Genomic DNA, 71882 nt, shown 5'->3' with positions numbered 1-71882 from the left:
TTCTGAAATGATGATGCATGTCAAGTTTGCTTCACCACTGATAAACAGTACATATATGGTCTTTATTTAATCAGGTAATCTCTTGAATTGGATTGATAAGAAGGTTGGTAGAGATGAGAAAGATTCCTATGGGCGTAACTTGGGAGTGTTCTCTTCATCAAGGCGGTTGTATGATGAAAGAGTCTGTTGTGTGAGGATCAAGGTCATGTGCATTAACATAATAACAGCACTTCCATTAATTTCGGTTCAGTTACCTTGAATTATAGGATTTGTTGAAGTGTTTATATTTGTTTTCAGGCATTTCTGTCACTGCAAGTATCAAGTCAAATGCATAAGAGCTTTCCAAAAGGTTCTTACAGTGTCCTCCTGTTCAAAATGACTCTGATTTCCTGCAGGGGGAGTGAACTAAAGTTCAGGGAAGTTTTGAGCCGTCAAAGCAAAACAGTGGACTAAAGATGCTAAAGCCCTCTGTAAAACCGATTGAAACTACAAAGTCAGGTGATAATTCTGTGTGAATTTGGGACTAAAAGAAAAAAAATAGCTATTGATTTCAGTGAAACAGACACCTTATATGACTTAAGTAACATTTCTATTTATTTATTAACATATATATTTATATATTTATATAAAATGTATGTGTTATGCAGTCCAGATGTGAGCGGGGAATGACAAGTCCAAAATTATCTTTATTATCTGGAATTTCTGGATTAGTATCCATCCATTCATTTCTGGCACGATCTGATTTCCTCGTGTTGGTGTTGTTCCCAGATCATCATACTAAATGTTGTTCCAGGATCAACATTGCAAGTGACCAATCAGAATGTTGTGACGTCATACTTTTGCGACTTCGGGAAAAACCGGCGTAAAACAAAAAACTGTACTTAAGTTGCGAGAAACCGCCTCTGTCCACCGATCAACGGACCCTGACCCTAACCCTAACCGTAACCCTTTAATAAACAGTAAGCAGAATTGATATTGTCCTTGCAACATTGGAATTTCATAAATGCACGAATGGCTTGGCGCGCAAAAGAATAACGTCACAACAATGTGATTGGTCACTTGCAATGTTGAACCTGGAACAACATTTTCATGATGGTCTGGGAACAACACCAACACGAGGATATCAGATCATCCTCATTTCTGGGTCAGCTGCCATGGTGTGAGAGGCGGGGTACACCCTGGACTGGTCACCAGTCTGGCACAGGACAGACAACCATCCACGCTCACATTCACATCAAGAGCCCAAAGTGAACACACGCAGATGGAGTGAGAGCATGCAGACTTCACACAGAAAGGTCCCAGCCTTGATTCAAACCCAGGAGTTTCTTAATGTGAGGTGACAGTGCTAACCACCACGTTCATAATGATTAAACTTCTAATAAAAGCTCCACTAAGTTTACCAGAAATTGTCAATCAGTCACAGTTTACACAGCGTTATTGCCACAGGCTAAAGACTGTGGCAATAAAGGAGGAGATCAAGGCTCCAGACATCCAGAGGCCCCAAGAGCAAAGGAGACCAAGGAAGACCAATGAAGGGGCAACTGCGCCACTCTCCTGGAAATAGCTGAGGAGAGCCCCAGATGAGGGGTCGCTCAGCAGCCGCGGAGCAGAAGCCAGGGGGGATTGCAGTGACGTGCCCGTGAGCTCCGCCAGCAGCCAGCTGTGCCAGAGTGACCGAGACCCAGGCTGAGAGGCCGAGGACACCCCACCCCCGAAGGAGCCTGAGCGAGCCCCAGGCTCCAGGCCCCGACAAGCAGCCACCAGGAGTGAGCCGGTGGGTACCTGGACGCCCATCCCCGGACACAAAGAACCACCAATGCACCGATGTCTGAGGGCGTCTGCCACTGGCAGGGGGAGTGGTGGGGGGAGATAGGCCTCCATACCATGGAGGGCCTGAGATGTCCCTAGAGAGGTGGCGTCTGATACAAAACCTGACACATAGACACAAACCAACAGGCACACACAGATACAAACATCCATTCCCACCCTCATGCTCTCATATGCAATTACTCAGCACTCACCCAACGTGGAGACAGACATAAATAGACACTGTACACACAATCACACTCCCCAAGCGTACTCTAAACCCCAGGTCTAGGTACCCTTGCCCCTGGAGGGGGAAACTGCACCCAGACCCAGGTAGTGTTACCCTTTTCCCTGGGGTGGAGAGAAGCAGACTGCCCCGACTCGGCAGCAGCAGGGAGGCCCCACATTCCAGACCCCAATCGGACGGCCAACTCCTCCTACCAGCCCCCCCGCCCCAACAGGCAACAGAGAATGGGGGTGTGTGAAGACTCCAAACCTCCCTCCGCCCGCTCATATGTAGTGTTGATGCATGTGTATTCTAAGGTGCATTTAAAATCCAGGGGGGCATGGAGCTACCTGCCAGAGAGCAGCAGGTAAGCCCATAGCCCCTCCTGATAGCCCTCAATGTATACGTGTATTTAAAATTGAGAGGTGGGCAACGACGCCAGGGGTGAGGTTGTACACCCTGATGGTCTTCTGGATGACATGTCACATCATGCCACAATCTAAAGAAACAAATTCATTGACATCTGTCTGTCTGGAAAGAGTCATAAAGTCATTCCTAAGGGTTTGAAACTCCAGTGAACCACAGTGAGAAGAACCCAGAACAATAAGAACTAGAGGCCTCACTTTCCTCAGTTAAGGTAATGTTCATAAAGTCTGCCTTTTTCTTTGGAAATCAAAGAAAAGGGCAGACTTCCATCAAATATGAATTCTGCAAACATTAATCTGCTGCTAAAACCAGGCAAAGATCCTGTATATCCCTCAAACTATCATCCAATATCCCTTATAAATGTAGACCTTAAAATAATCTGCAAAGCTCTCTCAAAGAGATTAGAGAAAATAACCCCAAACTGGTTTCATAAAAGGTAGGCACTCATCAACAAATACACGTAGATTACTTAATTTGATAGACTACTCATACAGTAAAAACATCGAAACTACAATGTTTTCTTTAGATGCCGAAAAAGCATTTGACAGAGTTAACTGGAAATTTCTGTTTGCAACTTTACACAAATTTGGTTTTGGAACCTCTTTCATTAACTGGTTAAAAATATTATACAATTCCCCAACAGCTACTGTCAAAATAAATGACCAAACATCCTCCAGCTTCTGTCTCCTGAGGGGCACCAGGCAGGGATGCCCACTCTCCCCTTCACTGTTTGCAATTTTTATTGAACCACTAGCAGCAGAAATTAGACAGAATTCAGTAATTAAGGGCATAAAATGCAAGAACGTGGAACATAAAATCAGCCTTTATGCGGATGATGTGTTACTTTTTCTCCAAAACTCACAAACCAATATCTCTGGGGTGATTGAATTGATAAACTCTTTTGCAAGAATATCAGATTACTCAATTAACTGGTCAAAATCTACAGTCCTCCCGATTAATTGCTCCTTCCATAATTCTTCTTCTACACCACTGCAATCTCCAATTCACCAGACAATTATATCCACGCTCTTTGGTTCTGTCCACCAGTTCAGAAGTTTTGGCGCGAGATATGTGAAGACTTATCGAAATGTCTGAAATGTAGCATTCCAACTTCTCCTTTAGTGTGTTTGTTGGGCAGCTTAGATAATGTCACTACAGAAAAGAATATAGCCCATATGGTTTTCACTGCCCTATGCATAGCCAAGAAAACAGTCCTCATGAACTGGAAAAATAAAAATAATCTTAATTCTAACCAATATAGAAATTATCTATTAGATTACATTAGTCTTGATACAGCCTCTGCCACCACATCAGATCAATTGCTCTGGGCTCCTTTGATCAGCTCCATCACCTAGTGAGGGTGGGGGGGTCATAGTTTGGTCCCACCTTCGCTGTTGTGATTGGTGTGGGGGTAGGGACAGGCTTGGGGCGTCGGGGGATTCCCCAGGAGCATCTTCCTTGGAGGGCTCAACCCAAGGTTGCGGTCATGGCCTATTAATGTCATGAAACGCTGTGTGGCAGGCAGGAGATGTGGACCCAAAATGCAGGCGCTCAGACTCAAGGTGTTAACTCAAAGTCACAGCTTTATTGGCTGGCAGGAAAAAACATACAAACTAAACTGGGAAACAACAAACTAAAACTCACAGCAAGACACAGGGAGATCCACACAGCATGAGGGATGACGCGACACAGACTCAGAGAAACACAGGGTTTAAATACACTGGGAAGTAACGAGGGGAATGAGACACAGAAGGAGGGCACAGCTGGGAGAAATCAGGACTGACGAGACAAGCAAAGCAGGACGCATTCACATAAGACACGGACCTTCAAAGTAAAACAGGAAGTATCACACAGAGACGCGAACTTAACACGGTGGAGACAGCAACTAAGAAACACAGAGACATAAACCATAAGGCAGAGGACTCTAAGAACCGAAAGACACAGAGGGAAACTCAAACATGCAGACACAGACATACACAGAACAGAGGGGACACAGAGAAACATGAAGGGCAAGGGATCAAAACTAGAAACCATAGAATAACTCACACAAGTACAATAATACAAAAAAATCACAAAGAACTAAACATGCTGGGTCATGGGACCCAGGACCCTGACAATTAAGGGCTCTGTTGGCTCTTAGGTGACGGTTTCCTCGTGGCTGCGTGCAGCGGGGCTAGGGGAGGGTCTGTGCTGATGGACGTGGGTTACTGACCTGGTAGCCTGGCTGCCCCTGGGTGGGTCCGGGATGGGCGTGGGGTTCTGGGGGTGCTCCGTCTCTGGGCTGGGGCCCTGGCTGGGCCTTGGGGGCTTGGGTCCTGGTTGGTGTGTCGCCGAGGTTGTGGGCGGGTGGGTGTAGGGGGGCCCAGCCCTGGCGCAGGGTGCCACCAGTGCATCGAGCCACCTGGGGGGCTCTTCAACTGGTGGGGGAGGCTGTTACATCTTGCAGGAGGTCTCCTCTCTTCAGGAACTCACTCTGCAGGAGGGGGAGATATAGGAGAGGTGGAGGAAGATCTCAGCCTGGGCGTCTATTGTCTTGTGTAGTCTGGAACATGAGTGGATGACGGGGTGGGTGCAGTTTTCTCTGTGGTGGGGTCGGGTTGGCTGTCCCGGGCTCTGTGGGGCCAGGCGGCGCTGCCGAACTGAGCCCCGGTCCAGATGGGCCTGGGCCCCCTTTCCCTGGCAGGTTGCAGAGTATGGGGGTGCCTACTGGGGTCAGCGGGGGAGCTGGCCCCAGGGAGGGGTCACTTGCCCCTCCCTTCCTTCCCTCCCCATCTCCAGCTGCCTCCCTTTTCCCGCTCCACCACAATCACCCACACATGCAGGGCCTTGGGGTAAAGGTGTGTCACCAGGGTGCGGGGGAGGCATCCTCCCCTCTGTCCCCTTCTGGCTGCCTGTGCCTCAATTTTATCCCACAACTTAGACATTCACATTACTCACACTCTCATAACACATACATATAGGACCTTGGGGGTGGGCACGCTACACGGAATCCAAAAGACCATCAGGGTGTACACCAAACCCCTGGCATCGTTGCCCACCTCTCAATTTTAAATACACGTAGACATTGAAGGCTATCAGGAGGGGCTATGCGCTTACCTGCTGCTCTCTGGCAGGTAGCTCCATGCCCTCCTGGGTTTTAAATGCACCTTAGAACACACATGCATCAACACTTCATATGAGCGGGCGGAGGGAGGTTTGGAGTCTTCACACACCCCGTTCTCTGCAGCCTGTCGGAGCGGGGGGTCTGGGAGGAGGAGTTGGCCGTCCGATTGGGGTCTGGAATGTGGGGCCTCCCTGCTGCTGCCGAGTCGGGGCAGTCTGCTTCTCTCCACCCCAGGGAAAAAGGGTAACACTACCTGGGTCTGGGTGCAGTTTCCCCCTCCAGGGGCAAGGGTACCTAGACCTGGGGTTTAGAGTACGCTTGGGGAGTGTGATTGTGTGTACAGTGTCTATTTATGTCTGTCTCCACGTTGGTTGAGTGTTGAGTAATTGCATATGAGAGCATGAGGGTGGGAATGGATGTTTGTATCTGTGTGTGTGTGCCTGTATGTCTGTGTCTATATGTCAGGTTGGGTATCAGATGCCACCTCTCTAGGGACATCTCAGGCCCTCCATGGTATGGAGGCCTATCTCCCCCACCACTCCCCCTGCCAGTGGCAGACGCCCTCAGACATCGGTGCGTTGGTGGTTCTTTGTGTGCGGGGATGGGCGTCCAGGTACACACCGGCTCACTCCTTGGTGGCTGGTTGTCTGGTCCTGGAGCCTGGGGCTCCTTCGGGCCACTTCGGGTGTGGGGTGCCCTCAGCCTCTCAGCCTGGGGCTCGGTCACTCTGGCACAGCTGGCTGCTGGCGGAGCTCACGGGCACGTCACTGCAACCCCCCCCCCGGCTTCTGCTCCGCGGCTGCTGAGTGACCCGTCATCTGGGGGTCTCGTTAGCTCTTTCTGGGATAGTGGCGCAGCTGCCCCTCTGTTGGTCTTCCTTGGTCTCTTGTGTTCTGAGGGCCTCTGGATGTCTGGAGTTTTGATCTCCTCCATACCGGCTTCATGCCCTGGATGACGGGGCTGTGGCTCCCCACACCCTCTAGTAGATCATTACATGAAGGAACCTTTTAAATCCAAGTATGCTCATGCTCACAGGTGTACACACGGCAAGGCTGGGATGGTCCATTTGGTAAAGTAAATCCGTTGGGCATCTTTCTTCGCCTTTAGACAATAATTCTGATGGCAAAAGAGCCAAACGGGACAAGAAAAAAAAAAAAAAAAAAAAAGTTCATAATCTAGCAATAAGAAAGAGACTGGGCAAAAATGGCATCTATGAGACCTTTTCAAGTAGGAATACACTTCTGACCAAAAGCTGAACAGTCAAACATAGTAGTGTGATGGTCTGGGACTGCTTTACTGCTTCAGGACCTGGACAATTTATTGTAATTGATGGAACCATGAATTTTGCTTTCTACCAGAAAATCCTGAAGGAGAATGTCCAGCTATCAGTTTGTTTCCTGAACTCAAGCACACTTGGGTTAGGCAACTGAACAATGAAGGGAAACATACCACCAAGTCATCTCTCAATGGAAAAATAACACAAAATAAAGTCTTTTGGAGTGGCCTAGTCAAAGTCCAGACTTATATCAAGTTGTGATGTTTTGACATGATTTAAACAGCCCATTCCTAATCGAAAACCCTCCCCCTACCCAGAATTCAAACAATTCTGCAAGGATAATGGGGCCAAACTCAATGACTCATTGCACATTATGAACAACTCCTTGATTGCAGTTCTTGCCTCTGAGGTTAGCACAACCCATTATTAGGTTTTGGGGACAATTACTTTTTTCACACAAAGCCAGGTGGGTTGGGTTAACTTTTTTCCCCATTAATTAATGAAATCATCATGTAAAAAACTGCATTTTGTAGTCGTTTGAAATGAAATTTGCCTCCAATCTGTCCTGTTCTGATTCTTTGTAGCTCTGATGTGTGCATCAGTGTTATTGGTATACCAGGAAATTGTGCATTGACAAAAGTTCCCCTTTGCTTGGAATGCAAAGTGCGATTAAATGTGGGGGTTTTTTCATGTTATTTTTTTCAAATTAATTAATCGCAATTAACACGTTAAATTCCCACCCCTAGTTTATGCCTTATCATGACTAATGTTTGGCCATCAGTTTTTGTTGTTATAGCTCACAGCTTGGCAGTTTTAAGCAGTGTGTGGTTTGTGGTCATTTCTTAAAGGATACTGTGGGTTTGATATACGGTGTTGCAGCTCTCCCTGTATTTTTTCACTTCTTCCCCGATACTGCTTGCCAAGATACAGCTCCTGAATTCCACTGTCCAATCAGAGCCATTCTTCCTTCTTAACTTACAGCTTTTCTCCCCCACGCAAAGCTGGTGGGCCCAGCATGTAATTTGTCAGAGTTGGGGCCCAGTCCTGCTGTGTGAGGGAGATGCTACCTCCCACAGAAGATCTATAAGTTGTTGGTGGGGGAAGGGGGCGTGTAAAAAATGGAGAGAGAGAGAGAGAGGGAGGCAAAAAAAAGAAACAAAAGAGAGAGAAAAAATGAAAATATAAGAGAGAGCAGGCAGACACAAGGACACAATGCCAGGGTGAGAGGGAGTGTGTGTGTGTGCATGAGCAAAGCGCGGGTGGATGAAACTAAGATGTTCCTAAGACCATGGCGTGGGAAGGAATCCTTTTACGTAGATTCTGGGGAAACCTCTCTCAAGGGAATCTGCCAGAGAAATGTGCCTGTGAGCGGGGAATGACAACTAAGAGAGAGAGAGAGAGAGAGAGAGAGAGTGAATGAGAACACTGTATTCTGTCAGCAGCAATATACCCCTGCTGTAAACTCTTCCACGCCTACTCGTGATGCAAGTTGAGAGAGGCTAGAGAAATCTAGCAATTAACCAATATTATTGGATGCCTGAGTAAAAGACCCTGGCAGCCCACGCAGTGCATCCACACAACAGGGTTAGAGGATTTTCTCTCTCCTCTGCACTCCCGTTTCTTGAGGAAAGTCTAACCTCAGTGCAAACTGTTGAGTTTCGGTGTCAGTCTGAACCCAGTTTTACAGCACAAAGAGAATAATTTCAAGTCCAAACATTTCAAAAGCATCAGCTCATGAAGGTAAATCTCTTTTCCCTGAATAATATTCACCCGTGTACTTAATGGGATTTGTCTCCTGCGTGTTGAGCCTTGCTATTCTCTGCATCATTCTTCTTGTTGCTATGACTTCCCTCCGCTCGAAGCTCTGCAGTAGTTGTGCCCACAGTACATGTTATAAATCTGAAAAGGCACAGCACGTCATTGAAAAGTCAAACATTGGATTTACATGTACATGTATGGTGAAACTGACTGATATGAAGTGAGATCTGAACTGTTTGCATGCTCTGTGCTCTTTGTTGATTTACACCGAGTGCCATGTTGCCTGTCACATCATGGGTTGTAGGCTCTGAATGCTTTGACACATGAAGCCCATTTTCTTAGAGTTTACCTGCACATATTGGCTCTCTGTCTTTATTTGGCTTATTTAAAATGTTTTCATGAGAACAGTTTCCCTCCTCTAAGGCTGTAGCTCTTTTCTGCTTTTGTTATTCAGTCAATTCTTCTTTTATTTTTTCCTTTCTACTCTTATTCCACTCTTTCTTACTCTTGTTGTTTGTTTGAAGACCACTGCATGAAATGAAATTATATTTAAAGGTTTTACATTGGAGATTTGTCAGATCTGCAATTAAAGGTGAGCCTATAATAACATGTTGATGAATTATTTGGCACTTTCCTTTAGGGTTTTTACAATACTAGAATTTCAAACAGTAGAGATACCCTGGAAAATACTTAATACAATTTTCAATGCAATGGGGGGAAAATTAAAAACAATCATTTAAGAGTTAACAATAGTTACAACAGTACTGGTTGGTGCAGATGTTTTCAGCTACAGCTAAGGCTGGGTGATATGACTTTAAGTTAAAAAAAAAAAGACAATTCATGAAACATTTTCCCTCAATTAGGATTAATGAATGATATATATGTACATGCAAACCCACACACGGATAGGATATTTTTGTTCGTTAGTGTTGTAAAAGATTGGCAGTATTACTTTTGGTCGTTAAAACTACAAAAAGTGTCCAAAACACGGACACAGCATTTTGTATTTGGCATAAGCCGCTTTAATTGTGCTGTCAGCTCGGTGTTTGAGTTTAAATATTAACGGTCATTTTGGGTATAAAGTAGAAATTTTGAGATTAAAGTTGTAATACTATTTTGAGTAAAAAGTCCAAATATGGAGATTTCAAGATAAACTGTTTTAAACGGTTTTTCAATACCCTGTAAGTTAGTGACATCGTACTTCAGAATCAGTTTTAGTAAAAAGGAAGGAAATGATTTCTCTTTTAGCACATAAACACAGTGTGGTGAGAAGTATAAGGACGTTGAAAAGATTGTGCAGAAAGCTGCATCTGGTCAGATGGAAAAACACACAAATGTGGAAGAGTTTATTTGTACAAAATGAAATGGCTGGTGATGGACAAATGTAAGGTTGCTGATGGTTACACCTTTGTGCAATAAAGAGGCATAAAAAGGCATTTTGTAGAGGGTATAGGAAAGGTTTGTCTTGAAACAGCAACAGTAATCTTCACATTTAAATTTCGACTTTATGGGGAGGACCTTTACAGTTAAAGTATTATTATTTATGTGTGCAGCGACCAGGTTAACATTTGTAACAGTTTTTTATATTTTGATGAATGTTTTGATGAATTGAAATTTTTCATGAAGACCGAGGTGTTAGCCTTTAAGATGCTTCAGCAAGTTTTTCTACTACTGTTCACGTGTTTGGCTGCTAGTGAGGGGGTGGGCCTGAGTGCCTGCCTGTCTGCTGCAGTAGTCTGTGAAGTTGTGTGTCACTGTTAGTACCATTTATTATCCGAATATCCATTTTTCTGTCAACCCTACTCGGCACATATGCTTCCTACGGTAGAAACAGAAATTTGGTATAGAAACCTGTTTTGCCAACATGTGACTAAATTCCACATTTTAATCTGCTTCCTTCAGCATGACTTTGGGTTTATGTTAGCCAAATTTGGGGGAAAGGGTTCTTTCATTATTTTACTTTAATGACAAAATTGTAAGTGTTGTAGTATGCATCTGTAAAAGACGGATAGCAGACCCGACCACATATCGAACACGTTTAACACTTTTCAAGAGACTTTATTCTGGTTGTCGTAACTTAACAACCAGCTTCAGCTTTGCAGCTGCCAGTCACATGTGCAAAACAGCAGGACCCAGTTAATTTCTCTTAAATGCAGGTGGGGCATAATTGCTGATGCCGCTCCAGTGCGTCAGCCTCCCCGCAGCCGCGCCACAGCACAAACCACACCCCGTGACATATGCCCATCGCCCGACTGAGGCCGGGGAGCCATCCAGCCAAACCTGCTACCCTAGACCCTCTATCACAGCGGTCCCCAACCCCCGGGCCACGGACCGGTCCGTGAGTCATTTGGTACCGGGCCGCGAGAGTGAGACTCGGGTGTGAAATGTATGGTTTTCAGGGTTTTTATCGGTTTTCAGCGTTATTTTGTTAGCGTTTTTTCGTTAACTCGGCTTTCCTGGGTCTTTTCACGTGTGTTATGAATAAATCTTATTTTTTTTCGGTACCGGTACTAGTTTTATTTTGTTGTATTTATCCGCGACACCTTAAAGGCCTGTCCGTGAAAATATTGTCGGGCACAAACCGGTCCGTGGCGCAAAAAAGGTTGGGGACCGCTGCTCTATCACATACATCTGGCGCTCGGGCCGGTACTGCAGCTGTTCCTGCTGGCAGCAAAACACCGCTGCCTGCTCACTGTGCATTACCGTGAGCTCGGCCACCATTTGGGCCAGCTCCTCCCCTTGCAGTCCTGCATTAAAACAGTGCAAGGACTAGTGCTATGCATTTAAATGCATACAACTCACCAAAACACTTCACAACAATTCATAAAATGCACAAACTTGAATTTACGTCCTTCTAAGCTACCCAAGCTGTCGGTTTGGTCAACTGTTTCTAAAATGTAAATGATGTAAATGTTCCCAGGCTACTTATAATAAGAAATGTTAGTTAGATTATGATATACAAGGAGTGACTGCCACAGAGACCTACTTTTACCTCCATCAGCAAACCATGCCAAAAAAGATGTTTGGTATCAATGCTAATACTACTACTACTAATAATAATAATAATGGCTGTTATTTTGCTGCAAAAAATCTTTTTTAATTTCTCTCTTCATTCTTGCATGTCATCTCTTGTTTTGCTCTTCCCAGCTAAGTGTAATAGTGTTTGCATTGCTCAGTATAGCCCACACGTCGGCAGTTGAGTTCTTTGAGTTCTTTATAGCCCAGCGATAACCTCAATCAATCAATCAGTCGTACATCATAGACGACATGGAGGGAAGTGCTGATTTCCATGATTAGAAACTCATGTCGTGTTCGCATTTCCTAACTATGGAGAAATGAGCTTGTCAGCCAGGAAGTAAAGATGATGAAATTAAAGTGGGGAAGCAGGGGGGCAGGACAAACTTCACGATTCAATATTTTTTCCGTGGCTTTTAATTTAGTTAAAAATAAAAGAGTCATTTCTAAAGGCTAGCCTCTCTGTGTTTGTATCCCTCTTCTGTTTTTTTCCTCCACTGGACTGTAGATATCTACATCACCTGTCCCCTGCTGAAAGCAATCAATCACCATCTTGTCTTAGGCTTCAGTGACGCAGGTAAAGGAACTGAGCAGGTCAACACAAGAGAATGTTTCAGGCTTGATTTGTGAAGAAGCAGCATGATGCTGAATGAGCATGCACTCAAACTGAGGCTGCTGTGAAGGCTGCTGATGTCCTCACCGATGGTAGCCTTAAATATTTAGTGAAGGAATGATTTCTGGAAAAAAAAAAGATTCAGTACTGACCTCAGAAAAGGCAGAAAGAAAAATATCATTGCCACCTATTTTGACAGTTTGATGGATACAGTATAAAACTGTTTTGAGAAAGTATTTTATGAAAGGACTTAAATATAATAAAGGAAAACTATACCTTTTTTTTTCAATTAATCAAAGTCAATATAAACTTTATTGTCATCTCTACTATATATAGTACAGTATATAGAGAGAGACGAGACGACAAGGCTCCAGTTCCATTCAGTGCAAAAGAACAACAATAAATATAGGAAGAGTAAGAATAAATATATATACACTTTGAGACTGAGGTAAGGGGAGTAAATATGCACTTTGAGGTAAAAAGAGTTAATAACAGTCTAAAATTTACAATTTACAATTGAGATTTTAAGTGACTTTGAAGTGGGGGGTAGTGAGTTCAGGAGTCTGATAGCTGATTTATCAAAAACAACATGAAAAGATCTTAAAGGGGATTTAACCTAGACCCATTTGTTCAGGCAGAACACGAGGACGTGGAGATGATGTGAATGCATACAAGGTGAAATGAAAAGTCACGATCAGATGCAAATTCACTCAGGGCAGTGCGACCTAACAGGATAAAATATAGGAGATGAGGTTTCAGCTTCAACAAAAGACCCCCATATGTTCATATTGTGGTCATTAGAATGAGAGAGATAAGAAAAAAAGCTGAGATACTGGAGGGGAATAACACACAAGCCTAACTTAGTTCATCTCTAATGCTAGTGCTAATAATTATAGTTGAATAATATCCAAGGCCTGCAGAGGCTGGGCAAACGTATCCAAGGTTGTATAGAAATATGAAAAAAACAAAACAAAATGACAATTCATATTTCTTTGCACTCTAATTAAAGTTGACCTGATATATTATTACCCGACGGCCGGAGGTGGAATACACTCACCAGCCACTATTCTTTGGCCCACGTTTAGATTTTGGTTACCAGTTTGAGTTGATTTGAGCTTTGGGAGGTGGCACATTGTCCTTGTTAAAGCAGGATGGTTCTAAAGAGAATGGACATGGCCAGCAACAATACTCAGGTAGGCGTTGAAACAATACTTGATACACAGACCAGAGGACGGTCTGAATTCAACCTCACCTCTGGTGCCGGTGACCACCTCTCAATTTTAAATGCATGTAGACATTGAGGTTCCTCGGGAGGGGCTGTGCTGACACCTGCTGCTCTCTGGCAGAAAGCAAAATGCCCTCCCGTGTTTTAAATTCACTTTAGTACAACACGCAGCAACACTACACATGTGCGGGAGGAGGTAGGTATGGGGTCTTTACACACCCCCGTTCTCTATTAGCCATCGGGGAGGAGGTGTTGGGGTCTGGGGCCTGGATCTCCTCCATGCATGCTTCATGCCCTGGTGGATGGGGCTATGGCTCCCCATAGACCGTTACGTGGAGAACCCTTTTGAATACAAGCGTGCTCATCCACACAGGTGTGCACACGGGTGTTCACAGACACAAACTACACCTTTCTTGGCTGCTGCCTCAAAGCACATTGCGCGCTCTCAGTCCTGCATGCTGCACAACAACATGCAATATTTAGTATTTACTGTTATTTACTGTTAGCTAGATTAATACGATGGTGTTGGGTTTATTATGTTGCTCTCTTTTTTTTCTTTTTAAGTGTTTGTTCTCACTGTCCCCCTTCCCCTCTGTTTTTCTGTTCCTTCATCTTTGTTTCTCCCTTTCCTATCCCCCAGCCATGTCTGTCCCATCTGTAACAACTGAAAATCAAATAAATTAATAATAACAACAAATGTCGATCAAATGTACCGAAATTGCCTTCCTTTTTTCAGACTATTCTGTGTGAATTCTAGAGATGGCTGTGTGGTAGAATGTGTAAAAAAATTCCAGTAGATCAGCAGTTTCTAAAATACTTAGACCAGCCATCTCGCATGAACAACCATGCCATGTTCAAAGTCACTTCAGTCACCTTTCTTCTTTATTCTGATACTCAGCAACTTAAGCAAATCAACTTGACCATGTCTACATGCCTAAATGCTTCACACTGCTGACATGTGATTGGCTGACTAGATATTTACATAAACAATGAGTTGGAACAAGTGCAGCTTACAAAGTGGCTGGTGAGTGGATGTATCTTCACAAGGCATGCAAGTGTAGCAGTGAACATAGCAACGACACCCACTTACTTTTCAAACTGTCCTCTTTAATAGTATAAGACCTTATACAAGGCATTTATATCTCCAACTCTGTGTCTAAGCCACATAAAGAAGTTAATCATTTAGAAATCTTATGTAACTGTTTTGCATATTTTTAAATCCTTCATTTACTTATAAACACATGTTAAAGAACAACACCACAGTGATGGTTAATTTTGGTGCAGAAACTAAAAATTGGCATTGAAAACAAACCTTGAACTAAAAAGGAGACATTGGCATTGAAGTACTGTTTGGTTCTTTAACCGTCAGAATTGTTGTCTGAAGGACAACAAAGATACCCAATGGATTTTTTTTTTTTTTTTTTGTGTCCCAATACCCAATGGATTTACTTTACCAAGTGGATCATCACGGCCTTGCCGTATTGGTCCATTTGATCGACCTTTGTTGTTATTATTTGTTTTATTTTATTTTATTTTCAGTTGTTACAGACGAGACAGACATGGCTGGGGGATAGTAACGGGAGAAAGAAAGATGAAGGAAAAGAAAAACAGGGGAAGAGGGACAGTGAGAAAGGGCACTTAAAAAGAAAAAAAAATCTCCCGGATCACCTGTTGAGAGAAAAAAACAAAGAGAAAACAAGCAAAAAAAAGAGAGCAACTTAATAAACACAAGACCATCGCATTAATCTAAGTGTAAATAACAGTAAATACTAAATATTGAATGTTGTTTTGCAGCACGCAGGACCGACAGCGCACAATGTGCTTTGAGGTAGCAGCCAAGAAAGGTGTAGTTTGTGTCTATGAACAGTGAACACCTGTGTGCACAGCTGTGTGGATGAGCGCGCTTGTATTCAAAAGGTTTCTCAATGTAACGATCTGCTAGAGGGTGTAGGGGGCCATAGCCCTGTCCCCCAGGGCATGAAGCATGCATGGAGGAGATCCAGGCTCCAGACATCCACAGGCCCCCACAGCGCAAGAGCCCAAGGAGGACCAACGTAGGGGCAACCCTACCACCCTCATGGAAAGAACTGAGGAGAGCCCCAGACGTGGGGTCACCCAGCAGCCATGGTGCAGAAGCTGCGGGGGGCTGCAGTGACGTGCCTGCGGGCTCTACCGGCAGCCAGCCATGCCAGAGTGGACCAAGCACCAGGCCCAGAGGTCCGAGGTTCAAGGGCCCCCCAGCCCCCGGAAGTTGCCCGACTGAGCCACGGGCACCCAGCCCCCGCCAAGCAGCCACCGGGAGTGAGCCGGTACATAACTGAGCACCCAGCCCCGGACACCAAGAACCACCAATGCACCAATGCCTGAGGGCGCCCATACCTGGGAGGGCCTGAGATGTTCCCAGAGAAGTGGAGTCTAAGACCCGACCTGACATATAGACACAGACAAACAGGCACACACAGACACGAACGTGCATTCCCACCCTGATGCTCACATATCAACAGAAATGGACACTATACACACACTCACACTCCCAAAACATACTCTATACCCCAGGTCCAGGTGCCCTCGCCCTCAGAGGGGGGATCTGCCCCTAGACCCAGGAGATGTTACCCTTTTCAATTCAATTCATTTTTATTTATATAGCGCCAAATCACAACAAAAGTTGCCTCAAGGTGCTTTATATTGTACAGTAGATACAGAGAAAAGCCCAACAATTATATGACCCCCTATGAGCAAGCACTTTGGCGACAGTGGGAAGGAAAAACTCCCTTTTAACAGGAAGAAACCTCCGGCAGAACCAGGCTCAGGGAGGGGCGGCCATCTGCTGCGACCGGTTGGGGTGGGAGAAGGAAAACAGGATAAAGACATGCTGTGTAAGAGAGACAGAGATTAATAACAGATATGATTCAATGCAGAGAGGTCTATTAACACATAGTGAGTGAGAAAGGTGACTGGAAAGGAAAAACTCAATGCATCATGGGAATCCCCCGGCAGCCTACGTCTATTGCAGCATAACTAAGGGAGGATTCAGGGTCACCTGGTCCAGCCCTAACTATATGCTTTAGCAAAAAGGAAAGTTTTAAGCCTAATCTTGAAAGTAGAGATAGTGTCTGTTTCCTGAATCCAAACTGGAAGCTGGTTCCACAGAAGAGGGGCCTGAAAACTGAAGGCTCTGCCTCCCATTCTACTTTTAAATACCCTAGGAACAACAAGTAGGCCTGCAGTGCAAGAGTGAAGTGCTCTAATAGGGTGATATGGTACTACAAGGTTATTAAGATAAGATGGGGCCTGATTATTTAAGACCTTGTATATGAGGAGCAGGATTTTGAATTCAATTCTGGATTTAACAGGAAGCCAATGAAGGGAAGCCAAAACAGGAGAAATATGCTCTCTCTTTCTAGTCCCTGTCAGTACACTTGCTGCAGCATTTTGGACTAACTGAAGGCTTATCAGCGAGTTTTTTGGACATCCTGATAATAATGAATTGCAGTATTCCAGCCTGGAAGTAATAAATGCATGAACTAGTTTTTCAGCATCACTTTGAGACAGGATATTTCTAATTTTAGAGATGTTGCGCAAATGGAAGAAAGCAGTCTTACATATTTGTTTAATATGTGCATTGAAGGACATGTCCTGGTCAAAAATGACTCCAAGGTTCCTCACAGCGTTACTGGAGGCTAAGGTAATGCCACCCAGAGTAAGAATCTGGTTAGACACCATATTTCTAAGATTTTCAAGGCCAAGTACAATAACCTCAGTTTTATCTGAATTAAGAAGCAGAAAGGTAGCGGCCATCCAGGTCTTTATGTCTTTAAGACATTCCTGCAGTTTAACTAATTGGTGTGTGTTACCTGGCTTCATGGATAGATAGAGCTGGGTGTCATCTGCATAGCAGTGAAAATGTATGCTATGTCTTCTAATGATACTGCCTAGGGGAAGCATGTATAATGTAAACAGAATTGGTCCTAGCACTGAACCCTGTGGAACACCATAATTGAACTTAGTGGGTGAAGAGGACTCTCCATTTACATGTACAAATTGGAGTCTATTAGATAGATATGATACAATACCTGTCTCCCTGGGGTAGAGACAGGCAGACCGTCCATGGTCCTGTAGCAGCAGGGAGACCCCGCATCCCAGACCTCGACCAGAGGGCCAACTCCTCCTCCCAGCCGCCCCGATAGCGAACAGAGGTGTGTGAAGGGGTGTGTGAAGGGTCTTCACACACCCCTCACAGAGGTGAGGTTGAATACACAGACCATCCTCTGGACGTTGTATAGCCTGCCCACCCCCAAGGCCCTATATGTATGTGTTATGAGAGTGTGAGTAATGTGGATGTATAGGTTGTGGAATAAAATTGAGCCACAGGTGGCCAGAAGGGGACAGAGGGCACCCTGCACCCTGGTGAAATACCTGTACCCCAAGGCCCGGCATGTGTGGGTGGGTGTGGTGGAGCAGGAAGAGGGAGGCAGTTGGGGATGGGGAGGGAAGGAAGGGCCCCGCTGACCCCAGTAGGCACATCAGCTCTCTGGAATCTACCAAGACCAGGGGGCCCAGGCCCATCCGGGCACACAGCAGCAGCACCGTCAAGCCCCATAGAAACCGAGGCGGCCCATCCGACCCCACCACAGAGGAAACTGTACCCACCCCATCATCTAATCATCTCCCAGACTAACCATTTTTTACCTTCTTTATGCACATGACAGTAAGCTGCTTCTGTTATCCACAAATATTTATCTTTTTTTATGTATCAGTTAATAAACTTATTAACTATACATTTCGTCTAGTTAATAGATGCATTTTAGAATATAAACTGATGTAATACAACTTCTTTTTGTAAAATATGGAACACATTTCACAATAGTATTAGAAATACTCATGTCTCTCCACATTGTAAGCATTTGTGAAGGTAGGTCTTCTTCACTTTACTATGGATTTTCTTCGGTTACAAACAGAATCTTTTTTTATTACATTAGAAAATATTTTTTTCTGTAACAACTGTTTATGTAATCTATTCACTCACTCACGCACACTTATTACTTATTAAATCATCTTTCCTTCCTATTCTGATGCTCAATTTGAACTTAAGCAAGTCATCTTGTCCATGTCTACATGTCTAAATCTTTTAAGGTGCTGCTGTGTGATAGATATTTGCGTTAACAAGCGGTTTAATATCTGGTTTCCCTGATCTGGAGCAAATGCTGTTGAGCTGAATCAAAAGACTAGATTTCAGCTACATATGTTTTATATGTAGCGGAAACATATTCTCCAGTCTTTCAATAGCCAATGTCTTCAGCTGTCTTTGTTTCTAAATACACTATTTCGTTCCCTAATTCTTTCTCAGTGGTCGTGTGAAACCAATACTTGGCCGGTTCAGTGAGCTTGAAGACCTGCTGTCAAACATGGACGTTAAGCCAGGCAGCATTGATGCTGTCCTGTTGAATGCTGGCTGTTCCTCCATGCAGATGGATGAGGCAGAAAGAGGCTTCTCCCTAAGCAAAGATGGACCGTTGGATATGAGAATGGATGGAGACACAGGTAAAAGATTTGATACAGTGTTAATCAATGTAATAATGTGAAAGTGCAGATAGTACAAAAAGGCATACCTAAAATGGGTTACCAACGGCATGGGTCCAATTAATGTTATTTGTTTCTCCTAAACTTGATGAGTGTGAAAAATGTTTTGTTTGTTTGTTTGTTTTTTTAAACAATTAAAACAAACCCAAGTTTTTGGTCGACCTCTAGTGGTTATGTTAAAGAAAGTGCTCACCAGAAAACCTTGGCATTTGCAGACTGTTTCTGAAGTAAATCCTACAAAACTAAACCTCCAATCTAATCAGTAAAGCTGGCTCCGCCAGGCATGAAAGCACTTTGCATAGCAAAAGTTCTATTCTTTTTATATTGTTTATCTGAGATGTGCTTGGGACTTGTAAACAGTAACAGCGCAAAAAGTAAACTGATGGTATATACAGGAAGTGAGCTAGCATTGTGATTTATTTTGGCATTTTTATTATTTTGTAGTATTACCCTTTAGATAATTTACTGTAATTAGTAGGCATTAACATACCTATGTTACACAATCTCAACGAAAAAATCACCAAGATTGTGATTGGGCTAACATAAAAAAACCCCTCAACGTTCTGTACTAGTGATGGGTCGGTTGCGAACGAAATGGCTCTTAGAGCCGGATCTTTGAAGTGAACGATGCGAGCCGTGGGGCTTTTTTTTTTTCTTTCTTTCTCTTGCCCTCTCTTTCACTCTTTTTCGCTTTATGCTGCAAGTCACCCTTGTGTTTGCGCTGAGCAGAGACGCCAAACAAAGAATTGCATTTGTGCCCCTCCCCCCTCTGCTCAGCGCTGAGCTGAGGGGGCGGGGACGGTAGTTACACTCAGCAGTAGCACACAACAACAGCAGGAGGGAGAGGGAAAGAAAGACAGCCGGGAGCAACAATAAGAGACAACACCATCACATTGGAAAGGTACAGTAAAGAAAATGAGTGACACCAAGAAAAGAAGCAAAGTCTGGAGCCATTTCAATCTTATTGACAAAACAAAGGCAGAGTGTAGAGTCTACAAGAAAAGGATATCATATAGAGCCGGCTCCACAAACAACATGCACAGGCACCTAAGAACTGTCCACCCATCAGTGCAATGGGAAGATAAAACGCAGTCAGTTGAGTGTGATATTAATATTTCTAAATGCCAACCTTTCCCTTAATTAAAGATCTGGGCGTTCTTTTTTTCCCCCTTTTTTCCATATTTTAGTTTATATTTTACTGTGTTGTGGTTTGCAGTGTTTTGCGTTGTTTCACTTTAAATTTGTTTAAAAGGAAAAAGCTGAAAATTTAAGTAGTTAAAAGTTGAAATGTAAATAGTTGGTTTTTGTATTTTATAATTTATTTATTACATTTTATGTGGAGTGAATAAATAAAAGTATATTTACAGTGGCCCCTAGAGACAAAGCACGTACAAACTCCAAAACACGTACAAACTCCAAAACACAAGAGAAGTGCTCCAGGATGCTAAGGGCCGTGTTGAGCTTTTGTTACCTAGTGGCTACACAAGCCAGCAAGTACCAACAATCGGATTGGGTGTGTGGTAGTAACAGGTAAATGAAGTTTGTTTTTTTTTAATTATTTGAAAAAATCAAAAAAATAAAAAATAAATATATATATGTATATATATATATACATATATATATATTTTTTTTTTTTAAATACAAAAACAATAGACATATGCATTCGATTTGTGTAATTTAAGTGATCTAGGTAGCTCTGTTTTGGAAGTTCAGTTAACGCTAGAAATGTGCTTTGGAATTTCTAAGTGCTTTGGAGTTTGTACATGTTTCGTCTCTAGGGGTCCCCATAAGTATTTATATATAAACATACATAAAGAAAACCACGTTTTTTTACATTACTATTTCCTTTTGTGCATAATTTTATATTGTTGTTGATAATTAATTAATTAAAGCAACAAAACAACCCGAAGAGCCGGTTCGGAGCCGAAAGAGCCGGCTCTTTTTAGTGAGCCGAGCCGAAAGAGCCGGTTCTCTAAAAAGAGCCAGAAATCCCATCACTATTCTGTACACCGTAGATTCAGTTCTTCCACAGATGTAAGGTTCAGTGCCTTAGTCACACCTAGCGACTGGGCTAGCTACGCTTGAGTTCCCCGACTGATTGGCAAGTGGTTGCTGGCAGTCACGAGGTAAATTGGTGGTCTATGGTGCGATTGTTTTGGTTATGCACTGATTGCTGTGGTTGGCTGTAGTTTGCAAGGGAAACTCTGTTTACAAACTACTGAACTGTTTCACTACAATTTCTGAACTGTAGTGAAACTGTGAACTTTTCATTTTTCCTCGGTGAATTGTTGTCACCAGGAGGTCACTGACCTGTCTTTAGGTCCATGTGACTGGGACCTAAACCTTTCAGGTGAGAACAGATGCATCATTGGGTGTTTTGTTCAGTGTCCTATTGAAGGACAGCTTTTCTTAACGAAGAGAAATTTTCCAAATCCAATTTCTATCTAAAATGTATCAATGTTTATATATTATTTTATAGCAGTATCTATAATCTTTCCCGAATATTATAGGAAACATTTCGGCATCACTTTAAAGTGTCAGCATAATCCACAAAGAAACTCCTTTACAAGCTGATCCTTCCCTCACAATCATTCTATTCATGACTGTCATAAAGGTTTTCAGCTGTAGCTCAGAGTTGTCAGGATTCACCACTGTCAGCAAGGACATGACGTCAAGCAGCTTAATTGGGCTTTTCTTTGTGCGTAGGTACCCCAACATGCCCTGCGCCCCTGACGTTGTGAATACCTTAGGATGGATGCAAGAGCCTGTTGATCTAACTACATATAGGTAAGAAAGACGTGCCAGGAAAATAGCTTCAGCCATTGTAGAGGTACGCCATGTCAGTCCCATCACCCGGAAACAGCAGCTGGCCAGTGTGGTTGCAGGTAGATAGACACCACCCTGATTAATTCCCTGCAGCATTCAGGAATTATTAAGGCTGTCTCCCAGTGGGATGTGTGTGTCTCAGAAAATTATGTGAACTGTGATCTCAGTCATCATCCTCTCTTCTGCCTCTGTTTTGGGTGTTTTTATTCCACCATCCTTGGAGAGATAAAGATGAGGAAGAAACTGAGTTGTAGATGGCTGGAATAAAATCTATGCCTAACGGTTCCGTCGTTGTCTTGCTTTCTTCATGGGTGATGAGTCTCTGAACTAGCGGGCCTGCTGAAGCGCAGACCCAACAACATAATTTGACATGACGGATTTACACATTAGCTCTGTGCATTCTGTGTATGTTACACGTACACAGTTTGGTAAGTGCAGTTGCTCTGGAAGCTTTAAACATTTGGTGAGTGTCTGCAGTTTATAATGCTCTGTATGGCATCCATTTTATGGGACCAGTGGCTCAAATAAATTAAAAGGATGTATGAAGTTTTGCAAGAAAAAAATGCCTCCTCTAAAAGTCAGGTGCAATTTATTCAGCAGTGTAGAAACATTAAGGCAGCTTGATTTATTTCATTCTAGGAAATGTTTTCGTTCAACGGGTTTCTTTTATTTTCCTGAACAAAGAGGAAACCAGGAGTTATTTTAACATTTCCATTGTTATTCTCATAATGATCACACCTGAGGGCTGTTGAGGTCACAGTAAACAGTATGTGGATTGGTAATGTGTTAGCAGATAAGGGTAATGGCATGAACTCACTTTTTTTTTTTTTTTTAAAGATTTCATGCTTGATCTGCTTTACTTGTCAGTCTTTCACTTGTCTTTTTAGCTTCCCAGTCACACAGGACTAAAGACCAGATAACCACTGAGAACCACTGGTCGCTAGAGAAAAATGTGTATTCCCGGATCAGAAAGTGAATGGTTGCTGGAGGTTGCTGGCAGTGGTACAGTGAAACTAGTCCCAAAACGGGTATCTACACTGAAAACCACCATATAATTGCTTTGGTTAATAGCAGGTTGTTGTGATTGTGCTGCATGGCAGATTCAAATTTTTCTGCAAACACAAACTATTCACAGAGCAGTAATGAAATGGAGTGGCTGTGGCTCAGGAGTTAAAGCAAATGACAGGCCAGTGGTTTGATCAGTGGCTCCTCTAGTCTGCACTTTAAAGTATCCTTGGACAAGATATAGACGCTAATATTGATGCATCCATGGGAATGTGAGTGTGTTAATGTTAGGTTAAAAGTGCTTGTGTGAATATGTGTGAATGAGGTTTGTAGTGAGAGAGTTTTTTACCAAGGATTTTTTTTACTAAGGACTGTCTAGGCCTTTGTGACTGGTGCCTTACTTTTTGCTTTTACCCCTCAGGCATAAAAGGTTGATGGTGTATTATACTATTGACACAATAGGGGTGCTCGTGGCTCAAGAATTGGCAGTTCGTCTTGTAATCAGAAGGTTGCCGGTTTGAGCCCCGGCTCGGACAGGGTTGTTGTGTACTTGGGCAAGACGCTTCACCCGTTGCCTACTGGTGGTGGTCAGAGGGCCCGGTGGCGCCAGTGTCCGGCAACCTCGCCGCTGTCAGTGCGCCCCAGGGCAGCTGTGGCTTCAGTGTAGCTTGCCATCACCAGTGTGTGAATGGGTGAATGACTGAATGTTTTGGGGTCCTTAGGGGACTAAGTAAAGCGCTATACAAATACAGGCCATTTATTATACTAAACCCACCAGGCAATCGGGCGAGCGGTGTGGACACATTATTTTGTGAATGTGATAACTCGAGAACAAGGCAACATGGGAAAGCTGTGATTTGAGGTAAAATAATTTCTTTCTCATCACATAAAAAGAAAGAAGAAAACAAAAATATTCAGGAATTAGAAAAAAACATCAAATCCCTAGAAGAAGCCTGTGTGTCACACCAAGATCAGGAAACATTGAACAAAATACGCAAAACAAAGCTACAATTAAATGAGATAATTGATTTAAAAAAAACAAAATTCTTAGTACAAAGACTACGCTTACAAAATTATGAACATGGTGATAAATCGGGTCAATTTCTAGCAAACCAGCTAAAAATAAAGAAAGAAAAAACAACTATATGTGCTGTTCAAGATTTATCTGGGAACACAATATATGACCCAAAACAAATAAAGAACATTTTCGTTGTATTCACCACAAATAAACCCATCTAAAAAGGAAATTGATCAGTTTTTGGACAACATAACTCTTCCAAAATTATTAGACACTCAAGCAATGGCACTGGATTCACCGCTGACGCCAGGTGAACTCCAGGAAGCCCTGATAAGCATGCCCAATAATAAGGCTCCAGGTCCAGACGGCTATCCTGCAGAATTCTACAAAGAATTCTGGACGATTCTAGCACCAGTTTTTAACAGAACGTTGTTGGAAATCAAAGAAAAGGGCAGACTTCCATCAAATATGAATTCTGCAAACATTAATCTCCCGCTAAAACCAGGCAAAGATCCTGTATATCCCTCAAGCTATCATCCAATATCCCTTATAAATGTAGACCTTAAAATAATCTGCAAAGCTCTCTCAAAGAGATTAGAGAAAATAACCCCCCTCTTAATTCATCCTCACCAAACTGGTTTCATAAAAGGTAGGCACTCATCAACAAATACACGTAGATTACTTAATTTGATAGACTACTCAGCAAATTTCTGTTTGCAACTTTACACAAATTTGGTTTTGGAACCTCTTTCATTAACTGGTTAAAAATATTATACAATTCCCCAACAGCTTGTGTCAAAACAAATGACCAAACATCCTCCAGCTTCTCTCTCCTGAGGGGCACCAGGCAGGGATGCCCACTCTCCCCTTCACTGTTTGCAATTTTTATTGAACCACTAGCAGCAGCAATTAGACAGAATTCAGTAATTAAGGGCATAAGATGCAAGAACGTGGAACATAAAATCAGCCTTTATGCGGATGATGTGTTACTTTTTCTCCAAAACTCACAAACCAAACTCTTTTGCAAGGATATCAGATTACTCAATTAACCACTGCAATCGGGAAATATAAAATATTTAGGTATTAATGTTTCTCCCAAGCTTGCAGATCTGACTAAATTAAACCATATCCCACTTTTAAAGAAAGTAGAAGGCGATCTGGCTAGATGGAAATGTCTACCCATATCACTCATGGGAAGGGTTGCCGCTATAAAAATGATGGTCTTACCAAAAATAAATTATTTATTCTCAGTGATCCCAACTAAACCGCCACAAGATTGGTTCAGATCTCTAGATTCGTATATGTCCAAATTCCTTTGGAAAAATAAACCCCCACGTATAAGCTTAAAAACACTACAAAAGACCAAGGATAAAGGAGGATTAGAACTACCTAACTTTCAGCACTACTTCTTAGCCAACAGGCTTCAATTTATCTCAGGATGGCTAAAACATACCTTCTTAGACGAACCTTGGCTAGATGTAGAACAAGCACTTTGCAATAATCTAGAGATTTCAGACCTACCATTTATCAGCTCAAACATCCAACGACATGAATGCTTCAAAAGCATCAGCATCAGCTGACATCAGCTTCTCTGACAGCATGGTGGGAGTTTCTAAAATTGACGGTGTCTTCATTAATCCCATGCAAACGTACACCTATCTGGAACAACCCTGACATATTACAAAACAATAATATGATAAACTTTCCAGATTGGAGTGGTAAAGGAATCAAATACTTAGAACATATATTAGAAGGAACAGAATTTATTCCATTTGACAGACTAGTTACACAATATGGGATCAACAAGAAAAGATTTTTAGAATATCAACAAATTAAATCCATAGTAAAAAAAAGGAACTTAAACCGGGTCAAGTTGAACTACAAACACCATCAAGTGTGGTACAATTTCTTACTCTTAAAACCCCAAAATTACTTTCCAAAATATACAGAATGCTTTCTAAAACAGATCAATCAGTATCACTTCCTATTACAAAATGGGAAGCAGATTTATCAGTTAACTTAGACAAAACTTCTGGTCTCAGATATGCTTAAAAACCTTTCATTTAATTAGAAATCCCAGTCTTCAATTAATTCAATACAAAGTACTACATAAAGTACACTATACAGGTCATCGGATGTTCAAGATGGGCTTTACGTCTACCAACAACTGCTCACACTGCCAAATCAATTCACCGGACAATTATGTCCACGCTCTTGGGTTCCGTCCACCAGTTCAGAAGTTTTGGCGCGAGATATGTGAAGACTTATCGAAGTGTCTGAAATGTAGCATTCCAACTTCTCCTTTAGTGTGTTTGTTGGGCAGCTTAGATAATGTCACTACAGAAAAGAATATAGCCCATATGGTTTTCACTGCCCTATGCATAGCCAAGAAAACAGTCCTCATGAACTGGAAAAATAAAAATAATCTTAATTCTAACCTCCTTTGATCAGCTCCATCACCTAGTGAGGGTGGGGGGGTCATAGTCTGGTTCCACAGATTCAATAACATTAGCAAGTGGTGGAAGCCAGCAGGTGGATGAAGGAAAAGGGAGGCAAGAGGAGAGACCCGAAGCGGCCGCTGGTCCGAGAGTGTCAGGTGAACTGAACTTCAGGTAAGAAGTTATAACCTGCAGTCCATCTGGGTCAGATATGAACCAAGTTTAGGTGGAGTTTATTTTCGTTATGCTGACTTTTTCGTACTGCGTGCTAGCTAGCATGACGGAGTTTCTATACAGCTGGGTGGTGCTATGTTACTGATGTTGAACTTTATTTTGTTCATATGGTTAATTATTAGAGTTGCCAACCGTCCCGTAAAAAACGGAATCGTCTCGTATTCAGAGAAACTATTACGCGTTTCGTATTGAGGTGAAAAGGAACACAGTTTGTCCCGGACTTCAGCTACAATGAAAAAGACACAAAGCTGGAGTTATTCTGTGTTTACGCTGCACAGCTGCCTCTTCTTCTCTCATTCTCTCACCCCCTCTCCTGTTTCTACTTCAATCATGAAACTGATCAATGATCAGCTGATCGGCTTTTCTCTCTTGTTTATTTATCGCCCACTTTGCGCCAGAAAGAGGAAATCAGCGGATGTCGCGGTAAACAACAGCAGCACTTTTAAGCTTGATCAGCTGTTGTTAGAATTTATTTAATATTAATTTCTAGTATCAGCTGATGTTTGCTGGAGCCACAGCTGTAAAGCTGCTGGTCATGATATCGGTTTGGATATGTGGTGAGAGGGAAACATGCAGATGAAACCAGGAGATGTCCTTACTGAATCATCAGAGCTGTGATGGAGAAACAGGTTTACCTTTTAGGTGACATGAATGAGTTGAAGGGAAGTTACGAACTGTTTCTGAGAGACAAATAACACCAGGATCCTTTTCTAAGTAGCTGACAGCTGGTAACTGTGCAGGGTCTAGTAAAGTGTTGCCAGGGGTCCATGTAGGGCATTAACAGGGAAAGGGGGGCACAAGGAAATACTTTCTTATTCTCATTTAAAATGTCTCGCTTTTAAAAAAATAATTATCTGAGTCTTACAACAAACAATTGATAGATTGATACATATATACCATCAGAACAGTGTACATCACTGTCACAACAGTGTTTATTTTCATTCAAAGGCTTTATGATTTTTCCTATAATGGTGGGCCGGTCTCTAGTCAAAATGCCGATTTTTTTGTCCCAGTCCAGCTCTGTATGCAGCTCATCTTCAGTCTGGTGTTACCTACATCTTCCTATTCAGAAGGCAGAATTTCCAAGTTCTGAGTACAATCGAAAGCACCACGACTGCAGTTTTTGTGTTGGATGTAAAAAGCAGGCTAGGATAGAATCAGGCGTGGGATTTCTCTCGTGGAAATGTGCACATTATTTTTTCCTTTCTAGTGGTAGGTGGCACAGTGCACTTGTGGCAAGTAAGCAAGCTAGAAGACTGGCAATCTTGCTGGGTATCCAGTTACGGAAGCAACACATTAACAAGAGAATTCTGAGTAAAACCAAAGTTACTTTCCCTAGTAACTAGTTACTCTGAAAGTAACGAGTAACGTGAAGTAACTGAGTTACTTTTGATAGAAGTAACTAGTAATGTGACTAAGTTACTAATTTAAAGTAACTTACCCAACACTGGTGCTGACGGACGTGGTTTACTGACCTGGTAGCCTGGCTGCCCCTGGGTGGGTCCGGGACGGGCGTGGGGTTCTGGGGGTGCTCCGTCTCTGGGCTGGGGCCCTGGCTGGGCCTTGGGGGCATGGGTCCTGGTTGGTGTGTCGCTGGGGTTGTGGGCGGGTGGTTGTGTGGGGGCCCAGCCCTGGCGCGGGGTGCCGCGAGTGCATCGAGCCACCTGGGGGCTCTTCAACTGGTGGGGGAGGCTGTTACATCTTGAAGGAGGTCTCCTCTCTTCAGGAACTCACTCTGCAGGAGGGGGAGATATTGGAGAGGTGGGGGAAGATCTCAGCCTGGGCGTCTATTGTCTTTTGTAGTCTGGAAGATGAGTGGATGACGGGGTGGGTGCAGTTTTCTCTGTGGTGGGGTCGGGTGGGTGCCCACCTCTCAATTTTAAATACACATAGACATTGAGGGCTATCAGGAGGGGCTATGCGCTTACCTGCTGCTCTCTGGCAGGTAGCTCCATGCCCTCCTGGGTTTTAAATGCACCTTAGAACACACATGCATCAACACTACATATGAGCAGGCAGAGGGAGGTTTGGAGTCTTCACACACCCCTGTTCTCTGCTGCCTGTTGGAGCGGGGGGTCTGGGAGGAGGAGTTGGCCGTCGAATTGGGGTCTGGAATGTGGGGCCTCCCTGCTGCTGCCGAGTCGGGGCAGTCTGCTTCTCTCCACCCCAGGGAAAAGGGTAACACTACCTGGGTCTGCGTGCAGTTTCCCCCTCCAGGGGCAAGGGTACCTAGACCTGGGGCTTAGAGTACGCTTGGGGAGTGTGATTGTGTGTACAGTGTCTCTTTATGTCTGTCTCCACGTTGGGTGAGTGTTGAGTAATTGCATATAAGAGCATGAGGGTGGGAATGGATGTTTGTATCTGTGTTTGCCTGTTTGTCTGTGTCTATATGTCAGGTTGGGTATTGGACGCCACCTTTCTAGGGACATCTCAGGCCCTCCAAGGTATGGAGGCCTATCTCCCCCCACCACTTACCCTGCCAGTGGCAGACGCCCTCAGACATCGGTGCATTGGTGTTTCTTTGTGTCCGGGGATGGGCGTCCAGATACACACCGGCTCACTCCTGGTGGCTGTTTGTCGGGGCCTGGAGCCTGGGGCTCACTCGGACCGCTTCGGGGGTGGGGTGCCCTCAGCCTCTCGGCCTGGGGCTTGGTCACTCTGGCACAGCTGGCTGCCGGCGGAGCTCACGGGCACGTCACTGCAACCCCCCCCCCGGCTTCTGCTCCGTGGCTGCTGAGTGACCCCTCATCTGGGGCTCTCCTCAGCTCTTTCTGGGATAGTGGCGTGGCTGCCCCTCTGTTGGTCTTCCTTGGTCTTTTGTGTTCTGAGGGCCTCTGGATGTCTGGAGTTTTGATCTCCTCCATACCTGTTCATGCCCTGGAGGACAGGGCTGTGGCTCTCCACACCCTCTAGCATATCATTACATGAAGGAACCTTTTAAATACAAGTGCGCTCATGCTCACAGGTGTACACACGGGTGCTCACACACACAAACTACACCCTTTTTGGCCGCTACCTCAAAGCACACTGTGCGCTGTCGAGCTTATGTGCTGCACAATAATGTTTAATATTTAGTATTTACTGTTATATTCACATAGATCATCGTGATGATGTTGTTTATTATATTGCTCTTTTTTTTCTTCTGCTTTTTTTTCTCTTTTTTCTTTCTCAACAGGTGATCCAGGTGAATGATATATGTAATTTTTGTTTGCTTATTTTGTTGGTTTTTGTTTTTCGCCCTTTATCCCCATCCCTCTTCCCCGCTGTTTTTCTTTCCCTCTTTCTTTCTCCCCTTTCTTTTCCCCAGTCAAGTCTGTCCCGTATTTAGCAAGCAAAAATAAAATAAAATAAACAATAAAAGGTGAATCAAATAGACCAATACGGCAAGGCTGGGATGGTCCATTTGGTAAAGTAAATCCGTTGGGCATCTTTCTTCGCCTTTAGACAATAATTCTGATGGCAAAAGAGCTAAACGGGACAGGCAAAAAAACAAAAACCATGTCCTCCAGTCTGGTCAGTCCACACTCTTGACAAGTACTGCCAAATTATCAGCTAATGTTAGCTAGCTTGGTCAGCAGCTGCATTCATATACTTCATGGGTCCCACACAGAGACACATTTTTTGGTGCTTAGTGGTGCACTAATAAAATACTAGAATTTCATCCCCATTACTGAAACACAAATCTTTGTACACACAGCAAGCCATATTATTAGTTGGGGAATACAATAAAAATACTCCCAAAGTCATCAACAGCACATACACAGTCAAGAGGTCCAGTTTAATGACTCAAGTAGTGTATAAAGGCCTAGCACACACTACAGCTGCCGGTATCAGGACACTCGTCAGTCAATGTGTACTCACCCCTAACTTACTTATCCAAGCAATTATCAAGAGATAAGAAATCATTCACTCTACTCTGAGTTGTTACATTTCTAGAAATCACCTTTAGAGGCCAAAATTGTTTTACCAATATGATTTTTTTATGCAGTAAAATTGTGTACACAAATATTAAAATAAACAATACAATCAATAGACATTATACACAATGTAAAAGATCAAATGTAAAGAATGTAAAGAATATAAAATACGTAGATCAACAAAAGGCTTGTTTGAACAGAAAAGTTTTTAACTGCTTTTTAAAAGAATCCACAGAGCAACTAAGGTGTGTTGCTTATGAAATCCATGAAGTGCTACAGAGAAAATTACATTTTATTTCTGTAATTAACACATTTTGAACTCTTAAAGAAATATAACAAAAGGAAAGACACCCAGCTGAACTATAACGATCCATGTAGCAAACAAAAACTGTTGTGAGCCGCCACCCTTATATTGCCTTTGGGCTTTTGGAGCCTTGACCTGACTTTTAAAAGATAATTGGAAAAAAAGCACTATGCTGCTAAAAAAAAAAAAAAATAGATATTTGCAAAATTCTGCCTAAATATGTATTTTACCTGGTTAATGTGTGTGGCGGGGCGTGGTCTGCAGTGCCGCTTCATGGGAGTCGGACGCACCTGATCGGCACCCGCAATCACGCCTCGCCGCCTTAAAGTCTGTGCTATCTATGCTGTTGTGTTGTCGGGCTGTGAGCTGAAAAGCTACAGCCGGCTGTATGTGTACAACAACCGTGTGTGAAAAGCGGTCGATAAAGAGATGCTATAAAGCATGTTCATGGAAACATCGTCGGGTCTGCCGTGATATGTTTACAATGGGACTTCTGGTCCCGAACCTCTGCGCACAGCGTCTGCAAATCGGGGCTGTACAAAGTCACTTTCATCTTTACGCAGGACTGTAAGCTGTCATCTGTGAGGCGTGAGTGGTGTTTGTTTTTAACATAGTTCATGGTGGAGAACAGCTGCTGAAATAATGTGGATCCGAAGATCCGTAATTGGCCTACCTGGGGTCGAAGGTCGCGATAAATGCACGGCGTTTCGGCGGGTATACCGGCTTCCGCAAGTGTGATGCTTATTTTGAGTGATGAAAAAAAAAAAAAGATATAATTTTATTTTTATATTTCAAAATCACAATAATCTTCCAATTTAGAACTACAAGTTAAAAAAAGAACTAAACACAAATAAAATACACTTCAGCTAAATACTTCTAATTAATTTTTCCAAACCACCCGGAGCTGCAAAATAAAGACTAAAGAGCCGCATGCGGCTCCGGAGCCACGGGTTGCCGACCCCTGGCCTAAAGGAACTGCAGTTTCTTCCACTTCTGTGGAAATGAAATGTAACAATGCTATAATAAATCATTCATTAATAGACCATTAAACTTGTAAGATTAACTCTAAACCAATTCTTGTTTCCAGGATTGTTTCCTCTTGCGGTCTATGCGTATAAAGACCGGCTCAACAGACCTGCACACGTGGCCGCTAAGACTTTCCAGGCCTTGCCCAGACGTTGCTAAAACGCAGCGGACGTCTCTGTGTTATTACCTTTCATTCGCTAGAAGATAGACTGGTCAAACGTTTCCTGTGGGGAGATGACTTATCTAATCTGGATCACTTCAGCCATTGGAAGCAAGGTACCAAGAAGGAAAACCTGTCGCATGATAAAAGAGACGGAAGTGTCTGTTGGCTTCCTCTGCGAAGAAAAGTGATCACCCCACAAAAAGACGAAGTTAAAGAGAATCCTCGAGGACGCTCCTCCAAACTCAGGGCAGCACTGAGACGATAACTATTGAACATTAAATATAAGACAATAGAAGTTATAAAAAAACATTGGAGCTTTTTACATTGAACATAATTAAACTTCTACAAAGACTCAGGGTTAAATCTCAGTAGACTTGGTCTTGCTTTGTAACAGAGGAGCTCGGAGGTCAGTGTGTTACTGTAAGCTACTGTCATTAGAAAATTGTACTTAGTAGTCAGTATAAACTTTTAATGATATAAGTTTATATATGATAGAATACTTCATGTTGACCTTTTGATGACTTAGACTGTTGTTCACTACAAGACTTGTTCTGTTCTCTTTTATAAGTTTCTTCCCACAGCGATAATAAGAGCTGAACAAGCAGTTTCACTCCTTACCAGGAAGAGGAGAGCTGAACACTCTTATCTTCACTCCCTAACAAGAAGAGGGGCCGCTTCCTTCAGAATCTCACACACACACACACACATACACCTACATACGCACCAACATTCCTCTGTCTACGAACAGACGTATTCACTATTGTATTACCCTTGTATATAAATAAAGACAGGAGCAATCTCAGAGCACACATCACAGGGCCCCCACTCTCGTGTGAGCGCTCTGTGACTGCCCTTGCAAGTAAAATCTGCAGCGTGTGTGTGTCTTCACTCTCTGACTCTCAGCTGAAGAAGTGTCTTTAGAATACATCTCTTGACAGCTACTAAGTGGATTTTAGACATGAGGTGATTGTACTGTTTCCTATTTGCTTTGTAAAGAACAAAAAAAAATTTACCATTACAATTTTGAATTAAATGGAAAAAATGTTTACCAGTGTTGATTTCATAGGCCTAGTTTTTGTCAGCAACCTTTTTTATTCTGACAAAAACAAGATGATAACTAAAGAAAAACTAATGCACGAGAACAAAAACTGTGATGAAATGTATTGACAATTTGGTGAATGAATAAAAAGGAAGGTGGGAGGAGTTTGGGGAAGTGATCCAATCAAAAGTAATCTTGGGAAATAAGATGAGATTTTTTGGGTAAATGGTACAGCTAGCTCTCATGCCCTCTGTTTCTCAAGAAAATGTGACACAATGTCAATGCTTGGGAAGAAGACAAGTCATATGTAGAGTCATATTCAGAGGGCCCGATGGCGCCAGTGTCCGGCAGCCTCGCCTCTGTCAGTGCGCCCCAGTGCGCCTCAGGGTGGCTGTGGCTACAATGTAGCTTGCCATCACCAGTGTGTGAATGTGTGTGTGAATGGGTGGATGACTGAATGTAGTGTAAAGCGCTTTGGGGTCCTTAGGGACTAAGTAAAGCGCTATACAAATACAGGCCATTTACCATATGTAGCCATTTTGCATTTGACGTCACGGAAAATAAGACGCTTTGTAAACCGTGTGGAGCAAAACATGATAAGTGCTTACCCTTTGTATTTCAGTCAACTGTCGTTACCTCGGTTATGGAGGATCATGTTGTGGAAGTTTCCCATTTAATAAAGCCTGCAGACAAATGGTGAACATAGCTAACATCCTTTAATCAAAAAGAACAAAAACCCAAGCTTGGTGTGAGCAGCCATCAAGGGGCAAACAACCGGCAGAGTCTCTCTTGAACCCGGTGTTCTGACAAAATGTCCTACCCATCAAGCTGCCCTACTTGTTGTTACTGCACATGCGCACAATTCAAAACGGCCATGTTTCCGGTGTAAATAGTATTATTTCATCCTACCCCAATCTTGTGCCGATCTCGTTGCTTTCGAAAAAAGGTTTGTATTATAAGTTTTACTTCTTTATTACAGATGATAATTGTTTACCTTAAGCTGCTCACTTGAAGTCATATTCCAAGGGTTTATTTTGTGCTTTCAAACTTCTGCAAACCTTCTCAATTTATTTTAGTCCTCCTGCAGTTACTGGACACCACGCTCCGTTGTTATGTCGAAGAAAGTACTACTGCACCACATACTTGTTAATTGCGTGATAACGTTGTGTAGTTGTTTTATTTACTGTATGGATTCCGAAGCCATGTTGAAATTGTCCGATTTTCTCCTAAGTTATGGAGAACAAATACGAGGAACTGCTCATGTTTCTGTCTGCTGGCTCCTACCCATCGGAATACGATAAGTCCCAGAGGCAAACCCTTAGGAGATACGCCACAAAATTCAGACTGAAGGGTCAGTATTGTAATGTAAATAAACAACTAAATGTAATTATTTGTTAAATACATGTTATAATTATTTTACATTTTTTAAATATAGGCGGAGTGCTCTTGTTTGGAAACAGGAGAGTGATAAAAACAAAAGAAGAAGCCATGGGACTATTCCAAGAGTTTCATTCAAGTCCCATCGGTGGACACACTGGTGTACTCAAGACTCGAACTGCAATTTGTTCCAGATTTTACTGGTATGGCATGTCGGTTGACATTGGGAATTGGGTATGTATTTTTAAAGTTGTTATTTATATATAGTATGTTAATAGTGCACCAATAGAATGCATAGTTATCCTGAAGACACGTACCAGATTTCAGGATGATGTACAGTAATTAACACTGTTTCGCCACTTGATCGAGTATTTTTTATGGAACATTTGCAATTTTGTTGTTTAATTAATTGCGATTGTTGGATAATATAAAGATCGTTCAATATGTTTAAGGTCCTGGCTTGTGACCAGTGTCAAAAAATGGGAAAACCATTGGCTGCTGTGCAACCACTGCAGTGTATAAAGGTAAATATCAGTAGCCTTTTAGTAGAAAATAGTAATGTTATCATGTACATTACATATTAATGTGATTCTTTTATCATTGATAGGTGTCACATGTCTGGGAGCTAATCGGAATAGATCTAACTGGACCTCTTCCAAAAACGTCTAGTGGCTTCCAGTACATTATGACTGCAACAGACTATTTTTCAAAATGGGTTGAGGCTTTTCCATTAAAAAGCAAAAGTGCTGCTGAGGTAGCTCATCAGTTGTGCTCACTCATATATAGACATGGCTGCCCAAAACGAATTTTATCCGACCAAGGAAGAGAATTTGTTAACGAGGTAAGTGTTAAGTTTACTTTTCCATACCTCTTTAGGTAAATACTTGGCCACAGTGTGCCAAGTAGCTGCCAGGCCAAACGTTTTGTGTGATTGTTTTTAAAAAACAATTTTCTTTTTTCTTTGAAGCTCAACTCAAGACTTTGCAGCTTAATGAAAATAGAAAGAAGTGTCACAGCAGCGTATCACCCTCAGACAAATGGCCTAGACGAAAAGACAAATGACAACATAAAAAGGTATGTTTTATTTGTATGTAACATTTCATTTGCTTTTAAGACACTGTCACTATTGCGTTTTTTTATGTCCACATGTAGAGCCCTGAGAAAATTAGTTAACAGTCAACAGAATGACTGGGATGTGTATCTGGATGCTACACTGTTTTCTTTGAGGTCCAAGGTCCACACCACAACCAAATACACACCATTCCGTGTAATGTATGGGAGAGAAGCTACATATCCTTCTGAAGTTCCTGTTGAAGTCCCTGTAAGTGTTATTAAGGAATTCTATTTATGCAACAACTATGATAATGCATAAATTAAATGTAATCTTAATTGGAAATTGTGCATATTGATATTGGCTGCAGCTTTAATCTTCTCTGCTTAACTTCTATATGCAAGATACATTTAAAAGATAAAGTAAGTGACTAGTTACTTCTTTATGTTTGTATCTTTATGTAAAGTAATAAATCTTGAGGAGACCTTTAAGTATAATGTGTTCACCTATGGAAGCGTATCAAGAGTAAAAATGACTATACAAAAAATGATATGAGTCTATCTTTGTGGCTTTCTGTGCTCAAAGCTTTATAATAGTATATTTACTTTTAAACATGAGTTATTTTAGTTAGAATTTTCAGTTCATGTATCACATGCATTATTTGTCTTTATGATTTTAATTGTAATTTAAAATGTGAAAATTTTAGCTGTCCTCCATCATTCTCCCTGAGGAGTCGAGTTACGGTGACTTTGTATCTTCTACAAGAGACGCACAAGAGCAAGTTAAAAAAACTGTAGAGGAAAATATGGCAAAGTCCCAAGACTTACAAAAGGAAGCCTATGCCAGACGAGTCCAGAAGAAGTACAGAAACCTTGTGTACAGCGTTGGAGATGAAGTTCTTCTCTTGAACATGAGGAAACGTGGAAGGAAGGGAGGAAGGTTTGATCCAGATTTTTCAGGACCCTACACCATTCAAGACATCGCTGGCAAATGTGTGAGATTAAAAAACACGGAAGGAGCAACTTTAAAAAATCACTACAGCATTGACCATATCAAGCCGTACAGAAGAAGCCACCATGTAAATGTCAGTGACAATGAAAAATACCCAACTCACAGTCAGACAGTGAACAGCAGCACAGACCTGAAGATGCCCCCCTGCCATCCTACACTGGAAAAAATGGCCCTCCAAAAACAAGAAAAAAAAACTTAATACAAGATATTTTTTGCTTGAAATAAGTGAAAAAATCTGCCAATGGAACAAGTGAAAATTCTCTTGACAAGATTTCTTGAAATAAGACAGTGAATCAAGCCTTACGAGATCTTGAAATTAGCTGGAAAAACTCATTCTTAGCTATATTTTACTAGTGTTGTGAAGTTTGTGTCTCATAATAAGTTTGTGGTGCTCAAAAGTAGTATTTTCCCCTCAAAAATAGCATTTTTTCTATAAACCTCCCAACATCATCCTCATTGTTTTCAGTGTATACAACTTATTTTCAGTTCTAAAAATGTGACACCAATCTAGATTTAAGTCCAGCACCTTACTTGAAATAAGATTAGAAACGGGCATTTCGAGACAAAATGTATTAAAGTTAGCATTCTTTTACTAGTATTAGGCAATCTTTTTTGTAATAATTCTCTATTTCTAGTGCATTTACCCCATATTCAAGACTTTTACCTACTGCTTATAAGACAAAAAAAATGAGAACTATAGACTTCAAAAGCAACAACTTTATTGATAAAACCCCATAAACAGAGGGGACTACATAAAAGAAAGCCATTTTGCAGTGACTTTTTTCCCCTGCCCAATCTAACACTAAACACACCTGTAACATATGTGCATTGCACAGGCAAAGTACAGACAAACACTGCTAGGCTAAAACTCCTCAACCTGTAACATTTATTATTACAAAGTGCTTTTAACATGAACATTTGACCACATTCTTCAAACAATACCATAACATTATCATTAATGATGCACAGTATTTGATTTTTCAGCTATATCTAATATTTTACAGTTGTACTAGCCAATACCCAATAAAGCAATTCTTACTTTTATACCAAACTAGTCAGTCTCAGCTTAGTCAATTTACTCTTTCACAGTAGAGCCTATTTTCTGAATAGTCTTCTGTCTAAACTCAACATTTAAAAAAAAAAAAAATCTTAAAATTAACTAAAAGCGAGGCTGTCTCTGCACTGCACAAACCAAACACAAAATGTCGGCATGTTAGCCATTATTATCGTGCACCCTTAATTATAACACTGGGCTAACCTGGCCAAATTACAAACAAAAATCAATCGCAACCAACTGTAGTAGCCGTGGAAGGAGAGAGGAAGTGCTTTCCTATAGTCCATCTGACCATAATGGCTTTACTGGCCAATAAAAGCTGTCCACTCAGCCATGCTCTTCTTGTAAGATGATGTGAGATCTCTCTCATGGATTTTGTCCAAGAGAACCTCCGTCTGTATGACGGACAGCAGAGTGGCTACACACTTTGGGTATGTAAGGTGAAGGGTGTAATAGTAGGCCATAAGGTATAAAGCATCCTCGGTAACCAAGTCTTTTGGAAACGTGGTTATTGGCACATCTCCTACCGCTAGGATGCAGTTGGATGGACTCACAATTAGGACTGGGCAGGAGAGAGGACGTTTCATCAGATAGGTATTAGGGTCTTCTTGGTCCTTTAACACATAACACAGACATACTTTTGTAAGGATGATGCACTTTTGTTTCAAACACATAACTAAAGCTAAATTACAACAAAAGTTGAGGTTCTGAGAAAACATCTGAAATTGCTACTTTTAATTATTCTCGATGGAATTACTGTTCACATCTGTCTAGCCTTCCTGAAAAACAGAAAACCAAGGCTACATTTAATTAGGTATCATTGAGGTGATAAAAATGTGCTACCACGTAATGCATCCATGTTTGTATTTACTGGTAACAGAGATCTAACCTGTGAGAACCCTCATTCCAAAAATGTGTTTTAGGTGCCTTTTGAAGGCTTAGAACATATAATATGTGAATATAAAATACTTTGGCACTCATCAGAAGCAGCATTTTTTTTTAATACTGTTGAGCCAAAAAGAACAAAAACAAAAAACAACTGTTACATTTTACACAACTCACCTCAAGGACATGCACCAGAGCCTCACTCGCATTCCGTGCCCTCTTTGGAGGAGCAGAGGTGGATGGGAACAGTGATGGCAGCACATGTAGGATCTCAAGAGCCTGTTCAGCTATACAGAAAAAAGAATCATCATCTCATTACCACACTTAAACAAAATCGTCAAGATCAAAAAAAACAAAACAACAACAAATATTTGGCCAGTGACGACCATCGTGGATTGAAAAGGTGAACAACAGGACACTAGCACATGAAAGTTAAAGCTGTAATCCATAGTTCAAGCTTGTCACAGTAACCTAAAAAAAAAAATGCTAAATGGTGTAGATAATTGTTGTATACTGTGTTTACAGTAGGCTAATATGACTTATGCTTGAATGCTAACTACACCTACATTGACCTACATTGCATTAATGTCAGTCTGTAAAACTTAATGCTGAGGAGGGGAGGGAGGGGGAACAAAAAGGGATTTATCTTACATTGTATGTTGTGTAGTGAGCCTACACAACAACCTTTTCCTAAACTGGCCTGTTGGTTTGTATTTTTAGCCTTTTGTAGCGTTGAGTCTGTTTTCCCTGCGCGTAACTAGTAAAGGTGCAGCTTTCAGCTCCTTCAAGAAGGAGAGGGGGAGTGGGGGATTAGGCCTTTAAAATTTTAAATTCTCCTCCTCCTGTCCTCAGTGACATTACTTTACGGACTACTGCTTTAACATGCTTAAAGATCCAAACTATACTCTGGTGACCAATAACACCAAAACATCATTGCTTACCTTTATCCATTCCCATTGGGTGCTTCAGCATCTTTTTCCACACACCAAAAAACTGCACTTTCTGGCAGAAATCTTGCCATCTTCCCTTCAGTTCATTGATGAAGTTGGCATTTTCTTTATCCAAAATGCGATGAAGCTCCTCCATCACCTATAAAATATTCAGCATACCAATACAAACATGTCAATGCATCACTGAGGAGCAAGAAGTTGGTATGATAAACATTGTTTGGCTTGAATCACGTGGATTCAACAATGACTTACATGTCCAATGTCCTTGAAGCAAGGATATGCTTCTAGAACCTTTTTGTGTCTGTGCTCCTCGCGAATAGTATTTGAATCAATGAATGCTCTTCTGGCTGAAAATTCCAAATCCAGGAGCTGAGAGACATCCTGGTGGTTTGGGTTTTTTCTTTAAACAAAGTTTGTAGGGTCTTGTAGTGTTTGGCCAAGGTTGCTGGACAGTGGGTGTCTGGACTGTTGATATCTGCAGGCTTGTTTGCTGCAAGACACAAAATTACATAAATAATGTCTCTCACTTTAAAAAAAAATCTTACGTCATTAAAATGACAAATGTCAGAAAAAAAAAAAAAAAAACTACAGCTCTGAACTTAACTATTAAATACTTATTCATTTTTCAAAATATTTACCATGTAAATGCCAATTTACATATGGTCATTCAATCATATACAATTATATGTAGGCACACAAGTGCACCCCTACAAAGATGTGTACACACACACACACACACACACACACACACACACACGAGACAGTTGGATGGACTCACTATTAGGACTTGGCAGGGTAGAGGGTTCTTCTTCAAGTAGGTTTTGTGCTTTCCTTTTTCCTTAAAGACATAGCAAAGAGATATTTTGTGTCAGGGTAATACATTTTAAAAATTAGTTTGGAACCTAAATTAAAAAACAGTTAAAAACAGAAAAAAAAAAGCCTCTAGTGAGGCACATTGTTTTTTAAAAACATTTCTTTACATGATATACTGAGTGGTTATAGACAGTGATGTTGCACAGACTTATACTATAAACACACCACAGTACCCAGCTCTTTAAATTTATAATATACTGGCTTTTATTAATACCAATACTTTATTAACATTAATTTCCACAGAAATGTTAACAAACTGATGATAAAACAGGAAAAATGTGATGTGGTTATCATTTTCTGATGCCCATTTTAAAGCCTTTTACTTCTGTCATGTCAGGACTGCCATCTTGACTCAACATGCAGGTATATTTGTTTTATTTTTTTATGATGACCACACAGTGACCAGTTTGTAAATGTAAAGTTGAAACTCACCTTCTAACTTACTTGTTTTACTGGCCGACTCTGGGCTGCTCCTCCCTTCTGTGGACAGATCCAGAATGATTGTTGAGTCAGTTGAATCCATTTCTTCTACGTCACTTGGCTGATCAAGACGTCGCCTCTTGGCAGAGCTGCAAAGATTAGTCAGTTAATCAATTAGTTATCAACTATAAACTCAATCAATTCATATCTTTATTGTATAGCCATTTTCATATATACAAAGTATAACACAAAGTGCTTCTTCCTTTCATGCTAAAACAGGTGAGGAAACTAAAGGCAGGTCACCAAATACTTGATTGATCATATTGGATCACTTCTTTCTTTCTTTCCTTAATAAAATGCCCAAACATGATTTTAGCTTTTTTGTTTGTCCTCTATCGTTGAAATTAAAATTGTCAGGTTGTGGACAAAAGAAGACTTTTGAGGAAAAACTTTCACAACTTTCAGACATCGTACTGACTAAACAACTTATCAATTAATGAGGAAAATGAATAACAGAATTATCATTGCTAAAATTAAAATTAATTAGTTGCAGCCTTACCTCTTTGAATGTCTCCCATCTGGAGTGGCTTTTTGGGGGGATCTCACATTTTGCAGTCTTTTGTTTAGCTGTGTGTACACAGTAAGCTGTATAGGACATTTAATACATTTTTCCAACCACTACTAAAATCTCCAACATGAAACACTTTGGTATTGAAGTGGATGCATTTCACTTACCCATGTATTCTTGATGCCTTGGTCCTGTAGCATAGGGTAGTACTGCACTATTCTCTTCGCCATTGCTGTAATTTCTGGTTTTGATGGGTATCTATGCGATTCTTCATCCCCTTTTGCCCTCAGGATTGCAATCATACTAGTCATGGTGTTTCGGATGAGCCGACATCTGAGCTCCTTTGACATTTTGCAGCTGCGCTCTTCACCTTTCTTTGACAACTCAAAGTATTGTTGGCGGACTTGCTCAAGCTCAGTGTCAGTGTGCAATACATATTCTGGATAGAATAACTTCACAACCTTTTCAGGGCTTGTGCATTTTGCAGGAGTTGCATTTACAGTAGTGGATGTCTGTTGCTTGGGTGACTCATTAATGGAGGAGCTGCTTGAAGATTTCGAGTCATCTTGGCCAGATTCCTGTAAAATAAATAATAATGAATAAAAGCAAAATGCAAAATTTTTTTTGTGTGTGTGTGTGTGTGTGTGTGTGTGTGTGTGTGTGGAGGGGGGTGGGGAGAATAGTGAAGAGCCATTCAACTCTGCCCACGGTTAAACTAGTTGTAATCGGTGGTTTGATCACATTCCAGAGTTGAGAAACCTGGTAAACTGATTTGACAATCAGACTGGTTGTTACTCTGCAAGTGTTTTCTATGATGGACGATGGTTCCTACAATGTAAGGCAGCTTCAGGGAGACAATATTTTCTATACACAACTAAGTGACCATAGACTGACCATGATGTGACTTATTTATCAAAGTTGAGGTTTGCAGATTGATTTATTCAATACCGTAATTTTGATGTAAAAAAAAAAAAAAGAAAGAAAGAAAAAAAGAAAGAAAAAAAAGTGTTATTCTTCACAAGTCTATAAAATTGCCTCCATAAATTGTAATGATTACCTATATTGCACCCTTCAATTCTATATAAGAACATAAAAAAGAAAATTCAGGTAACAGTAGTATATGTGGTTTATAGTATTTTAGTTGTAATTAATCACAGAGTTGTGTTGTGATTAACTGAGTGCATTTTGTTAATCAATTGACAGCCCTCATTAATAGCAGGTTGATAGCAGGTTCATTCCATTATTCCCTTAAAATAAAATAGGTATATTTGGTGACTGGTGTTAAAACAAAAAAATAATTACAAAAGGAACAAAAACACGACGATGCCAATTTTAAGAGGTGGTGAGTGACTGAGAAACTGACCTCCAGTACATCCTGACAGGCACGCCAGACAGCTTTTCTCCGTAAAAAGTTCTCTGGGCCTGGGAAAAGATCCTGCAAGTCTTCACGAGACAGGGTGCCCATCATTCCCTCGCTGATGTTTGCAGCTATGAACACATTGGAAGAAAAACATAGCAAGATGAAATTATGCCCTACAAAGGAAACTGCATGAGAGACGAGACTATGAAAGTTGACACTTCATTAAAATTTTGTTGCTATTGCTAACTAGTTTAGTATAGAAATGTGAATAGCTCATTGTCTGCTACTGTTTTTTGTATAGAGCTAATGATCAACATGCTAAAAAGACTGTACTTAAGTAAAAGTAGTGTTACTTCAAAATAAAATGAAGTAGAAGAAAAAAGTATTCTCCTCAAAAAAATTAATTAATTAAATTAAAAAACATATTTGCTGGGCTAACTGCTGTGGAAAAATTCTGTTTACAGACAAACAAATCATCACACTACTTTAGTAACATTGTTGACCTCATTTTTTATATATTGGACACTGAATTTTTATCCAGCTTTAGGTATTATTAAAGGAACTGAGCTTTTTGGAATGTAGTGGAGTACAGTTACTTCTTTACAAATCTACTCAAGTAAAAGTGTAAAATATAGTGCAGTAAAACTACTCTTATAAGTACTTTTTTTCCCCAAAAGTTAATCAATTAAATGTAAATTGGTAAATGTTACTGAGAACTATCCACCTCTAAGGATGAATAAATACACTTGCATAAGTAAAACAAATAACTACAAATGTTCCTAAAATGAGGAAATGATCACATGAAATGGAAGGTAAAAAAATTACTTAAACATCATCAACGCCATTATTTATAAAATAATGTAATTTACACACTTCCGTGTTCATACACCTATGTAAAACATAAGTCCATTTAATCTGTTTAAAAATAAAATTTGCATACATTAAAACCGACACTGTGACCTCATCCAGTCCTTCCATGCTGTTAGCCTACTAGCACACTAGTTAGCTTTTTTGGCGTTAGCTTGCCTCGTCCAGTCACTGTTCGCCTGCAACGTTACACAATATAAACACACCAAAACATTTAGAACTTTCGAAAGGAGTGTAATATGTACAAAAAATGAGCACTGTATAATACATTTTAACTTACTTCCAATGAAACACGAATGCAACGAACTCTCGGACAGTAGTGGCAGGCACGTGTCTACATGAACTTAAGATGTCCACCAGATCATTCACGACAGCCAGAAACGAAGTTCGTCTTCAATTTGCCTGACATTTCTTTGGCCCAAAAATCCTAAAAGGATGATTAATTGGTTTTTAAACCAAACAACTGTCTCTGTGCATTGCAAAATAACGTTAATTATTATAGGTTAATAAAAAAATAATTTAGTTTATCCCCCACATTTACGACAATTTAGCAGGCGCGTTTAACCATGGTAACCATGGTTATTTTACGGCACAACTGCAGCCCGCGCTACCGAATGAAACATACTAGCTTCCAACATGATTTGGCGTTGCTTTATATGCTACGTGTTTGTAGCATTGACTCTGAGACAACTTTTGAGTCACATTAATACCATGCACAGCCGCAGCCCTGACTTTCGCATGGTGTGTGGAATTGATGGCTGTCCGAGTGAGTACAGAGTGTATAACTCCTTCTACTATCACGTAAAGCGGACACACGCGCGTCACCTTCTCGGAGTGGAAGCGGATGAGGAGGATGGATCAACCCGCCACGGTTTACCTGGAGCAGGTGAAAGGATGGCCCCAATCAACCAAACTAACGCCAGTTCTTCAGTAACTGACGAGGGCTCAAGCATCCCCGCACTAACGGTAAGTTATTTTAACAAAAGCCAGAGAAACGAGCTGCAGAAGCTGTAACATAATGTTAGCATTTACTTTGGCTGATCCAAGTACGTCCATTAAATGTGTTGTTTTTGACAGACTCATGTTGTACTTTTATTTTAACAGTGATGAATGTCGAACTAGTTGCTTCGCTAAATCAAGTAACTCACCTGAAACGTAAATGAGAGCTGTGGCAGAAACGCAAAGCTGCAGTCTTGTCAGACTGTTTTTTTTTTCCAGTCATCCGTTCGCTCCGGTGAATGCATCCAAACTTTGCAGAAAGTCCTGTTAGTTTTAAAAAAAAGTTGATATATTGTTGAAATACGTGTTGAAATCAGCTGGTAAAAGCCAGTCAGCTAACTGAATAGGTCGCTATCATGTTTACATATAATGTGTTCAAGGTCAACTTAGAGAATGACTATTAGGCAAAGCAAACCAAAATTACATGATTTGTTCAGAGTTACTGTCAAAAAAAATTTAAACACACAAAAAATACTCATCTTCACATTAATAAGAGCATTAAAGTCAATATTACTTTTATTGTCAGTATTGGTTATTTTTTTAAAGGTGAAACTACTAAATATAACATATTTCAAATTGTCAGTCACTTGTCCGACAGTAAATAACTGACACAACTAATTACTTTCATACAAACCAATCAGTAAGTTATTTTGTATATTTTTTAAATGAGTAATCAGTTATAAATAACTATTTACATTTCCGAAGTAACAGTAAGACTACTGACAACATTAACTGTTACTTTTTTTTCTAAAACTATCTTTTGTTTTTCTTTTCTTTACCTTTTTTTTTCTTAGTAACTCCGGAGGTTATGTTTTTGGTGGCATTTGTCTGACTGTTAGCAAAATAACTCAAAGTTATGGACAGATTTTAAATTTTCAGGAAATGTCAGAAATGGGCCAATAAACAAGTAATTCAATTTTGGGGGTGATCAGGCATGATCAAGGAATTTAAACTATACTGTACTGAGCTCTCCATGTGCTTTGCTAGTCTTATTAATCTATTATCAAGTACTGCTTTGTTTGTCATTTTAGTTGTCATTTTAAAAGCTCAAATTAAAGACATCCGTCAGTAAAAATACATCTACCTTGTACCTTATGGGCATGAATCTAGCTAACTAATGAATGCAATATTGTTTGGTGATTGCTACCTATCAATGCAATTATTTATTTCTGTTTTAATAGATATGTTTTTGTTATTCTGTTTCAGAGTGGATTTCAAGAAGATGGAGAGGGTCACCTGAATCTTGACATTTATAAACATGCAACTGCATTTCTTCTTCAAGCCAAGGAAACCCATCGACTGACACAGGTAATTTATGCCATTAATTTTCAATTGAATTGTATTTCATTGTTAGACAACCTAAAAGCAATATGCTTAACTTATGCTTAACAGTGCTCAAACTATAACTTGGGCACTGTTCAGACCTGGCATCCTGAATGATCTGATCATAATTGGACAGCTTTAGGTATGTGAGTGAAACACCTGACATTAGAATGTGTCTCCATGTACTTCATGGGTGACCACTCAGATCTCACTCCCCCACTACATATGGAAATAGACATGTATGTTGCATCCAAAATCTGCCTATCACTATATTTCCTTAGCATGAGCTAAGAATAGAGACAACATAATACACACAACACAAATTTTCAATTTGCATTTCCACCTATGATCCGATTCCTCAAAATGCATTATAATTAAGTGAAAACAAGGTTTTAACGTTGCATAAGGCAATATTATTCTTTACAAAAAAAATTGGGTGGTGGGGGTAACTTATTTTGCTCATTGCATCTCACTAACTTTATGTAACTGAAGGTTTCCATTTTCAAAAATTGTGTCTCTGTGAGTTTGCATGTTGACTGTGTTTTCATATGAATTTTGTAATTAAGGATTTTCCTTTGTTTTTTCCTCTTCCACAGAGAGTTGTTAACCACATCGTGAGTGGAATCCAGCAATATCAGGCCGTATTATTGGAGCACCTAAAACAACAAATGAGTGACATGATTGAGAGACATTCTGGGGACCTGGATCAACTAAAGAGTGATGCAGTGGGGGTATTTGACCAGTTTGTTGACCCTTTCACTCAAATTGCTTCCACCCATTTGCAGGACAAGACCATCAAAGAACTGTTAAAACCAGTTGAACCAGAGATTATTGTCACAAAACAAACAGTCTGTTATTCGAAGCGTGGAGACTCCAGAGTTCTTGCCATTAAGGACCATTGTTTTCATTACATACCGTTGGTGAAAAGTTTGGAGCAGCTGCTATCACATCCAAGAATGCTTGCAATGATTGATGAGAGGCCAAAGCCATGCAAGGATGGCTTTCTTCATGATTTCATTGATGGAGACATTTTTAAGTGGCACCCACTGTTTATTAAAGTCCCTACAGCATTACAGTTGATTTTATATACAGATGAAATTGAACTATGCAATCCTCTTGGATCTCGGGCAAACAAGAACAAGCTGTTATTGATTTATTACACCTTAGGTAACATCAGCCCTAAGTACAGATCAAGACTTCCTGCTATCCGTCTGCTTGCCATGGTAAAATCAAAAGATCTTTCCCGTTGTGGTATAGATGAGATATTTGAGAGGATTAACCGTGACTTAATTGAGCTGTGTGATGGTGTCCAAGTTGTCACTGCAAGTGGTGAGAGGACAATTCATGGGGCACTCATATCTGTGTGTGGAGACACTCTAGCTCAGCATGAAGTGGCTGGATTTAAGGAAGGAGTGGGTTTTGCCTACAGTAAATGCAGGCACTGCGAATGCCACTTTGAAGACATGCAGGAAAAATTTAATGAAGATTTGTTTGTTAAAAGGACCATGGCCAGTCATAACAGGCAATGTAATGACATTGAGAAGGCAAGTACTGACTTTCTGAAAGACAAACTAAAAATAACGTATGGTATAAACAGGAGAAGCAAGTTAACAGAATCTCCTCACGTTGATATAATCAATCAAACACCACAAGACATCATGCATGTTATTCTTGAAGGCGTTGCCCCATATGAAATCAAATGTGTTTTAAAGAATCTTGTGCTTTCAGGGCAAATGAACTTAGATTCATTCAATAGTGCAATTCTGTGTTTCCCTTATTCTCCTGTTGATGTGAGGGATAAGCCTTGCCCCATATCTGTCAGTACGCTGTCATCAAATGACAATAAATTGAAACAGTCAGCTGGGCAGATGCTGGTTTTGTTGAAGATCCTTCCATTTCTTATGGACAAAATTGGAGAAAATCATTACACACAAATGCTACGTAACATGTTAGAGATCATAAAAATTCTGTTTTCACCTATTATTGCTGTCTCAACTCTCTCCAGATTGAAACTTTTAATAGAGCAGCATTTAAAACATTTCAAACAACTGTTTCCAGATGAAAATATTATACCTAAACAGCATTATTTACTGCATCTTCCTTCTCAGATTAAGGCTCTTGGTCCTACAGTGAGGCATATGTGTATGCGTTTTGAGTCAAAACATTGTTTCTTCAAGCAGTGGGCTCTGAAAAGTAGTTTTAAGAATATTTGTAAATCTCTTGTGAAGCACAACCAACTTTATGAATGTAGTCAGAACGTGCATGAGAAACATCCCATTTTTTCAAGTGAAGTCGACATGGGTCCAGCCAAAGAGGTGAAAAATGTTCATTATGTAGAAGGCAAGATTAAAGACTTCATTGAGCGAGTTGAACATGTAGTTTCTGTACAGTGGATTATGCTACATGGAAATATACATTCATGTGAAAAATCTTTGGTTATTTCTGATGTCATAAATGATGCTCCAGAGTTTGCACTTGTTAAAAACATCTATATTGTAAATGCATCTGTGTATTGTTTTGAATGCCAGCCTCTCTCTACAGTTGGGTGGAATGATCAATATTTAGCTTATGAGGTAGAAGTTCCCTGTCTAGCTCAGGCAAATATTTTTGTGGATGCTGGAAATCTTGTTGATTATACAGCATACCACTATGTAAACTTTAATAACAGCAAGTACATTCCAGTGAAGTATGATCTAACTGACATCATCAAACATTATTCTTGAGTCTTTTGTGAATATGTGGGCTGAAATAATGTTTTTAAAGACTGGCAAAAAAATTGTTCTATTTACTTTTTATTTTACTTTTGGCGCAATCTGTTCAGTGCAACACAACTGAGAGGGAAACAATTTCAGTGTTTTGCCTCTTTTTCAATGTCACATTGATATGGTTTGACTGGTATGTAAGAAAAATAAATACACTGTGCTTAAGATACTAAGACTCATAATAATGCAATGTTGGGCATGATATTAACCTGCAGTTCTCAATAAAGTAGATTTGATGTCCGGATTCAAGTTAGGTCTATTTCTTGAAACAAGATGATACATCTTTTACAAATAACACAGCAGCTTAAAACGTTTTTGAAATGCCAAAAAAGCTTGTTTCGTGTGAGATATGACTCAAAACAATATGTTTTCAAGAGTTTTTCACTTAACAAGATATCCAAGATGCACTGTCTAAAAACAAGTTCCTATATCTCACTGAAACGTTACTCTTTAGCTGATTATGGCTTATTTTAAGTGTGATTAGATATTTTGACTTGAAATAAGACAAATATACTTGGTAAGATTTTGAGTTTTTGCAGTGTACTGCTAACCCTCAGTGCTAGCAAAGTCCAGAGGATACCAGACCCTCTATTATTCATTATGCACCCAAAACGGCTGACAAAAGTTGTTTCTCCCACAAGGAGTTTAATTCTGTTCCAGGACCGGAAACGCGTGAACAAGAACTTCCCTCCTAGACACAAAGCTTAGAAAATGAAGGTGGCATAGTGAACAACTCTTTTTGGCCCGTTGGTCATTTGTTGCCAGTTTGGCGTTGCAACATGATTGATCATTGCATGACTTTGTTTGCATTTTGCAGTCTTCAACTCATATTGGATGTAAAGAAACATGCAACGTGCACTGAGCTTGTGGAAGTCTGGAAATGGATCTGCCTGTCAGTAATTTTCTCTTTTGCCCACCCGCTGTACCTTTCCTATTTCTCTGCGTGAAAATGCATGTTTATTGTGTTGACTTTTTTCCTGTTGTGGCCCATTGGCCTTTACCCGGCTTTTCCACTAAAAATCTCATGCATGCCTGAGCTAACTTATCATATTTTTCTTTTAGTAAAGAGGCTATGGCGTGCAAAGGATACTGGGCGCTTGGAGTCAGTTGTTGGACCATACAAGTTATTTGATTCCTCTTTTCGAACACTGCAGGGGTCACGGTGGCTTTCTGATGAGGTAAGAGAACTTATCATTATTGATTCTGATTTTGAAGTGCTGCTCCTTCTGAAGCATCTGCAGTGCAGACACCATTAATAGTTTAAAATGTGCGGGTAGGTGGGGGGGTTGTGACATCTGTGACATCATAATACCCAGTTCCAGTATATGCAGAAAGAACCTTTATCAGCAATTATATTCCTTTCCAAGTTTTTGTGTACAGCACTCAAGCAGTTACTTCAGAACTTGTTGCTGCTGGTGTATAAACTCTGACTTTTCAAAACAGGTCATTGATGCATACCTGCACCGTGTCATTGAGAGACGAAAGGTAAGTAAGAAATGTCCTTTGCCCACTTATATTGAAATACAAAAAAATGTATTTACTGTTCTGTAACATTTTTGTATACTTCTACAGAATGCTGTACACCTGCTCTGTTCAGTAGTTGCAAGCTCGTTGTTTTCTGGGCAGTTCAGATGCCTCACCAAGGTAAGTTGAAAGTTAAGAAGTGGTCCAAAAAGTTGACTCATTTCTATTTCTGAGGACAGAGTTCAGTTCCTTTAAACAACACTATATTTGAAAACACCCTGAGATGCATGGTAATTACTCTGCACTTCCAATCCCACAGATGAAGTTCCCAGTTGAAGACATGTGGCTGTGCCCTGTGAACTTTGGTACGCACTGGATTCTTGTGGTATGTGTTCATTTAGTTATTAATTTGCGTAATTTGTTGTGAAGCAGTTTCTTGCTCAAAGTGTTATTCTTAAATAGGTTTTCAGTGGCAAAAACTATAGTAATTTTTAATTTATTAACTTTTTCTTTAGATTGTCAACATTTCTGCACAGAAAATACTGCTCATAGACCCCATGGGGAATGAAGGTGTTTATGACAGGAAAATTCTGCGCAACTGGAGGTATGCATGATACTGAGGTATTAGTCTTAGATAAAACATTTCTTGTTTCATTACAAACATTTTTGTTCAACTAGGAATTTTCTGAGGATGAGAGGGCATGAAGACACCATGGAGTGGGAGTTACAGACTATGCAACACAACAAGCAACAGGATTCCAGCAGTTGCGGAGTTTTGCTGTTAAAGGTAACCTTATTCAAATGATTCCATTTATTGTTAGCTACAATTAGGACTTTACATTATAATAATGAGAAATCTCACAGTTTGCAGAACACTACCTTGCTTTTGGAGAGGTCAGTGAAGTATTAACCACTACAGAAGAAGTTGTGGTGGAGCGAATGCAGATAGCTTGCACCCTACTTGAACATCGAGGTAAGTCCAGTAAAGTCCTTATCACATTAGAGTGTGTACTTCCATTTTAAATAGTGCTTTTCAAACACTTTCAGATAAGACCCTTCTTTAAGTCTAATTAAAAAAATTCAAGGGACTAATTTGCCATGAAGTATTTGTGGAACAAATTTACTATTATTTTTTAATTAATCAATAAATAATGTTTGATTAAAACCTAACCATGAATGTGTTTCAGGGAACGCTGAGGATTACTGCATTGTTTGCTCTATGTTAGATGCTGACGCTGACCGCAGCATGATTGAAATGGTAAAACAAAACAAAACAAAAGAAACACATAAGTCTTAGTATCATTACTTGCTAATCATGTTTAAAATGTTGACTAATAGTATTCACCAAACATAATGAGCTATTTATTTTTCCTTTCCAGGTGCAGTGTGAATCTTGCCAAAGATGGGCACATTTTGCATGTGCAAAATATAAAGAGAGCAACCAAGAATATAAATGCAAAAAATGTAAGTAAAACACATAACAACTTCTAATAAAAACAGCTGTCTTTTCCCCTCCATGTCTCTTTGCATTCTTTGTCAACATTAGATGATTGTGTGCTGGAGGCATGTTTTAATAGTGTGATTTGGCCATCTGAACATGCTACCTAAATAAATCCCAGCAGGAAGCATGTTTTGATAGTGTGATTTGGCCATCTGAACATGCTACCTAAATAAATCCATGCAGGAAGCATGTTTTAATAGTGTGATTTGGCCATCTGAACATGCTACCTAAATAAATCCCAGCAGGAAGCATGTTTTGATAGTGTGATTTGGTTATCTGAACATCCTACCTAAATAAATCCCAGCAGGAAGCATGTTCTTAACGTCCTAGCGAAATAACTCAAAGTTTTTAAGTGTGATTTGGCCATCTGAATGTCCTACCTATACGACGGAGCCATTAACTACGTAAGGTAGCATATTCTGATAAGGTAGCACGGATTGATAGACAAGACCATAAATTTACGCTACGGTAGGATGTTTTGACAAGGTAGGACGTTTTGTCAGAACACCGGCAGAGCCCTGGGTTTAAATACTTTCTACAGAAACAAAAGGCAATACACAGCTGTTTTCACACCACTGGTCTCCCCCCCCAAAGAAAGAGTTCACACTCCCTTGTTACCTCTTACAATGGAGAAGAACAAAAAACTCCACTACCTGTGGAGTCTTCACTGGTGCTCTCTAAATATACCCTTCTCGTTACCTTGGAAACTAAATGGCGCAAGTAACACTCAACTGAGTCTAAAATTATATGCTGTTTTAATCTAATATGAAATAATGCTGCATTGTGAGTTTGATTGTCCCTCATTTTTGACATCAGTGAATGTCAAAATATGTCCTGACATTTGAGTCGGGAGGTGAACACGGGTAGGAAACTTAGACTCATGACTTCATTTCACACTGACAAGTGACAGCGTTCATATAAATGGAGGATGAAGATGAAGAAAGCAGCAGATAGGGGAGATGAGATGCACTTTTTTCTTTTTTTTCTTTTTTTCAATATTTTATTTTAATTTTTTCAGCATAGAAAACCCCATCAACAAACAAATACAGCTCAGGCGCTGAGATGATAGGACAAGAAATAGCACAATAATAATAATCAATAGGGAAAGACAAAAGGAAAAAAGAAAGAAAACATTAAAATTAGAAACTACCAGTATCCATAATGAATTAAATGTCATGAATATGTAATAAACAGGGAAATTGCAGTGCCATGGTACATGTTTATACAACGTGAGCTTTCTCAAGATGAGTACAAAACGGAGTCCAGGATTTTGAGAAAACATTTGCTGCAGGTGTTTGCAGGTATCGAACTTTTTCCAGTTGAATGACTGATAACATGTCATTGAGCCAGGCACTGAAGGAGGGAGGAGCAGCGGACTTCCATTCCTTTAGAATAAGTCTTTTCGCAATCATCATTCCGAGGTCGATTGGCACCCGCACAGTCGCAGGGATAGTTCTGGAACGTACACAGCCAAAAACTGCAATTTCTGGATTGGGTGAGATGGAAATCCCATAAGCTTTAGAGTACCAATCAAATATTTTGGACCAAAAATTGGTCAATGAGGGGCAATGCCAGAAAGCGTGAGCCAATGTGCTCTCTGATGTTTTACATCTGTCACATATGGGGGAAGTTGAAGGATAAATTTTGTGTAGTCGAACCTTGGAATAATGTAGCCGATGGACAATTTTAAATTGTATTAATTGATGTCTGCTGTTAACAGAGCAGGAATTAATTTTTGATAGGCATTTGTCCCACATTGATTCTGATATTTCTATGCCCAATTCCTCCCTCCAAGCGTCTCTTATCCTCGTAGTCTGCACTTCAATGCTGTCATCAAACAAATGTACAATTGTAGAAATCAAATGTTTGGAGTAAGGAGGGCTCAGGAACACCTTAAAAAGGTTATGTTCATGTGGAACATCTTGGTAATTCTTCATATTGGATTGCATAAAATGCCTGACTTGTAGGTAACGGTAAAAATGTGAATGCGGTAAATCGAATTTTTGCTTAAGCTGATTAAATGATGCAAATTTTCCATCTATATAAAGATCTTTGAATTTGATTAAGCCCTTCTCCTTCCAAACATAGTAGGATTTATCATCCCAAGGAGGCAAAAAGGCATGGTTATCACATATTGGTGCCTGCACAGAGGAGTCTGGCAGTTCAAAAAAACCTCTAACTTGGTTTAAAATCCGCACAGATTGTTTCGGAACAAACCCCAGTTTCTTAAGACTCTCAGCCCTCCCTACTTTTGAGAGAAGCAGGGCCTCTAGAGAGGAGTCCCTTACAATGCCAGCCTCCATTTTAACCCAAAGGGGGATGTTGAAATCACCAAGATCTGAGGATGTCTGTTGCCAGAAGGTCAAGGCTCTTAGATTTGCAGCCCAGTAATAATGTTTAAATATTGGTAAACTCAGACCTCCCTCCAATTTGGATTTTTGTAGATGTAGTTTTGAAATCCTAGGATTCTTGTTGTTCCATATGTAAGAAGTAATAATTGAGTCCAACTCCTTAAAGAAAGAGGAAGCGAGATAAATAGGAAGATTTTGGCAAAGATACAGAAATCTAGGAAGAGAGACCATTTTTATGGAATTTATACGACCAACCATAGATAGGGGAAGAATTTTCCATGACTCGACGTTATGCTTTAATGTTGATAAGAATTCAGCAAAGTTCAAGCTAAAAATTAATTTGGGATCTTTAGGAACAGTTAATCCAAGGTATGTGAGATGGTCGTTAACTATTTTGAATGGAACGTTACAAAGAAAACTCGGCGAACCGGTTTTAGATAAAGGCATAAGTTCACTTTTAACCCAGTTAATTGTATATCCTGAAATTTTGCCAAATGAGGTGACCAGATTAAGAAGGGATGGTACAGAGTCTTCTGCATTACGCAGGTATAATAGTACGTCATCTGCGTACAAACTAATAACAGTTTCAACCCCTCCGACCAAGAGCCCTTGTATTTTTGGATGTGCTCTTATCTTAATCACAAGGGGCTCTAATGCCAGAGCAAATAGAGCAGGGGACAGGGGGCAGCCCTGCTGAACAGAGCGCTGCAAAGGAAATGGCGCCGACCTCTCTCCATTTGTGAGAACTGAACAGATTGGATTTGCGTATACTAATTTTACCCAAGATATAAATATTTCACCAAATCCAAACTTCCGTAATGACTCGAACATATAAAACCACTCAACCTGATCAAAGGCTTTGTGTGCATCAAGAGCTAAAATTGCTGCTCCTCCCGAACTACCATGGTCAGAATAGATGGAGTTGAGAAGACGTCTAACATTGAAAAAAGAAAGTCTGCCAGGGATAAATCCCGTTTGATCAGGGTGAATAATGGAGGTCAAATACTTGTTCAGTCTAGTTGCTAAAATTTTGGTTATCACCTTTCGATCAAAATTTTGAAGAGCAATTGGCCTGAAGTTAGCAGGATCTGAGTCATCTCTGCCTTTCTTCAAGATTAACGAAATATTTGCTTCATACAGAGTTTGGGGTAGTACGCCCCTGTTTTTAGAATCACGCATCATCCTAAGCAAGAATGGAGCAAGACCATCACAAAATTTCTTATAAAATTCTATGCCAAAACCGTCAGGGCCTGAAGCCTTCCCAGATGCAAATGACTTAATAGCAGCTACCACTTCTTGCAATGTAAAGTCCGAATCGAGTTGATCTCTGGCAGCTTCATTTAGCCTAGGCAGACTGAGAGAATCAAAAAAGTCATTCAAGGCAGACTGTGTTACATTCAGCTGGGAAGAGTACAACTCCTGATAGAACTCTCTGAAGCGCTTATTAATTTCTATAGGGTTTGTTAGAAAAGCACCAGATTTAGATCTTATTTTGTGAATTGCTCTCGAAGCTTGTGTTCCTTTTAGTTGTTGCGCTAGCAATTTACTGGGTTTGTCTCCTATCTCAAAATGTTTATGTTTCAGCTTCAGTAGTAGATCGGTAACCTGGTCACTCATAATTGCATTGTATTCGTATTTGAGTTTTAATATTTCTCTGTAATCCTCAGGTGATTTAGAATTCTGGTAAGCCCTTTCTAGACGAGGAATGGCACTATTAATTTCAGAAAGTCGCTTCATCTTCTCCTTTTTGAGGCCTGAGCTATAGGAAATAATTTCGCCACGCATTACGACTTTTAATGTTTCCCACAGTGTTGAATCAGAGACCTCTCCGTTGTCATTTGAGTCAAGAAAGTCCTTGAGTTTGGGTGTAATATATTTAATAAACTTTTTGTCACTGAGAAGGGTTGGATTGAAACGCCAGGAATAGTTCACTTTAGGCAAACTAAGACTCAGTGATATAGATGTGGGACTGTGATCAGAAATCAAAATATTATGATATCTGGAATTCGAAATTTGAGAAATAAGGCTTGAACTGACCAAAAAATAATCAATTCGACTGTAGGATTTGTGGACGCCAGAGTAAAAGGAGTAATCTTTATCAGTGGGATGTTGAAGTCTCCAAATGTCCACTAAATTTCTAGCTTTAGAAAGATTATTCAGAAGCCGCACAGAGGCAATCTCTGGGGGAGGGCGAGTTGACAGCCGATCAAGGTAAGGGTCTAAATAGCAGTTCCAATCTCCTGCTATTACTATATTTGAGTCAGTATCATCCGGTAGCAAGTCAAACACCTTTCTGAAAAACATAGGCTCATCTGTATTTGGACCGTAAATATTTAGTAGGGTTAACGGGAGAGAAGCTATCATCCCTGAAACCATTATGTATCGTCCCTGAGGATTGTTGATTACAGATTTTAGTTGAAATGGGACATTTTTCTTAAATAGTATGGCTACCCCCCTGGCATGTGATGTAAAGGGTGACTGATATATTTGAGAAATCCAGTTACATTTTAAAACATGCCGCATTGTAGATTTTATATGGGTTTCTTGCAGAAAAATTACATCTGCACAAAGAGATTTCAAATGTTTAAATACTTTGCCCCTTTTGACAACTGAACCAAGCCCTCTAACATTCCATGATACAAGCTGCAAATCCCTGTTTCCCATTTGTATACTAGCCTGTGATCTAGCCATTATAGTGGGGAAAAATGAAAAAAAAGAAAAATGATAAGGAGTGACATTGTTCATACAAAATGACCGAAAGTCATAAACTGGCAGTAATGAAACTAGTGCACCTGAGCTGTAGAACAAGAACAAATCAAAACATAACCCACCCTTTCCCCAAAAAACGCGTCCCCCGGAACCTGACGCATAACATCCCCTCTTCACTTCGAAGGGAGCTGCCGGGCAAATGGCAAGATATCTTCACACCCACCACTCAGAATAAAAACATAAAAGTGCTGTGAATTACCACCACCATGTAATAGAAAAAGCAAACATCATTCACTGAGAAAATGTTACACCAGTAAGGATGTCTCATCTAAAGTTGTTGGTATAATGTTGTACTTGAAAGTCCAAAGCCAGTTCTCAGCATGGTGTCTTTTAAAGTTAGAAGTCTTAATATTGCTCAGGCATTCCTGCAGTCAGAACCACTACAGTTACCTTACACTGAGACCTTATTTTCTCATAGTCGACCCGTGTCCTTTAATGCAGCGTGCCGCCTCATCTGCGTCGTTGAAGATTGACGGTGCTTGTCCGTCACGCCAGTATACATAGAGCCTTGCCGGGTAACGTAGTGTGTGCTTGATTCCATCACTGTGCAGGGTTTGCATCACACCATTAAAAGCGCGACGCTGGTTCATCACTTCGTTGGTGTAGTCCGGAAATATCATCACCCTGTTTCCTTTATACTCGCAGCCTTTTTGCATCCTGCAGCAACGCAGGATCAGCTCCTTCTCCTGAAAATGATGAATGCGGGCCAGGATAGTGCGTGGTTTAGCACCAGCAGTTGGTTTCGCTTGTAGTGCGCGGTGTGCACGATCAACTTTTATCGGATGTGGAAAGTGCTCCTTTCCCAGCAACTCCGGGATAAGCCTAGAAACAAAGTCAGTGGGCATACCTTTTTCCTCGTCCTCAGGTATGCCGACAATTTTGATATTGTGTCTGCGAGAGCGGGCCTCTAAGTCCTGGAGTTTGGTTTTGAGTTGGTTGGCGTGCTGAGTTAGGTCCGAACATTTGGCTTCTAGCGCTTCTACGCGCTCGTCCAAGGCACACGTCGCTTATTCTTGACTTTCCATGCGGTTTTTCATCTCTTTCTGCTCCGAGAGGAGCGACTGAAATCTAGCCTCAAAAGTATCAAGCCGCTCATCAATCTTCCCCATTATAGACGTGGCCATTTCCCGACTATAGACGTGGCCATTTCCCGACAGATGCACTTTTTTCTGAGTAAACATTTTCCTTGAACAGTAATAATAGTAGTCTTTTTCTGACGTTTTCTTGTCCTTTTAAAGCAGTCATTTCTTCTGTTATCATTGTACCCAGTACGGAGCCATGGTATTGTGTGCGTTCTTATTTTCAGCATATTTGTAATCTTAGCTCTGCATCTACAGATCACAGGAGGATCATACTCACCACAAGTAGTCTAGCTACAGCAGTCATGAAAATAGATGCATGACTAAAATTAAGATGAACTTGAAATATTTTCTAATTCGTCTGACAAGTAGCTCAACATTTAACACTGACTTTAAAGCTGCAGTTTTGAAAAAAGGGGAAAACACATCATTTAAGTGTGGAGCATGAAAGATGTGGACTCACTAGCAGTTTGCGGGGTCGTTAGCAGCATGCAAATATATGTAAATGTTCATTAACGCAAATATCCAACCAGCCAATCACATGGCATGGCAACCTGCTGAAGTTCAAGCCGAGCATCAGAATGGGGAAGATAGGTGATTTAAGTGACTTTGAATGTGGCATAGTTGTTGGTGCCAAACAGGTTGGGCTGAGTATTGTTCATCCCAGAGGTCAGAGGAGAATAGCCAGGCTGCTTCAAGCTGAAAGAAATGCAACATTAGCACAAATAAGCACTTGTAACAACCGAGGTATGCAGAAGAGCATCTCAAACCTTGAAGCAGAAGAGCTACAGGAGCACAAGGCCACATCATGTGCCACTCTTATATATTATAAGATATAATATTATAAAGCTATATTCTGCTTTGTTATTTTGCAGTCATTCATAAACCTATAATTTATGCTTCAGACAGTGTGAGTTTTCATCATTTCAGATCTGCTGTTTTCATGGACTTTCATGGACGGTTTATTTTTGAGACTGAGTGTGAGCAGTTTCAGGATGGGTGATTGCAGGTAAATGCACAAAATACTCGTTGAAGTTCATCACTTGGTGTTTATTACCGAGTGCAGGAGAGACTGATAGACAGGAGCACTAATTACAAATTACTGTTATCTATGACTGCAAACTCTCCATTACCATGGAAACGGTATCTTCAGATAACAGTAAATATATGGTAAGGTGATGATGTTATTAAAGAATTGGACTCTATAAATTGACTGTCAAGTAGATAGCTGTAGCGTACTAACAGCAGGTCCTTGGTGTCCTGCCATATATAATGTACACATTTTTCTTAAGTCACATATCAAACATTCTGATGCTGAAAAGATATTTTTAAAGAGATAAGTCAGATATTAAAATTTTGTGTCCAGGATCTGTCACTAACAGTATTGTGGCAACACAGACATCACTTCCAAAAACTGCAGTAGCGCCACCTGTAATGCAAGAGTGTCCTCAGTCAAAGTGAACATTCATGCTTCCACAACTTTCAAGAGACACGGATAAAACGACTTGAAAGCTTTGGGCCACAGCTACCACCGTTGTGAGGGGCATAATCAAAAGAGACAAGGCTAAATATATGAAGACTGAAAGAATAGCTTTTTTAAATTGTAGCTTTTGTTTTTTGACCTTCTCTGGCAGAGAGAAGTAATCTTGGCCCTGTGACCATTACCTTTCAGTGTGAGGAGAGAGATAAGTTGGTCTGTGGCTCCATGTGTAGCAGACTGAAGAATGTATGTGTTTCACAGTGTTGAAGGCTAAGACAGTCTCAGAATCCTCTGTTTACATTTTTACTCCTCTGTCTTACTCTCACTGCATGCCCATCTCTGCTGCTCCACGTGCTGCAAGATTTTTCTTATGGCAAAATACTAAGGTCAAAACTGTTTTAATCATTTTCATGATTGAAGGTCTCGTGGGAAGGAGATCCAACTGCTAAGTTTCAGTTTTGAACTCTGCTCAGGGGATTATACCACAGCACTGAAAAAAAAAACCAAACCCTTTTTAAGACTTACTCAAATTTGTCACCTTTGGGTTGGTGTGTAGTTCATCCTTGAGCCCAAGCTGATCACAGCTTCTTCATTATGTTACACTCGTCACCAGACTACCACTTGCTGTGTCAGGTAGTGTACAGAGTGACCTGATGTCAGCTCACATACTCCAGAATCTCAAACTGAAGGAGACAACAACACCAGTTTTCTTGCCTCCTGTAACAGCCAACTGGATTTTTGCACCTGCTCGTTTCTGTCTGGCTATAACAAACCCTGCCACAGTCGTGCTGTCCAAAGTCCCTGTTAATGTTGGAAAAAAATTAAAAAATAAATAAAAATAACTCTTCCAATTTTTTACAGTATAATGATTTTTACTTCTGTCATCCTAAATGGGATTAAACAAGTCTTAAACAATGCAGATGTTTGGTTTGAAACCTATGAGCCACATTTTAAGGGTTTTGTTCATGTTAGAAGTGATTCATTTCTCATATAAGATGCTGTAAGGACTCATTCTCAGGATTGATGAATTGAATGCTAATAGTAATAATAATAGTTACAGAGGATTTTTAACCTCGCCCATATGTGTGCTATGGCTTCAATTGCTTGAGGGGAAACTTAATCGCAAACCTTTGCTAAGAAAAGTTTAAATGAAATTCATCAAATCAAATGCATATGTAACATACAACAAATACATTTGTTCTTTTATATTAAAAAAAAAGTGATGTTTACATGTTTGCAAAGCATGCAAACATGTAAACATTGCAAAGCAATCAACATCTAAAAAATTGACTTCTTGTTTTCGCAATTATTTCATTTTAGCTAGATTTCATGGCCATGGTGCAGTGGTTAGCACTGTCACCTTGGAGCAACACGGGGTTTTTTTGTGTGGAGTTTGTGTCATGGCTGTGTGAAGGCAGGCAGGAATGGTGGACCCAAGAGCAGGACTCACAGAGGCAAATGAACTCAAAACACTCTGCTTTGATGGGAGATTGCAGACTGAACAAAAAACTAACTAAACTGAAAAAGCAAATAAACAAACAGGCAGGCAAACGGAGCACACAGTGAAGAATGAGGGACGACGCGACGATGAGCACTGAAGAACACACAAGTAGGAACATGAGGGAACAAGGAACAGGAGGCAACACAGCTGGAACTAATTGGGCAAGATGAGACAAGAAGCAAAACAGAATACACTAACATGAGACACAGACCTTCAAAGTAAAACAGGAAATAGACTGGGCACAGAACTAAACCTCAAAACTAGAATAGAAAACAGAACTCAGAACACTAGAAGTTATATACAAAGAAGGAATCATGAAATAACAACAATAATACAAAAAACACTGGGTCACCGACCCAGGACCGTGACAGTTTGTGTGTTCTCCCTGTATCTGCATGGGTTTCTTCCCACAGTTCAAAGACATGCAGTGTGATTGGTGACTCTAAATGGATGTGAGGTAGATAAAGAGAAAAGTGTGGACAATGAAGCACTGTATGAACTTATGGTTCCATGTGGCCTGTAGTCTAAAAGTACTTTGCATGACCAGAAGGATTAGAAAAGTGATATATAAATGAGGCTTGGTCCAAAAGTCCATTAATCACCATAGTCTCCCACGTTAAAATGCAGCTTCACTTATAGTATAAACCTCAGTATTCACCACCTGTGTGGCGAGTGGTGTGCTGGAGATTGTTGGCTGTCACTCGGTGAACCTGGTCACAAAGGTGTTGCACCAAGAACTGTGGTCGCCTGTAGTTTGCAACGAAGACACTAATCTGTCTAAAGACAAGTGCTAACTGAGTGGCTGAAACACAAACCAGAAGTGTAAACTGTTTGCCTAAAAATTTGCATAACGACTGAAACCAGCCCACTGAAGGAACAATGGGCTGGGAGGTCAACCCATTGTTCCACTGAAGGAACAATGGAACAAAGGAACAACCTCCCAGCCCATTGTTCCTTCAGTGAGCTGGTATTAGTCATTATGCAAATGTACTGTTTATAAGATTGGGGAAATCTGCCGTCAGCTGAGACTGAAGAAGTCACTTGGATGAGTGACGAAACGTTTCTCCCCCAAAACGCTATGTCCAGATGAACAGAATCAACTTTTGGAGATATATCACTTATTATGATGTTATGTTTTCTAACAAACACCTAAGAATGGCTTTAGCATTTATGAGTCTATAACACCTTATGAAATCATTGTATCATTTTATTTTCATGGCCCGCTACCAAAACAGGCCAATCAACACAGTAGCATGGGTGTGTACTATTAGGGTTAGAGAAGTGGAGGCAGCTGGGCAAACATACTCAGGTAATCCAGACAGTCACAGGGGAGGAAGTAAAACACAGGTTCAGAAAAAAAAGTCCATGAAAGACACTGGAGCTCAGGAAACAGTTCACACGCAGTTCAGGGGGCTGGCCTGGAGGTTGACAGCACAATAGTCCATAACAGGGCAGTTCAGGGGGCCGACCTGGAGGTAGATAGCACAGGAGTCCAGACCAAAACAGTTCAGCGGGCCGACACCGTGGAAAGCGGCAGTGCAGGCACAGTTCAGGGAGCAGACCACGTGGAAAGTGGCAACACAGGCACAATTCAGGGGGCCAACCACGTGAAAAGCGGAGGTGGTAGCAAAGCTTCCTGGTGGATGGCCAGTGTTGGTGTGGTTTGGTGTATAAAGAATGTTGGTGTGGTTGGGTTGTTGGACAAGGACGCAGAGGCCAAACAGGACATGGATAAGGACACAGAGGACCAGATGATGGTGTGGCAGCCGCAGGCCGTTGACCAAATGGTGGCCTGGAAGCCACAGGCGGTTGAACGGCTGGCGGCGTGGCTGTTGCAGGTGATGGATCTGATAGCAGCGTGGCTGCCGCAGTCATGATCCTGGTTCATTTGACCCAGAGTTTTTTTGTGTTTTTGTCATTTTGTATTATGTTTAAGTTTACTTTTTTATTCTAAGGATTTATATTATAGTACCTAGGTTATTCTGTTTAGCTTTTTGATTATTAGATTCCCCCTTGTGTCTTTGCCCTCTGTGTCTCCCTCTGTGTGTTTGTGTTTATATAGTTTTGTGAATTCTTGTGTTTTGTTTTCCCTCCTTGTGTTTTATTCCATGTTTATCCAAGTTTCCCCTTCGGTCATGTCTCCTCGCTCTTTCCCTCGTGCTCCTTCGTGTTCCCTTGCTCCTGCTCGTCTGCGTCTCCTCCACTCCTATGTCATGTTCCCCAGTTTCCTGTTTTATTATTATTGTGGCATGGAAGCCGCGGAGTGTTGGAGCAGCTCACCAGAGCCCCCAGTGGAGACGAGGAAGTGCTGGAGCGGGAACAGACAGCTGGAGCAGTTCTCCAGAGCCCCCAGTGGGAACAAACGGCTGGAGCGGCTCTCCAGAGCCTCCAGCGGGAACAGACGCAGGACCAGAAGGTATGGAGACCTCTGGGTGAGGCGGAGCAGGGCCAACAGGTGCAGAGACCTGAGCTGATGCCTGAGCAAGTAACAAAGCTAATGATTGAGCAAGGGACAGAAGTGGCGGTTGTAGTGGTGGTTGAAGTGGTTGTTGTAGTGGTTCTCCTGAGCCTCCAGAAAACAAGGGAAATGGCTGGACGGGCTCACATGAGCCTCCAGCGAAGACAGGAACGGGTGCAGACATCTGCCGGACACTAGCCGCTCCAACCCAAGGAGTAGGTACGGGTGCGGAGGCCGGCTGTATCCTGGCTGGCCTCACCTCAGGGACCGGCACGGGTCCCGGGGCAGACAAGACACCAGCTGCTCCCACCCAAGGAGTAGGTATGGGTGCAGGAGTAAACTGGTTCACAGGCGCCCTTCACCCTGGGACCCGGAACAGGCACCGGCAACTGCTGGCCAGCTGCTGTCCCCACCCGAGGAGCTGATACGGGTACAGGGGCTTGCAGAGCCTCATCCAGCCTGGAAACTGGATCAAGGACCAACTGGGCCCTAGCTCTCCTCACCCAGGAAACTGATTCAGGTGCAGGGGAGACTGCCTCCCACCACTTTTGCAGCTCAAAGTCTGCTGGGTCCATAGTATGGTCAGATTGTACTGTCACGGTTAGCAAGGAAAATGAGAGAGGAGTGGACCCAAACACAGACAACAGAGAGATAGGTGGAGGTTTAACAGAAAGCAAGCCTTTATTTGGGCTGCACAAAAACGCTATAAACAAAAGGCGACTGGAGACTACGATAAACTAACAAAGACCTAAACTGGGACAGCTAAATTTAACTGTGTGAAATACATAGAAAAACAATACAGAAAGTAATAATACAAAAACCCCTGATACTGGGAATGAGGAACCTGAGGCATGGAAAGACAGAGGAAGAAACAGGGGATGATATGCAGGAAGATGAACACACAATCTGCTGAGGAACAGAGGTAAACACACACAATATTTACACACAGAGGGAAACGAGGAAATGGTAAACAGGAAGGAACACAGCTGTGACTAATCCAACATGACGAGACAGGGAGAAAGCAAAACAGACTACACTGACACAGGACACAGACTAGACACTGAGACATGGCGACATGAGGCACAGAACCAGAAACAATAAATCTAATATAACAAAATAACATAATTCCAAAAGGAAAACTTAAACTAACAACACGACCATGACAAGATATTTCATTATGCTTTGTCTTTTGAGCTGTTGACACTCTGAAGAACATTTAACTTTCGTACAAACAAATAATTGATCACCTTATTTCAGGATTAGTAACTTTAGATCATACCTTGTCACTGAAATTTGTTTCATTCCAGGAAAACAACTGCCATTTTTTTCTGTACTGCTGTAAGATAACAAAATAAAATTGAGGTAAAATCACACTACAAGAACACCTCATCCACCCATTCATAGAGCACTTGATCTAACATTCACATACGTTCTCACGCTTTGATAGATATATTGGTATCTTACCCTTCAATATGCCAGTACTTCAATATGCAGACTGGAGGAACCAGGGATCAAACCATCAACCTTCCGATAAACAAACATCCTGAACCACTGTCATGCATTGTTCATTTAACAATCATCTAACAATCTAACAATGAACTCAATTAATTCATTTAAGTCAATTTCCTCACAGAAAATACCAAAAACTGCGAAACAATTATAAGTCCTATGTGAGGTTGAGCATGACAGTTTGGTCTGAGTGCAGTCAGTTGCCCATAGACATTGCCTGTTGAGTGCTAATGACTAAATAGAGTGCACCTCTGTGTAATCTAATGTCAGTACAAATACAGCTGCTCTGTGACGGCCTCAGGTTGTCTAAGAGAATATTGGGAGCAACAACACTATGAAGTCCAAAGAACACACCAGACAGGTCAGGGATAAAGTTATTGAGAAATTTAAAGCAGGCTTAGGCTACAAAAGATTTCCCAAGCCTTGAACATCCCACAGAGCACTGTTCAAGCGATCATTCAGAAATGGAAGGAGTATGCCACAACTGTAAACCTACCAAGACAAGGCTGTCCACTTAAACCCACAGGCTGAACAAGGGGAGCGCTGATCAGAAATGCTGCCAAGAGGCCCATGGTGACTCTGGACGACCTGCAGAGATCTACAGCTCAGGTGGGGGAATCTGTCCATAGGACAACTATTAGTTGTGCACTGCACAAAGTTGGCCTTTATGGAAGAGTGGCAAGAAGAAAGCCATTGTTAACAGAAAACCATAAGAAGTCCCGTTTGCAGTTTGCCACAAGCCATGTGGGGGACACAGCAAACATGTGAAAGAAGGTGCTCTGGTCAGATGAGACCACAATGGAACTTTTTGGCCAAAATGCAAAACGCTATGTGTGGCGGAAAACTAACACTGCACATCACTCTGAACACAACATCCCCACTGTCAAATATGGTGGTGGCAGCATCATGCCATATATATTATATATATATATATATAATATTATTATTATTATTATTATTATTTTTTCTGGAGTGTTCAACCTCATTTTCTGCAAGAATCTGACAAAAAGTTTTAAGTTTATTTAGCAATTTTTGGCATTACAAAATTAATTAAATCAAACCCGCTTGTTAAGTGATGACGTATCAACTCTGCTTCCGAGTCCAAGTGTGTGCTGTGTTGATTGAGGCTTGCTTGCTGTCTTATTTTATTTAACTTAAACAAGCTCAGAAAAAATAATCAGTGGTAATTTTTGGCCTTTTATTTACACTATTCATCTGTCAGTCTATATTACATCCCATGGGCTCATGTGAATGCTTCAGAGAAGAATCCCTCTCGGGTCAACATAATTTCAGTGTGGACATTAGGCTTAGGATCATAATCCCAGAAAGCTGATTTTGATCATCTGGAGATTGTGTTTTCAGAGGGGGGAATGTTTCATCGCTCATACAAGTGATTTTTTTCAGTCTTGACACTGGGATTGAGCATGCATCAAGACTTAGGATCATAATGTTTTTCATAGTGAGTAATCCAAACCACACAGCAAGAAACTAATGACCAACCACGTGTTATGGATTGGCTCTTATCTGAGGTTTTCTTAGCTGGAGTTGGGTCCATTTTAAGTGTCTTCTTCCTGCCATATGATGGGCCTACCTATCAGGGATCCTCCAAATAAACTTTTCCTGGGAAGCATTAAACCTCCATCCTATATGTTCTGCTCTTTGATTTTAGCCTAACCACCTATTAGCCTAGCTCCATAGCTAGCTACCAATTAGTACATCATTATATATGTGAGCTAGCCCAAATTTATTAATTCACCCTCCAAACTTTATTGCTATTTTGTTTTCCATTTTTGTTTACTTGCAAAGTGGTAGCAGAGCTGCACACTTGAGTTTTTTTTTTTCAAACACTAGTGAGCTAACTTCTTGCTAATTTCCAACTCACCTAGTAAGTCCTCTTTTTTTTAATTTTTTTATTTATTCATTACCATTATAAGCTGCTTAACAATCCTTAAGACATCATAATTATTCATTTTTATGTGGCCTCATGCCTGGAATGCTGCAATACATTATTTACTTGTTAAGCTCAATTTAATTTTACGTATAACAAAAAAAATAAATCTTTTCCTTACCTTCAAATCAAACATGCTGTAAGTCTCACATTACTGTGTTAACTTTACACCTGTTTGTATGAACAACAACATGAGTGCAAAGAAAGAAAAAACATCAAACATTGATATTTTTTTTTGCACACTTAGACTACAATCAGCTGATTTCAGTTCATATGTAGAGAGGGGTAAAATGGCAGCGTGGTCTAGAACTTTTGAGGAGTAGATATTATAAAGATCGACCCAACACACTGTTATTATCTACAGTTGAGGAGTGTTTATTGAAGCACCACACCTGTGATTTTATAGTTCGGCACCGTGTTCACCAACTTTCCAGTTGCTTGTCCACTTCCAGACACACACACCTCTCTCCAGGTTTCCAGCTTCGCTAAGAACCTAGAGTGATATTATAGCTGAGTGTATACCGATGCCAGCCCGGCAGCCAGAGCTCGATATACGACAGGAAACAAAAGCTGTGATGAGCCGTCAGGCTTGTAGCTTTGTAGCCTCCATTTCCACCTTTACACGTTTCTATGGCGATAGATTATGTGTGGCGATCTCTTTTGGGTATCTTTGGGCTGGTTTTAAACTATGCTTTGTGTTGTCGGCTTTGTATTCAAATGAAAACACTAAAAGTAAGATCGTGTGTGTTCTCATTAGGATACAGGTTTGTTGAGTAACAACCCCAGCACCGCACATGTCTTGGCTTAATGTACAGATTTGGCCACAAAGTCTTCAGGAAAATATATACCCTTGCTATGCCGATGATAACTATCTATATATTTTGTTTTAAATAAAAAGATTTCCTGCTTGTTATAGTGTATATGGTCAAAATGACACAAGGCAATTTAGCACCGTGGCTGTACAAACCCAAGGTGCTGTTGTTCTGTCTTCAGGGCAACAGCATATGCAGCTTAATTGAGGCTCATTCGTTTAATAAATCAGCTTGAAGTTCATGCTGATGCTATACTTTGACTTGGATGCATAAAAGTGGTCCAGAAGAGCATTCAGTGTGCTCTTCTTAACAGAATGAAACTCAATGTTCACACAGTATTAGTGAAACCTAGCCAAGCCTGAAAGCAATTCAAAGGCCACATTGCTTGCCTCACAATTTTAGCTTAATTTCTTCTTGTCACTTATTTGCTTTTGTCCTTAAAGGAGGATGTGACAACTGGAAAACAATTAGCATATAAAGTGCAGATGTATTAACGCATACATGCGGTAAGCATCAGGTAAGCACTTTACAGGTATGTGAGAGTGACTCCAAAAAGCCACCTTTGAGAACTGAGATGGCGGCTCAAATATAAGGGGAGGCTCTGCAACAGTGAAAAGAGCGAGAGACAAAGGTAAGTCTGAGGCAGGATCATTGAGGTAACAAGAACTAGAGTTTTACTAAGTGTAACTGTGAGTGTGAGTGAGATTTTCACACAAGTAGATGGAATGATGTGAAGGAGAACAAGAGGATGAGCTGGTGCTTAAGAGCAGGAGATGAGTGGAGATTGGTTGCAGGTGTGTCAGTCGGCAGCGTGTGCGAACCAGAGGATGGCCATGCCACTATTAAAAGGTAAGAAAGAGAGCGAGAGAGATTAATAAGGGGGGTTGAAAAAAGGTAGATCGATGCTGGAGGACAGGAGAGAGCAAACATGGATGTTTGTATGAAACAAATGCTGTTATTATAGCCCATACTTATTTTTAAAGTAAACGGATCTTTAACGCCCATGTTAATCAGTGCATGTAGAATGTGGTCCACATTATTGGGGCTGAAATCACCACATTAGTAACCTTGTCTCTTTGTGTCTAATTATACACAAATAGCAGGTGAAAACAAAAGTAAACAGCAAGTATTGTCTCCATCACCCCACCTTCCTCCTAGTGGGGATTTTTTTTCTTTTTTACTCCTTTCAAAGTAAAATCCCTGTAGTAGGTATCCAAGAACACTCACATGGTTCGGAGATTGTAGGAAGAGATTACCATTAGGATTTTCTGTTATACCCGATATCAACAATCCTATGATGCCTCTTGAATATTTCTAATATATGTATAAAGTAGCAGTATCAATGGTGCTAATAAAGTGTGCTATTGTTGTGTGCTATTGTTTTTCAGCTTTACTAACATAGATAGATGGATGCTGTAAACGTAGACAAATGCAGATTTTCAGACTCTCTCAGATGTGAGAAAGGCTGAAGTGTGGCTGCTGCACACAAAGAAGTTGAAGCAGAGAAATGCCACAGTGCACACTGAGTGACGTCAACCAGGAGGCCCCGTGGGGATGAGGTGAGTCAGAGCCAGGGCCGCGGCCTCGCCAGCTCTCCGCAGCCATGAGCGCGTCATCACCAGTCTCACTGACACCCTCTCACATTTCTCTGCATCTGCTTCAATGTGCCTCTGCCTCCCTCCATCCCTCCGCCTCCTCAAGAGGATCTCTTCACATCCATGGCATACGCCAGCTATGCTTGTCTATCTTTGTCTCTCTCCACGCCTTTGGGGTGGGTGCTCATCAAGCATGAAATGCTTTATTTCTAATTATGATAAAAGCTTAAAAAAAGATAAATTAAAAAAAAAAAAAAAAAAAATATATATATATATATATATATATATATATATATATATATATATATATATATATATATATATATATATATATATATTAGTCAAAAATGCAGGATAATAAATAAACAAGTTGACGTTCAAGAGAAGTTCAAGGCTTTGTCATCCTGTGCTGGGTACAAAGGGATTTGCTTTTTCTTTTAGATATCTTGACAATCTGAAAGTGATATCTTTGTATTGATAATATTCAGACAATAGCACAGTTCGGTGGTGGAAACGCAGTGAGTCACACCTTTTCTCTGCACTGCTAGACAAAGAACAGCACAACAGGCCAGCAGCCTGTAATATCTTTCAGACCTAACAGTGTTCAGGTTAAGAGAGCAAATGCTTTTGTTGCTCTGCAGTGAAGGTTTATGCTTATAAAGAGTTCATCAAAGCAGAAAAAAGACTGTTTGTGATGAACAGGAGCTGCTACATCAGAGCTGGGATGATTCATCCATCACTTGCAGAAAAACACTTAAAATATTTTCATTGAACTACTCAGATACAAAGTGCAGCATAAAGCTTCATAACCTCTCGAGCTCTTTCTTAACAGTAGTTGGCAAGGGATCGCTGAGTGGTGGTAAAATAAAAAAATAAATTTAAACAAAAAAACCCCCCATAAGATCATTAATGCCTCTAGGTTCACTTCAGTAGCATTTAAGCTAGAACCTTTCTCTGACATTAAATGGCACGTTAGATATTACATGTAAAGGTCACAATGTGAAAGCTAACAGCAAGAATAATATTGTAGAATAACTAAATGTCTGTAAATGAGTACAAATGACAATGCTTATATTGCCATAGCGATTACATTTTCTAATGGCTGCTTTTAATTCCATTCAATGCAATTTTATTTATACAGCGCCAAATCACAACAACAGTCACCTCAAGGCACTTTATATTGTAAGGTAGACCCCATAATAATACATACAGAGAACAACCCAACAATCATATGACCCCCTATGAGCAAGCACATTGGCAAGAAAGGAAAATCTCCCTTTTACCAAGAAGAAACCTCTGGCAGAATCAGACTCAGGGAGGGAGATCTGACGTGACCGGTTCCCAAAGAGCTCACTTGTCTTTGCCTTGGTGGCACCAGCCATTTTAGCCAGCCTGTGATGCCATTGTAAGATTAAAACCTCTTCCTATTTACACTCTGGTATTCGTCTCCTCTTTTTATGTTGCGGCCTCAAGCCGGGTCGTAACATAAGTGGGGGCTCGTCCGGGATCTTTGGACATTTTAGTGGAGACTGAATATCAGTTTTTTATATTGCTTTTAAGTGGGTGAGTGATAGTGTTCACTGTGATTGAGCAACGTCCCTTTAGTTAGTGTGTTTCAGCTGCGTGGCTGTGCTGCCCTTCCATCGAAGCACTTGTTTGTTGTTTTGCTTTGTTGTTTTAGTTTATTGTTTTTGGTGATTATCCTGGGTGGGGGTACGCTTCAGGGTTTGGTGGGAGACTGTACCCCTGGTCTGCAGCCTACCCTTGAGTTTGCGTTTCAAGTTGCCTCGAGCCCGGTACACCACTGAAGATAAGTAAAGTTTTATTGTTTTTAACATTTTAGGTTGGGAGTTGCTCATAGTAAACCAGTGGCACCAAACTTGGCAAGAGGTTTAAGTCCATTATGGTCTCATGGTGAGGCAGGTAGGTCGTTTTTAAGTTGGTATAGTGTGTACACCATGTGTGTGCATCTGTCTGTGTCGCTGGATGCTAATAACATCCTCATGAGATGAGTGTTTTGTGCTGTGACCTTTAGTGTTGTGGGGAATATGGCTACTTTTGTTGGATCACTTGTGAGTGTTGTTGGCCAGGTGATGGCAATAACACAGAGGGGTGCTCAGCCACCCTTGATGTGATCGTTGTGTGGCCATAGCTCTCCATTTTGTGGTGGGTCACTAGTATGCTTGCTTCACTGAACCTTGGATTAAAGTAACTTGTTGTGGTATAGGGCCACTTGTATGTGACCATTTGTGTGATGGAGACAACAGATCACTTGGTTGTGATTATTTGTTGCTACTCTTCGTTTTGTGTTGTAGCAGGTCAAGTAATCATTTTGGGTTTGTGACTGTTGTGCTCTTTGTGTTGGTCACATGTTACTTTTTGTGTGTTCAGTGTGGCAACTTCAAATCCTCATGCAGGGGCATCCATGCTTAAAGCCCCTATCTCCTCAATGTTTTCAGCTGGTGCTAATTGGCCACACCTAGTCAGGTGTGGATAAAAGCATACCTGAGGCAAGATTCCCAAAGAGCTCACTTGTCTTTAGCTTGGTGGCACCAGCCATTTTAGCCAGCCTGTGATGCCATTGTAAGATTAAAACCTCTTCCTATTTACACTCTGGTATCCGTCTCCTTTACGTTGCGGCCTCGACCCGGGTCATAACAAGTGGCTTGCAAAAGTATTCGGCTCCCTTGAACTTTTCCACATTTTGTCACATTACAGCCACAAACATGAATCGATTTTATTGGAATTCCATGTGAAAGACCAATACAAAGTAACAACCAAGCAACAAAACAACCTGAAGAGCCAGTTCGGAGCCGAAAGAGCCGGCTCTTTTTAGTAAGCCAGCTCTTTCGGCTTACTAAAAAGCTGGAGCTGGAGCTGTTTTGCAAAGAAGAATGGGCAAGGATTTCAGTCTCTA

General features: G+C 41.0%; 2 protein-coding genes, 3 long non-coding RNA genes and 2 pseudogenes across 6 annotated transcripts; 4 read left to right on the top strand and 3 right to left on the bottom strand.

The window, feature by feature from the left end:
• Positions 1–15572: 15572 nt before the first annotated feature.
• LOC146393820 (12S rRNA N(4)-cytidine methyltransferase METTL15-like) lies at positions 15573–32224 on the top strand (annotated as a pseudogene).
• A 2207-nt stretch (positions 32225–34431) lies between these two features.
• On the top strand, positions 34432–35190 carry LOC146393819 (uncharacterized). Its single transcript, XR_014799974.1, has 3 exons — positions 34432–34609; positions 34828–34899; positions 34983–35190. It is a non-coding gene; the product is annotated as an uncharacterized LOC146393819 (long non-coding RNA).
• A 1952-nt stretch (positions 35191–37142) lies between these two features.
• Positions 37143–40558, bottom strand: LOC146393818 (uncharacterized; annotated as a pseudogene). Its single transcript, XR_014800029.1, has 5 exons — positions 40504–40558; positions 40105–40164; positions 39579–39816; positions 39318–39465; positions 37143–38663 (listed from the first exon to the last, which is right to left on the bottom strand). The product of XR_014800029.1 is annotated as an uncharacterized LOC146393818 (transcript).
• Positions 40559–40630: 72 nt separating this feature from the next.
• Positions 40631–41266, bottom strand: LOC146393817 (uncharacterized). Its single transcript, XR_014800798.1, has 2 exons — positions 41179–41266; positions 40631–40768 (listed from the first exon to the last, which is right to left on the bottom strand). It is a non-coding gene; the product is annotated as an uncharacterized LOC146393817 (long non-coding RNA).
• Positions 41267–41359: 93 nt separating this feature from the next.
• On the bottom strand, positions 41360–43835 carry LOC146393816 (uncharacterized). Its single transcript, XR_014800796.1, has 4 exons — positions 43695–43835; positions 43488–43593; positions 42551–42675; positions 41360–41765 (listed from the first exon to the last, which is right to left on the bottom strand). It is a non-coding gene; the product is annotated as an uncharacterized LOC146393816 (long non-coding RNA).
• Positions 43836–43905: 70 nt separating this feature from the next.
• Positions 43906–48735, top strand: LOC146393815 (uncharacterized). Its single transcript, XM_084935696.1, has 3 exons — positions 43906–44380; positions 45620–45721; positions 46333–48735. Exons 1-3 carry the CDS (start codon positions 44051–44053, stop codon positions 48457–48459), a joined length of 2559 nt encoding a protein of 852 aa, XP_084791822.1. The 5' UTR covers positions 43906–44050; the 3' UTR covers positions 48460–48735.
• A 519-nt stretch (positions 48736–49254) lies between these two features.
• LOC146393814 (uncharacterized) lies at positions 49255–63299 on the top strand. The gene is made up of 11 exons (XM_084925369.1): positions 49255–49676; positions 49942–49983; positions 50071–50142; positions 50282–50347; positions 50478–50566; positions 50641–50749; positions 50827–50935; positions 51150–51220; positions 51342–51426; positions 62048–62481; positions 62868–63299. Exons 1-11 carry the CDS (start codon positions 49452–49454, stop codon positions 63297–63299), a joined length of 1734 nt encoding a protein of 577 aa, XP_084781495.1. The 5' UTR covers positions 49255–49451.
• Positions 63300–71882: the final 8583 nt, after the last annotated feature.

This window comes from Perissodus microlepis, chromosome 1 (assembly GCF_051167445.1).
Source record: "Perissodus microlepis isolate ML-2025 ecotype Zambia chromosome 1, ASM5116744v1, whole genome shotgun sequence".
NCBI lineage: Eukaryota > Metazoa > Chordata > Actinopteri > Cichliformes > Cichlidae > Perissodus > Perissodus microlepis.
Note: the sequence above shows the minus strand (reverse complement) of the source record. Positions and strands in the feature narration are given on the sequence as shown.

Coding starts and splice junctions, on each gene's coding strand:
- LOC146393814 (XM_084925369.1), top strand. CDS start 49,452: ATGTTTATTGTGTTGACTTTTTTCCTGTTGTGGCCCATTGGCCTTTAC. Junction 50,348..50,477: donor GTACGCACTGGATTCTTGTG/GTATGTGTTCAT, acceptor CTTTTTCTTTAG/ATTGTCAACATTTCTGCACA. Junction 51,427..62,047: donor AGAATATAAATGCAAAAAAT/GTAAGTAAAACA, acceptor GTTCACACGCAG/TTCAGGGGGCTGGCCTGGAG.
- LOC146393815 (XM_084935696.1), top strand. CDS start 44,051: ATGATTTGGCGTTGCTTTATATGCTACGTGTTTGTAGCATTGACTCTG. Junction 44,381..45,619: donor CAAGCATCCCCGCACTAACG/GTAAGTTATTTT, acceptor ATTCTGTTTCAG/AGTGGATTTCAAGAAGATGG. Junction 45,722..46,332: donor AAACCCATCGACTGACACAG/GTAATTTATGCC, acceptor CCTCTTCCACAG/AGAGTTGTTAACCACATCGT.